At 35.9% G+C, this 71149-nt stretch overlaps 7 protein-coding genes across 7 annotated transcripts; 3 read left to right on the plus strand and 4 right to left on the minus strand.

Annotated features, from left to right (window-relative positions):
* The first annotated feature begins 3507 nt into the window (after positions 1–3507).
* On the plus strand, positions 3508–4923 carry LOC141602329 (uncharacterized). The gene is made up of 3 exons (XM_074422629.1): positions 3508–3809; positions 4276–4409; positions 4591–4923. Exons 1-3 carry the CDS (start codon positions 3545–3547, stop codon positions 4687–4689), a joined length of 498 nt encoding a protein of 165 aa, XP_074278730.1. The 5' UTR covers positions 3508–3544; the 3' UTR covers positions 4690–4923.
* A 5052-nt stretch (positions 4924–9975) lies between these two features.
* LOC141599938 (uncharacterized) lies at positions 9976–11776 on the minus strand. The gene is made up of 4 exons (XM_074420077.1): positions 11487–11776; positions 11271–11389; positions 10529–10816; positions 9976–10391 (listed from the first exon to the last, which is right to left on the minus strand). Exons 1-4 carry the CDS (start codon positions 11774–11776, stop codon positions 10153–10155), a joined length of 936 nt encoding a protein of 311 aa, XP_074276178.1. The 3' UTR covers positions 9976–10152.
* Positions 11777–23582: 11806 nt separating this feature from the next.
* Positions 23583–29604, minus strand: LOC141598647 (cyclin-D1-1-like). Its single transcript, XM_074418356.1, has 6 exons — positions 29255–29604; positions 28384–28470; positions 24888–24986; positions 24244–24445; positions 24006–24136; positions 23583–23909 (listed from the first exon to the last, which is right to left on the minus strand). The coding sequence occupies exons 1-6, from the start codon at positions 29507–29509 to the stop codon at positions 23688–23690; spliced, it is 996 nt and encodes a 331-aa protein (XP_074274457.1). The 5' UTR covers positions 29510–29604; the 3' UTR covers positions 23583–23687.
* A 3054-nt stretch (positions 29605–32658) lies between these two features.
* On the plus strand, positions 32659–39580 carry LOC141598648 (uncharacterized). The gene is made up of 9 exons (XM_074418357.1): positions 32659–33269; positions 36187–36345; positions 36859–36942; positions 37318–37377; positions 37503–37595; positions 37689–37832; positions 38345–38452; positions 39078–39129; positions 39204–39580. The coding sequence occupies exons 1-9, from the start codon at positions 32910–32912 to the stop codon at positions 39230–39232; spliced, it is 1089 nt and encodes a 362-aa protein (XP_074274458.1). The 5' UTR covers positions 32659–32909; the 3' UTR covers positions 39233–39580.
* Positions 39581–39606: 26 nt separating this feature from the next.
* Positions 39607–40866, minus strand: LOC141598649 (protein PLASTID REDOX INSENSITIVE 2, chloroplastic-like). The gene is made up of 3 exons (XM_074418358.1): positions 40570–40866; positions 40391–40486; positions 39607–40019 (listed from the first exon to the last, which is right to left on the minus strand). Exons 1-3 carry the CDS (start codon positions 40798–40800, stop codon positions 39831–39833), a joined length of 516 nt encoding a protein of 171 aa, XP_074274459.1. The 5' UTR covers positions 40801–40866; the 3' UTR covers positions 39607–39830.
* A 497-nt stretch (positions 40867–41363) lies between these two features.
* Positions 41364–47771, plus strand: LOC141598650 (DEAD-box ATP-dependent RNA helicase 22). The gene is made up of 8 exons (XM_074418359.1): positions 41364–41824; positions 43503–43790; positions 43930–44052; positions 44153–44604; positions 44895–45222; positions 45939–46091; positions 47011–47062; positions 47336–47771. Exons 1-8 carry the CDS (start codon positions 41498–41500, stop codon positions 47377–47379), a joined length of 1767 nt encoding a protein of 588 aa, XP_074274460.1. The 5' UTR covers positions 41364–41497; the 3' UTR covers positions 47380–47771.
* Positions 47772–47887: 116 nt separating this feature from the next.
* On the minus strand, positions 47888–51920 carry LOC141598651 (UDP-glycosyltransferase 74B1). Its single transcript, XM_074418361.1, has 2 exons — positions 51009–51920; positions 47888–48844 (listed from the first exon to the last, which is right to left on the minus strand). Exons 1-2 carry the CDS (start codon positions 51663–51665, stop codon positions 48074–48076), a joined length of 1428 nt encoding a protein of 475 aa, XP_074274462.1. The 5' UTR covers positions 51666–51920; the 3' UTR covers positions 47888–48073.
* Positions 51921–71149: the final 19229 nt, after the last annotated feature.

Consider the following 71149-nt stretch of genomic DNA (forward strand, 5'->3'; position numbering starts at 1 on the left):
ATTAATTACTAAATTAAATAAATAATATAATTATTCTTAATTAGTTGAATGCATGTATATTTGTGTGGTCCGCTTTTGGATTATAGACACGAATTCTTACCTAATTGACGGTCCATAAATATACCCATTTATTTATGTAGATGTGTTGACTTGTCTTTGAGTAAATTTGGTCCTATACACCTTATATGATTTGTTGAACATAAAAGATTTTTTTTTTTTTTTTTTTTTAACTCCACTATTTTTTTTAATTACAATATTCCATTTTCTTGTGACTAAAATCTGATAAAATTGTAACGACACACGAGCATATTAACATGACCAGCACATGAGAATGGTAAATATATACTATGTATAAATGAAGAAATGGAAAAAAAATGCGAGATTGACATAATTTTACTAATAAAATATACTTAGATGCAGTCGTGCAGATGCCAGCTAGTTTAAATGGTGAAATCCAGAGAACTTTTAGTCATAACTTAGGTTCAAACTCCGTCAACAATATATTTAGCCTTGTGGTTCTTTTGTCATAAAAGTTCACAAATAACGGTATTGCATATTTTATTTATTGTCTATAGCATAATTTTATGATGATGACGAATTCTTTAAATAAACAAATGATTGAAATGGAAAAAATAAGTACTTGTTTATGACTAGGGTTGTGCATCGGTCCAAAATCGAACCGGAACCGGAATCGACAAAAATCCCGGATCAGAAAATTTTTGGTCCAAAAATCTGGATCGAACTCGTTTGCCCGAATTAAGTAGGTCTACAATATTTGTTTAGATAATATTATTAGAAAAAAAAAATCATATAATAATAATTTCGGTCCCGGTCCGGTCCACTCCATTTTTCCGGTTTGGACCGAATCTTGCTCACCCCTATTTGTGACTGCAAAATAAAGTATGGATCTAACTATCAGCCCAAACACTGTTTGAAACAAATGGTCCTTGAAAACCTTTTTTTCTAGCCCATATTTATGTGGGCCGTATAACTCTTTAATGTCATACTTGTAAGTTGTAATGACATAGGGGCGATAGGGCTATAAGGGTGAAGTATCAACCATTAATGAATCTCAAAATCTATGTCGATTCGAGATTTCGAGATCACTCGTCAATATTATACTCCGTACAACGGTTTTTTTTACAAGTACTTTTACTTTAATCTGAGTTTATACAGAGTAGTTTTTTTCGGATACGGTTCTATTTTATACTCCCTCTTATATACAAAAAATGTATATAAGGTGACCTAACACACTACTAATAATAATTTACGTGCACAAACTTGTGCCTAATCAATTAATTTTGGCATGCGTCCAATTACTAATTGATTTTATGCAAATTATGTGGTACAACAGTTGTACGTGCAACAGGATAAATATGGTCACTATTTATTATTAAATGGTTATATTAACTGGGTTTTTCTAAAATGTGTCCTAAGGGCACATGTTAATAACCTTAAAATAGTAAGATTAACAATATATTCTCACTAATTATGGTAACAATGAGTTAATACTTGAATATCTCATGAGAATATGTAGTTAATCTTACCATATTAAGGCTATTAACATGTGTCCTTAGGGCACATTTTAGAAAAACTCATATTAACTAAAAAATGGTCACTTTTTAATCAAAAAACACGGACTAAGACTGTCGTACAGTAAAATTGCCGTCAATTTTATAACGTAACATTCGCAGACTTGTAAACACGGATAATCTTTTCACACATTTGTTCCTTTTGGTACAGACCATAAAACACATACTTCCTCCATTCAACTCCACTTTACCTATTTCATTTTTGTACACTATTCACAATTGTGTATTCAATTTCGATTTTCTCTCAATACGTAAGTGGAAATATATTTATGTGGGATCTTATTTTATTCGTCTTTACGAATACATTAAAAATATCTAACTTTTATAATTTTTGAAAATACGTAGCTAACGATATTTAGCGCGTAAAACACGCTTTGGCAAACGTGAAAAAGGAAAGTGGTAGAGTGGAGTTGAATGGAGGAAGTACATTAGTTGAGCACAAATTCTCATTGAAGACATGACATATTCGTCACAAGCTGAAGACGGATACCATTTTACCTCACAATGTACCCACTTTTTCTCGCTCTGCAACACTATTCATGTGGTCTCCTTTCTCCACTAACTCATTTTGTTACCATTTTATCTCACAAAATATCCGTCACAAATGGTAACCCGTCAAAAGGGAGACCAATTGTTAGTTGAGTATGAAACTAGGAATAGTCATAATTTTAGTACAAGTGTATAACTACAAACCAAAATTGTCAAGCTTGTAAGACAAAGACTACTCCATATATCACACCCTTCAATTCCCTCTTATCATTATTCTCTCTTTATTTACTTTCCAATTATTTTCATGGCTTTATTTTTTTGTTTTTAGTAATTAGTAAACTTAGATATAAGGGGGCGGAAATTTCCAGCAGAAAGCAAATTACTAATGTGATAAGAGTAAATTAGAAAAAATTCGAAAATTTGAAGTAAAACCTTTAATTGTTTTATTATTCAGTATGTTATAACAGATGCGAGAAAGATAGATAAAAACGTAAAAGAACAAACAAGTAAAACAGACAAAATGATTTACGTGGTTCACTATTGATGTGATAGCTACGTCCACTAACAGAAGGGAGAGATATTTTATTGATACTGAGGAATTACAGATTTCGGTTTCAGAATACATAAATTATGACATGCATGAGTGCTAGGGTGAGATAAAAAGAGTGACCCTCGTGATTAGGGCAGAGTACGGATCGGGTATTTGATCCAAAGTGCTAGTTCGGATCAGATATCCGTATTAAAAATCCTGAAGTTAGATATCCAATATCCAAACCAAATGTTTCGGATATCCAATGTTCGGGTATCCAAAATAATCGGATCGGATGCGGATATCCATACTTTAGAATTTACTTTAAAATTAAGTTTGAAACACGATTATATTCATAGTCTTACATGATGATTTTTTTTAGTATTCTTATTCCAATATTCTCGACATAAAATTTAAGTACCACCTAGATATTTCTCTAATATTTTAAACATTAATTAAGTTGTTGTATCAAATAAAATTTTATTTTTCTCGAAATTATACTAGAAAACTATAGTTTCGGATCGGATTGGATATCCAAATGTTTTAATTCTAATATCCATATCCAAACCAAAACCAAAACCAAAACCAAAGATTTCGGATGAGATATCCAAACCAAACTTAACTTTCGGATCAGATATCCAAACATTCGGATTAGATTCGGATCGGATATCGGATCAGTTTGGATAATCGGATTTTTTGCTCTGCCCTACTCGTGATAGTCATTTGAAGTGACAAATTTGCAATTCTTAAATTCAAGGCATTATTATTTAACTTAGCATGGGACGACCGTCCGTACTAGCCTCCACCCGGCTCCACCACTAATACTCTATATATGATATATCACACCCTACCTTTAATTCCCTCCTTTCTTAAAACACATTATTTCGTATAATTTTTCTTGCTTTTTATTTCTCCATACAAAAAAAAACAATAAATGGGGAATTGTCAAGCAGTAGATGCAGCAGCATTAGTAGTACAACACCCAAATGGTAAAATTGAGAGGATGTATTGGCCTGTCAAAGCCCATGAGGTTATGAAGTTGAATCCTGGTCATTATGTTGCTCTCATCATCCCTTTACCGGGATACGAGTCGGGTCTTACCGGTGATCAGAAGACGGGCCGGTATACCCGAATTAAGCTGCTTCGGTCTACTGATACGCTTGTTCTTGGACACGCTTATCGCTTGCTTACTTCTCAAGGTTAGTTGGTTCAAATAACTTGATCAAACAGGGAACTTCATGATTAGTGGCGGAGTCAGGATTTGAAGTTAACGGGACGAAAAAATTTAGTGGGGGCGAAAGGTTAATTTTATAAGGGGACCTCAATGTTTTTTGAAAATTTTAAAAAATTTCGAAAATTTCAAACGCTAGCTGATTAGCTTATTTGGTAGGTACGTGTATCGGTTTTCCTAACGTGTGATTTCATACTATCGTGTGTCCTAAGGTAACGCATTAGAAAAGATGTCTAATTCACCTTTTAAGAAAAATCGTATTTTCTCTTCAGTTACGACTTCGTGTACCTTTTCTTCGGTTATATTAGGTGGTTTGTATTAGTTTATTTTATTTATAAAAGTTTATTGTCGTAAAAAAATAAAAAGATGGTCTTAGTTTATTTAATGTTCGTATTTAAGATATTGAACTTATGAGGTTTTGTTTGTTGTGGCAGAGGTTAAGAAGATATTAAGAGCCAAAAAGTTGGCTAAGGCAAAGATGAATGAGATGGGTTCAGACGATAAACTTAAAACGAGTCAAGAAGTAGAAATCAATCGAGAAAATGTGAAATTAGAGAAAAATGATGAGGTAAATAAGTCTCAAAATTAGAACTACTAGTGAAAAAAATGAAGCGGTCTCAAAGAAATAAAATATCGTATTAGACTGTCTTACTTGAGAATTTGTGATTATTAGAATACTTTTTTACCATTGAAATTTATTAACCATTTTGTTAGCACAACTAATAAGAGAATTGATTTTGTTTAAGCAGAGTTGGAAGCTGGAAAGACGACTAAATTCAGGATCCACAAACTCGAGATCAAAGACATGGCGACCGTCCCTGAAGAGTATCTCCGAAGCTGTGAACTAATTTTCAGAAGATAAGGGAGAATTAATATGGCTTAATCTTAATTAGAAGGCAGTAAATGGAAAATTAGTTTCTAATTTTTGATCTTCTTGTCAATTAAGATAGAGTAATAATATTTTTGTATAGTTAATAATCAAAAAAATTCAGGAATAATTCTGTACTAGTGTTATACAAGAATACAAGTGTAATTTGAAAGACGTAAAAGATCGGAAACATGATCGGTTTGAAATTGTATTATCGACTGTCCATGAAATTTTTAACTAGTATTGTACGAATAATAAAAAACTTCACTGAAAATACGTATAAATTGGTTTCACGTATAAAACCGTCTTAAATCACGCACTTGGTTCAAAAATAAATTAAAGAGTACACACGAGAAATTAAAATGTTGTAACATAAAGAAATCGGCCAAATGACCGCATTATTTAGTGGCAGAGATTCGAACCTCAATTACATGATTGGAGTAAGAGAACTCTTACCAATTAAGTTACTCTTATCGTACATTTTTGAACGGACACTGCACATAAATTAAATTAAGTTTCTAAATTTTAATAGAAATAAGTCCTTGACATTTAATTTAGTAAAGATCTTAGACAATGAAATATTGATGTGTCCCATGTATAAGTCAATTTTTAACAAGAAACAATATTCTTGCATTAATTATGTGAGCCCAAAGTTATGGAGCACCTCACACATGTAAATCACATAAAATTTAAAGTCTTAAAGATGTTCAATTGTCAAGAGCTTAAGGTTGACTTTATTTACTCTCGAGATTGGACTTCGAATTGTATTTTCTGAATTAAACTGAATTAAAGTGAAATAAAAATACAAAAGAAACTCAAATTCTAAGAGTGACTTTAAAGTCTCTCGAGGTAAACAATACCTAAATATGACTATGGCGGATTAGAATTCGAAATGAATGACCCGTTTGTCGCACCGTCTTTACATTGTTTCCTGGAAACAATTACAGCTAATTCATGAGAACGGAAGGCCAGAAAATAAATTGGTGGGACATTTAGTAATCATCAATCAAAGTGTATGGCCACAAGGCCGGTGTGCCAGTGTGTCACGGTCCGGTACTTTAGCCGAACCGTGGCGCGCACCCTTGCCCGAGTCAAGGCAAGATGCAAGCGACAAGGCTCTTCGTACTAGTGAAGGATCGCTCACTAGCACGATACTCGGGTCTCGGCAACACTCGACAATATTGCAACGAGAGCGTCAAGCACTAGTGTTTGTCAAGCACTAGGCGTTCGTAATCGGTCTCGGGTGTGTGAGTCGGGATCCTAGTGTCGATCCCACAAACACGGCTTGTTAGAAAAGTGAAGGCTAAAAGTCGTTCACAACAAAGCAACTGTTCCGGGTGTGATTACGGAGCAGTGTTGTTACCACGTGAGCTAATTGAATGATGACTTTGCTTGACTCTTCCTTTCGGCCTCTCCTGCAACAATGAACAAACTGAGGGCTCGGCTTGGCACCGAGCGTACTTACTCCGACGCTCAAGTCAGTAAACTTAAAGGGATTAAGTTGTGTGATACTTGGCAAAGTATATTGTAGAGAAATAAGGGAGTTTATACCAGATTATGAGTGGTTTAGGTTATATTTCTTGGATCCTTTCCTCAATGAGGGTTGAGGAGTATTTATAGACTTTCACCTTTTGTCACGTAGTGGCCAAGTGGCCAAGTGGCTAGCAGGTGGAAAGACCGTTCTACCCTCGGCCGATGGACCCATGTGCGGGGCCGAGGGTCTTGGATATGAGTACGGATATGTATCCCGGTGGCTAGTTGTCTAGCGGGACCCAAGTGACAGCCGATAGGTCGCATCGACTAAATTTGTCGATACGTTGACTTGCTGTCTTTTGTCTTTGACCTTGGTCAATATGTTGACTCAGTCAACGGGTGCAGAATATGCCCCATCAGCAACAACAAGCAATACGAAGGCACAAGGTAGGAAGCAGATTTTCATTCACTAGTACTCCCTAAAGAGGGAAATTTGATTATTACATCCTGGTAGCAGGAGACATTGAATTTACAAGTTTAGTGTAGAATAGCGATATACCTATTTATGGAAACCTATTCTAAAACTACTAAGAAAATACTTACTACAAATGTACAAGGGAAATGAAATTACATAAGCATAAATAAATCTAAGGGTTCGAAGTGTGCGGATCGTCACACTCTCCCCCACCTAATCTGTTGCCGCCCTCGGCAACACAAAAATCTCGAACGGCGCTTCAGTGAGACATCCTCGGTGAGCTGTGGCCGTCCATGCTGCATTGAGATCTGGCTTTCTCTTGAGTCCGGCTTGTAGATACTTCTCGGTCCACACCATGATCGGATTCATCGTCCCTTCAAGAATAGTGTGCATTTCCTTGACGGCGAGACTCCCGAACATCATGTCCTCCAAGTTTATCACTCGCCTCTGATCATTCTGGAAAGTCCAAGTCCTTGTTGCTCGAGCGGAAATTTTACGAGATCGTTCAAGGTGCTCACTCCATCGCACCTTCACCTTGTCCATCACCACTTCAGTACCTGCATTCAAGGGTAAGTGAGTTCTCCAGGACGCCGAATCAGCATCTCGGCGCGGCCCCCTGATAGTACGAGGCCTTCTCTCTTGGGTCGACTGACCCGCAAACCAGGACGTCGATTCAGCATATCGACGCGGCCCCCTGATGGTACGAGGCCTAAATCTTTGGGCATCTCGGCCCTCATTGTCTACTCCTCGGTGAGGAGGTAGACTCTTCTTTCGTCCCCCAGGCCACTTAGCAGCGTAGTTAGCCTGGGTCTTGTTCGCCCTCGGCTCCCCCGAATCTTTAGGCATTCTCCAAGGTCACATCCTTTGTTTCGGCGTCGGTATCACCCTCATAGCCGAAATTCGATGCTGCCCCTTGTCTTCATCCCCGTCTACCGTCTCCACTACGATAGACCCCATTAGTAGCATCGATCCGTCACTCGGTTTCAATACTACCAATGCTTTCTGAAAGAACTGCATCCCGAGTACTAACTTGAAGTCGTCCAGCGGAACGGTGGTGAAGTCGAGCTCCCCTGCCCACTCACACACTTGGACCGCGACCTTCTTAGCCACTCCTTGGACGCGTCTCATTTTCCCATTGACCAGCTTCAGGCAGCTGTTAGCATCCCGCAGAACTAGCCCCAACCGATCAGCTTCCTCTTTCGTAACAAAGTTGTGGGAGGCGCCCGAGTCGATCAAGGCTCGTGCTTGCTTCCCATTCACCATCAAGTCCACGTACATGAGCCCGTTGTATTTCTTGGCGGAGGAATCTTCGTACTTCCCCATCGCGCTGATCCTTTGAAGTGAGCCCATCCGTGGTTGGTCTTCACCATCACTCGAGTCTTCGTTACACTCTTGGTGATAGTCGGCCAACGCCCCATCAAGACGTTCTTGAGCCCCTTTCGGCATCTTCTTGAACATGGCATTGAACTCCGCTTTGTTCGGACAATCGGCCATCTTGTGAGGACCCTTGCACACAAAACACGCGAACAGTCTCTTCGTTGTGGAAGCAGTAGAGTTTCCCGCCTTCGAAGACGAGCTTGAGGGCGAGTTAGTAGTGCTCGCCGATTGGGCTTGACTTCCTTGCGAGCGGAACCGACTGTTCCCAACTGAAATGGCGCTATTTTGTGGCCTTTGTCCATTGTACCCACTCGTGGCCTTTTGCACCGCATTCCCGTTGGCGCCACAACTCTTGGTGCCTCTCACTCCCCGTGAAAGTCGAGCAGGCGCTCCGCGGCCGATATGGCCGAAGACAGAGTTTTGGGATTCTGCCTCATGACCTCCTGTTGTGCCCACCTCTTCAACCCATCAATGAATTCGAATGTCCTATCTGTCCCGGATATTTCGGTAATCTCGAGCATGCACGCTGAGAATTCCCTCACATATTCCCGGATTGATTTGGTGTGCTTGATTTCCTTCAACTTCTTCCGAGCAACAAACTCCGTGTTCTCGGGGTAGAAGTGATCCTTCAAGATCCTCTTGAAGTCGGTCCACGATGTCACCGTAATCGTGCCCGCATCGATTTCCTTGTACCTAGCCCTCCACCACATCTTGGCATCGTCGACTAGATACATGCTTGCCGTGACAACTTCCGCGTCTTCGTCAAGCCCACTTACTCGGAAGTATTGCTCCATATCGAAGATAAAGTTATCGACCGCTTTCGAATCCCTCGCCCCATCGTAGGGACGAGGTGGAGGTGCCTTCACCTTATGGCTCCCCACAGATTTCCCGTCATTGGCCACCGCTTTCACGAGCGTGGCGCAAGTGTTCTCTAACATCTCGACCTTTCGATGCAGATGATAGATCTCTTCTTCCCGATCATCGGGGATCGCACCACTGATCGCTTGGATGCGGGTGTTCAACCCGTCCACCTTCGTCTCGAGTTCGCAAACCGTCTTTTGCAACTCCTCGAGGCTCGCAGCCATCCGCATAACGATGCCCTCGAGTTTGGGAATAAGCTTGACGTCGATTGCGTCCTCTAAGGCATCCACTCGGTCCTCGATTGTTTCGCCCATTTTCTCGATCTCGATGAACAAATGCGGCTTGCAGACGCCCGTCCGAAGACCGGGCTCTGATACCAAATGTCACGGTCCGGTACTTTAGCCGAACCGTGGCGCGCACCCTTGCCCGAGTCAAGGCAAGATGCAAGCGACAAGGCTCTTCGTACTAGTGAAGGATCGCTCACTAGCACGATACTCGGGTCTCGGCAACACTCGACAATATTGCAACGAGAGCGTCAAGCACTAGTGTTTGTCAAGCACTAGGCGTTCGTAATCGGTCTCGGGTGTGTGAGTCGGGATCCTAGTGTCGATCCCACAAACACGGCTTGTTAGAAAAGTGAAGGCTAAAAGTCGTTCACAACAAAGCAACAACAAGCAATACGAAGGCACAAGGTAGAAAGCAGATTTTCATTCACTAGTACTCCCTAAAGAGGGAAATTTGATTATTACATCCTGGTAGCAGGAGACATTGAATTTACAAGTTTAGTGTAGAATAGCGATATACCTATTTATGGAAACCTATTCTAAAACTACTAAGAAAATACTTACTACAAATGTACAAGGGAAATGAAATTACATAAGCATAAATAAATCTAAGGGTTCGAAGTGTACGGATCGTCACACAGTGCCAGTGCCAGTTTTGTGTATTTCGTATATATTTTAAATATTAATCCGTAGTGATACTCGTATTTTAAGTATACGAGTATCACTTCTGAATTGGAACGTTTGAACTACTAGGACAAAATTGTTTTTATAGAACTTGTGTACAACCAGGTTGTAGAAAATGATCGGTTTCACCAACTATGTTACTCTAACACTTCATACAGGACTTGATTGACCTCATTTGACTATTTTCCATACAAAAAGTCACGTTTGACGCTTGAACATCCACCCATGTCGCATAAACGCATACTTCTAACTGGGTTTAAGTAGCGTACTACAATAAAACTCGAGAATATCACAATGGTGCGACTGATTTCTTCCAACGACTACTCTTACCAGTAAAAGTAACTTCAGAAAAAACCGGTGAGAAAGAAGAAGAAGAAGAAGAAGATGACGACGAGCTAATTGAACCCTTAAACTTCATTAAGCGACTCAAAACTTTCATGTTTTTATTTGATGCCGCGTCTTTGCCCTTGCAATTACCCGCGAGTATTTTATTTCGACACCAACTTCCTGATTTTACAAATAGAGACCCTGCATAAGAACATACACAATGTCACAAACTAGCAAATGTCTCATTTAACAAAAAAAAAAAAAAAAAAAACACTCTTTCTTTCCAGCTGTCAAAAAAAAAAAACAAATAAATGGGACAGAGGAACTTATTGTATTACCAATTCTCGCAAGACGATTGACCCAAGGAGGGATTGAATTGGCAGTAAGCTTAAGACAAGCTTGTGTGCTAAAGTGATTGCAATTGTTGGTAATTAAATGATAATTTTTACGTTGAAACTGCTCTGCTAAATCAATAATCATATTTTTGGCTTCCTTGGCTCGTAATCTCGAAAACCCGACAAGAATTCCTTTTCTGAACTTAAGTCCCTCGCAATTTTTAGGCTCCATCTTGAATACTTGGGGTGTTCCTTCCATGTCTGTGCCAAATGCGTACTCTACTCCATATACTGCATTGATTATTATAGCCGAAACCCGAAAGTACAATTAGACAAACAGATAATTCGGGTCATTTCAAGTTGGGTCGTCTGAATAAGCAATTTTTTTTGCATTAAAGACTTTAAAGTACTGTCTTTTCTTTAAAGTATATTTTTTTCATTAAATTCTAAATTATAATATTATAATCAAAATAAAATAAAAGTGGTATCATTAAAATATAGATTTTATGATATACTCATAAAAAATCATCAAATTACTAATCATTAAATTTATGATAAAAAATCATTAAAATACAGATTTTATGATATAATCAACTTTTTTTATTAGTTTTGCAGTTTAATTTTTTACTCATATCAAAATATAATGAGTTGAATTATGAAAAATTACGATATAATATAGAATGAAAAATAATACACACTAAAAAAAGTAAAAAATGCTATAAATACTGCGCATTTATTAAATTACCTTGAACACCAGAATGATGAACACCAAGTCCTAGCCAGTATAAGCAAGCATTGACGGGTGTTATATCGTAGACATTAAGGAAAACTGGGACCAGATCAGGATCTTCAGAACTCGATTCGCTATAAAAAAACAATATTTTACTCAGAATAATATCGTTTTGTCAGCATCAAAATTGCTCTTATGGCTTCATATACATCTAAACACGGAATTACATACCTTGACGTAAAATGAGGTGTTGAAGAGCATAGACCATAACAGTCTAAGATCGAAACATGTTGAAGACGCGATTGGAGAGTCCGATTTCTTGATTTAGGCTCCAAATGAAGCTTCCAATTGTCTACGGGTACTGTATTATTTGGCGGATTCAAATGCAGATCAAGATTTGCCTTCTGGGTCGGGTTTATTCGGATCATTGAACTCAAATACCGGAGTATAGTAGCTTGAACTCTAAGCAACCTCCTAAGGGTGAAATGCCGTAAAATTGGTGCATGGCGGCCTGGCTGCATTATATGAACGCGGGATTTAGACGGCCATTTTGGTAATTGGTCTGAAACAATAAGACGGGATTTTGTGACTATTTTATGGTTAAATGTAACCATAATGACCAGAAGTTGTCAAATTTGGCTGTCAAATGGTTACAAAATTCTGTCTTAATCTTTTAGACCAAAATTGTCTGTCTAAAGGAAATCGATTGAATAAATATATATAGATGTTTCATTGAAATTTATGAATGTCAATTACGGTCGTACCAATTATAAGGCGATTCCACATAAGTATTACTCTCTCCATTTTTCTATTTTCGCCCCATTTGCTTTATTGCAGTCTCCAAGTTATACCTTTGACCGTCTTTTTCGACATCTATATGTTACTTTTTTTTTCGATTTTTTTTTTCTTAAAAGATGTCTTGATATTAATCGTAAATGTTTTACTTTTATAAATAAATAGTTTTTATTCTCCAACTTATTTACGGTTAAAGTTCGGAAACTTTGATCTCCATAAAGCAAATGGGGTGAAAATAGGAAAATTTATGAATAATTACGCTCCTACCATAACCTCAAGAAAGCATTTTTAGTAGTCAATATCTTAAGTCAATCCCTTTAAATTCAGTTCAATATTTATAAGTTCAGTTCAGAAAAGTTTAAAATCCTGCAAGTTCGGTTTGGAAAAGTTCAAAAACGTTAAGTCCAAAAGAGTAGGGCCTTACTGACTTATTGTAAATCGTCTAGTCAAAACTTACCGAATGGCCTTGATGAGCAGAAGGAATATCGGACTTCAAATTGTTCGACGATGAAGTTGATGAAACAGAGATTGCCGGCGTAATACTAGCCGTCATACGTTCCACCGGCATGCTACCGGCATTAATCCCGCAAGAGTCTCTAATCTTTGTGCTATAACGTTTCTACAATAATATTAATCACTTAGTTTAATTAATTAGGATCAAATACCGTACCAATTCAATGAAAATATAACAATTACGTTTTGCGATTATTTTCTCATGCGTAAAACTGTCTTACTATAGACTCACGGAAAAAATACATCATTTCCACACGTACTTGGAATAAAGTAAAATCGTTCACTAAACTGACATGCACTTCTTATTTTACGAATTACCCGTTACTTAATTGATTAAATTTTTGACACAATAACAATCTTATCTTTATTAATCCAGAAGACAATGTTGAATGCATAATGCGCCACGTCATTTATGGTGGGACCCGTTAGTGTGCAAAGAATTAATTTCTTCAAATCGTCCGCCAATACAAACATGCGACAATTTCCGTCTTAGCAAAAATACTACTCCTATGAAATAATTTTACATTTGGAATAAACGAAATTAATTTAGACCAACTAGATAATTAAAATAGAAATGCAAAAAAAAAAAAAAAAAAAAATTAATACCGGCTCAAATACATACCCGTGCAATTTAATCGCTGATTTAGACCAATTAGATAATAATTACAATAAAATTGCAAAAAAAGAAAATTACATAAAAAAACATTAATACCGGCCCAAATACATACCCGTGCAATTTTGCACGTGTTTAAAACTAATTTCATATCTAAGACACCGAGATTTTAAGTAGTGAAGGAAAAAATGACGAAACTAACCTTATATCGTCGAAAAGCTAACTGAATTTTAGTAGCAGCCAAGTGATCCTTCAATGATGAACGCAAATGATAAACTTGTATGCTCGTCGACGAAGCTTTAGAAACCGTATCGTTTCTTCGAAAACGTTTAAAGAGTTTGCTAAACATTTTACGCATGTTGTTGTCGTTGTCGTCTTCGTCTTTGTTTAAGGTATGAATAAGATTTTAAGAAAAGGGGATTCGAGTATGTGACTTATTGTCTATAAAAATCCGATTTTGAAAGAAATGGTTGATGGTTGATGAAAAAGCGTGTTTATATATTGATTTAAAAATAAAAAAGGAAATTAATACGGTATTTTATTAAAATGGCAAGTACTAAATAAATGGTAACGTTGCTCTAATTATTCAAAGATATTTCAAATTTATGAATGTGAAATTGCATAAATTAAGTCAATCAAACAGCTAACTAGTTGCTGGATAATAGGGAACTTATCCTTATTATATGTTTCTAATTTAATTTTTAAATAATAATAATAAATTAAATAATTAGAACATAATTATGGTATTTTTTTGGGTACAAACTACTATTAGAAAATATTGTTATATTAGGATAAAAGAACCATATTGTATATTATGGGTATCATAATATACTCTTATCTAATATAATTATTCTCCTAATAATTAAAGTCATCCTTTCGCGGCCAAAGATTAAGGTGTAAACAGTTTTTATTTCTATAATGTAAAGGGGAGGTATAATGACGGTTTTGATATTGACGGGAATTGAACAAGGTCACGACTTATGAGCACTATCCTTCAGGACTTTACAACTAAACTAGCCGGCATCTACATAAACAAGTTAATCAATTTGATATTCATGAACATTTAGTTTAATTCTCGGTTGTTTGGTTGTATATAAGAAATTCTAATTGACGTTATGCTAGTAAATAAAATAATAAGCGATGCAAACAAATGCTTAAGATGGATAGAGTAATTTAATAGTTTTGCAAACAAATGATTAAAATGGATAGAGTAATTCAATAGTTTTGCAAACCAATCACAATTACCCGATTTGTCATTCTATTTGTGTTGTCTCGAACTAACCCGACTCGTACCATCATGAGTTCATAACTCATTTGGAAGGCATAGGCAAATACTCGGTGTACGTATCTTTAGTACATGGCATGGGTCATGCCTCATGGCCCTAGAGTTTTAACAAAAATATCATTCAAACTCTATATGTATCTTTAGGTCATGACATGGGACTAGGTTAGCGAAATTGACCTGGCCCGACAAAATAACCTGAAGTGAATACCTGAACTTGACCGGTATCTGAATTAACTCAAATCAATGACTCGACCCAAATATTTATTATTGCAATGTGACTATTATATATCTAAAAAACTTGATAAAAATTGACCAGGAAATAACCTAATCTGACCAGAGTTCTTGCAAAAGCGAAAATAACTCGATTCAAACCCGGTCTGGTTGACCCATTTACCGGATCTACTTTATGAACTTGTGGACTTGTTTTGGATCAAAAATCATTCAAAGTTATAAACTCTTTAGTGACCTGGGCCTGGGCCCTAGAGTTAATCAGCTTTAAGTTCAACAAAAATCCCATGTTCAAATGAATTGTAACAATCATAAATTCAGCTTTAAAATTTGTATCTTTAAGCTTTAGCCTTTAGCATTGCACAAATTCTCAAGACGGACACTCGTTTTAAGTTTAAAACGAGTCAAATACATACCAAAATCACATAGCAAGTTGCATAAAAAATGCCAAAAATCTTATCTTTATTACCACTATGTGGTAGTATTTAACCCGTCTTAAGTTTAAGACGAAAGTGGCCGTCTTAAACAAGACTTACTCTTAGCATTGTGAATTGCGATCACCTAGCTAATTACTAATTCCCATCCTTTTATAAACTGTGATGCATTAACCGTTGTCAAAGAACGCAACAAAAAACTCTCGTCCTCCCGTGAGCTGCTTTCCCCCAAAAATTAACAAAAGCAAACCCTAACTTTGTCTCACTGCTCCGCCGTCTCCACCACCCAAGCCGGCCGCCCTCCGTCTTCCCCTACCCAATCGCCGGGGATGGGTCCGTCCCTTTGCCTATCCCCGGCGATTCGAAACATCTCATACCCTTTAAACCTTTTCTACCCTTTCTCCTTCGCTTTCGATGTCTTTGCTAAATGCCGCCACTCTCGCCGTGCTCCGTCGCCTGAGATGTGCCTGTTCTGTCCCATCTCCGGTGTTCGGTGGTTCCCTTTTATTTCCGGTACCCCTGAATCTCTCCTCCTCTGATTTGATTTGTGACCCGCCTGCTTGGTCCTTCGGTCCGGCCTGCTGCTGCCTCTCTTGGTGCCGGGTTCTTGTCCCGTTGTCCGCTTCATGGTTGAAGCTGTCTTTTAGTCTCGGTTTTGGTTTTGTGTGCTCTATTGTTTCGACTGTCTGGGTGTTGTTCCCTTCTAGTCGTTCCAGTCCCGTCGGTACCTTGTCCTGTCACCGCCGTTGTCGCTTTCAATCGAGGGTGATCCCCCATTCCCCCACCCTGGGTTGTTTGCCTTGCCTTAAGTTTCTGGTTTTTGTCGATGAGTTATCTCATCCGTCTGCGTCTTTGTCCTTAGTGGCGGCCTTTTGGGTCCGACACGGTGATCCCCCATTTCCCCACTGTTGTGCTCATCCGTCAAATAGTCGCTTTGTCCTTAGTGGTTTTTTGGGTCCGACACGGTGATCCCCCCATTTCCCCCACCTGTTGTGCCCTCTGGTTTGTTTTAATTTGGTTTCAACCTGGTTTGTTACCGTTAAGTCTGTTTGTTTGTTAGTTTGGCGGTGGTCCTGGGAGGTGTCCCTTGGTGATTTGGGTTGTTTTGTAGTGGTTTGATCCATCTTGGTGTCTTTTGGTGGGTCTTTGATGGTTTTGTGCCATTTGTGTTGTCGAGTTGTCTGAGGTAGTTTTGTGTAGCAGGTTTGGTGTAAATGGCTCCTGCCGTTTACTGGGATCGTCTGGTGTTTGTTGGGTCTTTGTTTGTCTTTTCGGATTGAGGAGTCTGGATGATGGGGTTTTTCTTGCGTTGTGTGCGGCTAGTCTTGGGTGATGCGGTTGGTTTTTTTGACCCGGAGGTGGTGGTCTTGCTTTGGTGTCATTTTATGGTTGAAGGGTTTCCGTATGAGATGTGCTTGGTAGGGTGAAGTCGAGGTTGGGCTCTGCTGTTGCTGTTGGGTGGCCTGGATGCGGTGGTCTCAACTCTACTTGTCTTCATGAAAGGGTTGGCCTGGAATTGTAGGGGTCTTAATGATCCACTTGCCCCTTCAATCCCTAAAATTAGAGCAATTTGTAGGTCGTTGCATAATAATTTAGACTTTGTCTTCCTTTCTGAAACTAAGTGTGATGTACGATCAGTTGATGTTCTTTTGCGCCCTATGGGTTTTCTCGAGTCTGCCGGGTATGATGCTGATGGTCTAAAGGGGGGTTGTGGGTTGGATGGAAAAGTAGTTGTAAAATAGAATGTGTCTTTTCCAGCCGCAATCTTATTATCCTCTTGGTTAATCAATGTAAAGGTAGTTTGTGGTATCTGTGTTGCGTTTACGGTGAACCTGATCATTCAAAGCGGGGCGCTGTATGGGAATCTTTCACTTGTCATCTTAACTCCTTCGACAAACCTTTCTTGTTGTTTGGTGACTTCAACCAAGTTGAATTCTCGTCTGATAAGTTAGGTGGTAGTGATAAATTAATTAGAGGGGCAAACTTATTTTCCTACTGGAAGAATTTACATTGTCTGATGGATATTCCCTTCAAGGGACCTAGATTCACTTGGTGTAATAATAGGGATAATCCTTATCGAATTTATGAAAGACTTGATAAGGGTTTTGCTTCTAATGATTGGCTCTCTCTTTTCCCTAATACTTTTATTAAACACCTGCCTATTCAAATTTCGGATCATGCACCCATTATCCTTGATACAAATATGATTCTCCATACCAAGAAGAAAAGTTACAGACTTGAGACTTGGTGTTTTGACCATGCTGAATGTAGTGGCCTGGTTAAAGATTACTGGGGAAGGACAGATAATGGTGATGCTTCTCATGTTCTTTTATCAAAATTACGTCGCATTAACAATGCTTTCAGAGTCTGGGCTTGTAACAAAAAAGATGAATGGGGTCTTAAGTGGAGTGCATTTGATCAAGACTTGGAGTCCTATCTTCTGGATATTGAGAATGGTGGTGACACTATTAACTATGAGTCATGTCATAAAAAGCTTATGGAATTCTCTATTGCCGCGGGCACTTATTGGCGTCAACGTGCAAAATTGAAATGGAATTGTGAGGGTGACACGTGCACCAAATATTTTTTCAATTGGGTTAAAGGACGATCTGGTGCTAACCTTATTTTGGGTATTAAGAAGGAGACTAATGAATGGACTTTTGATATGAAGGAGATTGGTGGCTTGTTCAATACCTACTTCTCTAATATCTTTAAGTCTGATGCTGAGCCTGAGTGTTTTGAAGATTACATAAATAATTACGGTTATTTATTTGATAATCTTAAGCGTAAAGTGGGTATGGAGGAGAGAGCCAAGTTGGGCCGTTTATACTCGAAAAATGAAGTTCGTCAAGCTGCTTTTCAATTGGGACCCCTAAAATCTCCGGGTCCTGATGGGATTCCTGCGGCCTTTTACCAGAAGTATTGGGCTATTGTTAAGGATGATGTTATTCGTGGAGCTCTCAATATTCTCAATTCGGGTACTGTCCTTAAGGACTTTAATAAAACCTTTATTGTCCTTATTCCAAAAAATGATTGTCCTGAGAGAGTTGGGGATTTTCGGCCGATTAGCCTCTGCAATGTTATTATGAAAATTGTCACAAAGTGTATTGCTAACAGGTTAAAAGGGGTTATGGATGAACTGGTTAGTCCATTTCAAAGTGCCTTTGTTCCAAATAGAAGTATTGCGGATAATATTGTTGTTGCCCAAGAAATTCTTCACGTCATCAACCATAGGAGCTATGGTAAGAAGAGTATGATGGCTTTAAAGGCTGATATGAGTAAAGCTTATGATAGACTGAACTGGAATTTCATAAGAGGGGTGCTTTCTTACTTGAATTTGCCAGACTCTATGATTCATCTCATTATGAGTACTATTGAAACTGTTTCCTATGATATCCTTATTAATGGTGCTCCTATGGAAAATGTTGAACCTTGCTGTGGGATTAGGCAAGGGGACCCTTTATCCCCTTATATTTTCGCGCTGTGTACGGAAGTACTATCCCAAATGATTCTCTATGCCCAGGATTCTAATCTCATTAAGGGTATTAAGATATGTAAGAATGGTCCGGAAATCTCCCACTTACTGTTTGCTGATGATTCACTCTTCTTCTTACGTGGTGACTATGGAGATATGGACTTTCTTATGAACCTTATCGATGAATATTGTGCTGCGTCTGGTCAATGCCTTAACAAAGATAAGTCCTCTATTCTTTTCAGTCCAAATTGCTCACTCATGATGGTCAAAAAATGCTTGACTGACTTTCAATTTACTCCTAAGCATGATCTTGGTAACTATCTTGGCTTACCAACGAGTTTTGGGTCTTCTAAGAGGGAGCTTTTTAAATTTCTTGTCGAAAAAACTAAACGAAGGCTATCCTCCTGGAATAATATTCTCCTTTCTTCGGCCGGTAAACTGACTCTTATTCGTTCTGTTCTCTCTTCACTATCCCTTTTCTCTCTATCGGTATTTCGCATACCGGTAAGTGTAACATCAAAGCTTCAGTCTTTGATGGTGCATTTTTGGTGGAGTGGAACTAGAACTAATAAGTCTATACATTGGTGTAGTAAAGACTTTCTTAGTAGGCCTGTGGGAGAAGGGGGCCTTGGTCTTCGCAATATTGGTTGCTTTAATCAAGCCCTCCTTGCAAAATCTGCTTGGAGAATCTTATGTGATCCGGGAAGTCTTATTAGTATGGTGATTGGTCCCAAGCTTGGTATCCAAGATGATATCTTTTTCCAGAATCGCTGGAAGGCTCCCCATGCGTCGTCATGGGCTCTCAAAAGCCTTGTCAGGGTTCCGATCTTATCTACAACAATATTGCACGGTCAATTGGATCTTCATCTCGTCTTAATGCTTGGAAGAGTAAATGGATAGAGGGTTATAGTCTTCATGATATTTGTGGGGATTCTCTGGATGTTCCTACTGACTCCACGCTCTTGGTAGGTGACCTTTACGATAATCACAGAAAATGGGATCTTTCCTCTCTTGGTTTCGATCCGGGTGAGGAAGTTACAAGGAAAATCCTCGCAACTTATATTCCGTGTCAACCTTCGCATGACTCCTTCTATTGGAAATTTTCTAAACATGGCGTCTATACTGTCAAGTCGGGTTACTATGCTGCTAAGGCCTTATCTGATGGACCTGCCACGAGTGCTGATCGCTCTAGAATGTCTCCAACCATTGTGGCTTTCTGCAAATTAAAGCTTTGGAAGTTGCCTATTTCTAACAAACTAAGGGTGTTCTTATGGAAATTTATGGCTAATGCCCTTCCCGTGGGTTCTGAATTTCTCAAACGCAAGATGAGTTCGCGCTCCTCTTGTACTCTCTGCGATGGCTTACCTTCTTGTGTGGAATCTATTTCTCACCTCTTCAGAGATTGTTGCTTTGCAAAAGCTCTTTGGTTTGGCTGCCCTTTAGGAATTAGAATCACTGGGGGGGTGGATATTGATGTTAGGATTTGGGTCATAAACTGGGTCAAGTATTTCTTAAGTGGCCCAGATCCTACTTCCCTCCTTTTTCCCCTTATCGCTACCCTTTGGAGAATTTGGTGTTGTAGGAATGATATGGTCTTCAGGAGTCGTCGCCCTTGGCCGATGGGTGCCCTCAGTTCTATTCTTGGAGACATTCAGTGTATGAATGAGGTTGTGTGCAATAAGGATGCTTGTCTCCTTCAAGCGCCATTGTTGGACTTCTCTTCTGATTTTGAACTAGCAAAGAGAATTAGAAACTCTTTTCCCTATTGGATTATTGGTGGACCTGTGTGCGAAAATGTTTGCACTGTTAAGTGTGATGCTGCTTGGAGGGATGATAGAAGTTCTGGCATGGGGTGGTGCTTGTTGGATGGTGATGGGACCTTAAGGAATACTGCGCATGCTCGCTCGTTTGCCTCTTCTGCCCTACAAGCTGAAGGTCGGGCTGCTATCAAGGCGCTAAAATGGGCGTTGGATGAAGGGTATCTTCATGTTAGATTGGTTACGGACTGCCTTGTTTTGGTTTTGCAGGTGGCCGGAGCGGAAAAGCCTATTGCGTCTATTACTTGCATTATCCAGGATTTTAAGTCTATTGCGTCTCATTTTCACTGTTGCTCTCTTAGCTATTGTCCTAGGGGAGTGAATAGGATAGCTCATAATCTTGCTCAAGAAGCTCTGTTGTAAGCTATACTATTTGTTGCTGTCAAAAAAAAAATTCCCATCCTTTTCCCATGGTCTACATTTTGTTTCGGCAACAATGCCATGGCAATATGGCATACTTATAAAGCCGGAAAGATGAGAAACGACCGGTTCAAGTTCGTATAATGACCGATCCTCCGGTCTTAAATCTTTGGCCTTGAATTTATGTGTGCATCGCCAAGAGAATCATTAAGAGTCGACGACATTTAACTATATCTTCATAAACTTCAAATAGAATTTTTTTGAGATTCAAGAGGAAAAGGAGATTAAACATTAATTAACTAATACAAAATACAAACATGAAGAATTACATTAATAGGCTTACTAACCAGGAATCGAAACAAGACTCCCGGTCAAAAAACACGCTTGAACGTAATCAGGAATCCCACTTATTTCTTCAATTCTACCATCTGCTTCAGATCCAATACGGTACCAAAATAGTACACCGGTCAAGCGACTCCGAAGTGTTCTTTTAACCAAAACCTCTGCTTTTGAGCCTTGGCGAAAACCATAAGGGCCAACGAACCAGTAATCACGAGAACGAGAAATTTCAAACAATTTAACCCACGACTCCTTCACTCCATAGTCTTTCATCATCCATACAGCAACAGACATGTTATAAGCCGCGGTCAAACACAAACACCCATCAAGAACACCAAGGATTCTCACTTCTAACTCCAGCATCAGACATGTTATAAATCTCATAATTTATGATATGAGTAGGGATGGAAACCGTCATCGAACAGGGTAAAGAAAAAAAATCCCCAAATATTACAAATTACAAACCCTAATCTACTTAATCAAAATAACCGGAACAGGGAAAGTACATATTTCGAGCCAAGTTGCGCACTGGATAAATCCTCTCCTAGCGGGTTTAATGAGAGCTAAAGACCTCAATATACCAAAGCTCATTATCCACATGGATAATTCTCCTTGCGTCAACCTCATAAATGAAGATCAACTGGTAAGCAATAATTTGAAATTTCTTGTTAAGCAGTGCAAGAAGTTGATTCGAGACACTCAATGGAGAGTCAAGGTAGTAGAGCACACGTACCGAGAAGCCAACAAAGCAGCTGATTTCATGGCTAATAAGGGCATCGCATCAAGTACTTTAGTTACGCATTTAGATCTTCCTTTTAATGAGCTTCGTCCTATCCTTAGGGAGGACATTTTTGGGGTTACTACCCCTCGTGTAATAGCTACTAATTAATTTCGGGGCTTTCGCTCCTCTCTCGCACCAAAAAAAAAAAAATCCTCGGGTATACGTAATAGCCTGTAAACTATGCATACCATGTAAGGTACCTGAGGGCGAGAGTAGTAGACTCGAAATCTATTAGGTATGAATTCAGGCCATAAATCTCCACAAAATCGCTCTTGATGAGGTTTTTGGTGACCATCATGTTTTTTATTTTTTCTGGGCAACAATCCCCTATATACTAAATGAATAGGAAAAACTCAATGTTTTCCCGCCTAAAATATTTTTCCTATTTTGATATAATCTCTTATTTTCTTTCCTATTTCAATATAGTTCCCTATTTAAGATTTGCTTTTAGGTTTTTTGATAATAAAAATTTCGTTCTCGGTAAGATAATTTGTAGCTAAAAGATATGCTATTAAAAAAGTTATAAAACAATAACATTAAATCTGCGTAAAAACTTTTTTTCACTAATTTTTTCCCCTAAAATACACATTTCATGTTATGAGTATTAATTAAATTATTTTTTTTCTCTCAAATCAAAATAACAATGATGAAAAAGGTTAGAAAGTAATGAATTGTCAATTTACACTCTATAAATATAGTAGCAATATAGTATATACTAAAAGGTAAAATTGCACGGGGCCTATACTAGTACCCTTATAAAGTCGAAAAGGTAGCTATGAACACTTAGTTTAACCATATCTTCAAGAAATTAAATAGAAAATTATTAAGATGTAACACAATTAGGAGATTAAACATTATTTTTTTGGACAACAATGATTAAACATTATTTGATGATATGATTAATCAGAAATACAAACATGATGGATTACATTAAAGGTCACCCACATAGGAGTATAGGACCATATACACTACTACTGTTGGCCATAGTTCTTGGCCGGTGGCATCTATAACAAAATCAAGGGCCTAAGCCAGTACGGACATTTCCGAAATTAAAAGAATTACATGTGCGACCGTCACACATTTGTACCAAACACAGTCTAAAAACGAATTTTTAAAAAAACTTTTGGACATTTTTTTTTCCGCCGAAAAAAAAAAAACATATACACACACAAAACGTAACCTCGATGGCACGTTCGATGCACACACACTTGATTTTTCCTCACCTATACACAAACCTAAAATTGGACCCCCTTCACCAAAGTTTTCCCTATATTTCACCAATCCAATCAATGCAACCTTTGAATATAACAAGACCCACATATATCACCACCCCACTTCATGTCCTCCCTTATATCATAAGCACAAAAACTTATTTGTGACGGTCGTATCCATACAACATAGTTGTTTATACGATAGACACCTTAATTCATCGTACGAACACAACTGTCGCATACAACTCTTATTGCACTATAAGTATTTGCACGTCACACCAGTGACGAAATCAGGATTTGAACTTACCGAGCAAAAATTTTAACTTAAAATTCAAAAATCTCATCCGCCAGGAGGGCGAGCGCCCCTGCTGACCTCCCTAGCTTCACCACTATGTCACACCAAATCAAAGTATACATAGTACTATGCACCAACTCCCAAAGCCCTTTGGGAATCTACAATTGCCATTTTCCTTTGATGAATGACAATAATGCAGAGGTAATAAGGAAAATGAAATATAAACATCCTTCTATATGTACCTGTCATTATTTCAACCACAACTCCCATGATTGAAAGTCATCAATTACGGAGAATCGTCGTTATCTAGTTTTCTCCTCTTGTTATTGTGAAAGGATGGTGAGGGTGTAGAGGAAGACGAGGATGAGGATGATGGTGAGTCGATATTTGACCTGACTCTGTTGATTTGTGCAGTAACTCTGAATCGCGGTATAACTTTGACCGACTTCCTTCTGTTATGATCCTCTATGGATTGTTGCATTAATTGGTAGCAATCCTTGATCATGTCCTATACAATCCACATTTCCAGAGTATTAAAAATATGCATGACTTAGTGGCTGAGCCAGGATTTGAACTCAACAGGAGCGAAAAAATATGTGCTTACTTTCGACAGCCCATCACACCATGACTCTGCATGCTCAGGAGTGGCAAAGGACAAATTAGACAATTCACTTGCTGCACAAAGAATAGCAGCTGCAGCAATGTTTGATGCCCTATACTCGAGTAAGCTGGCCTCTGTAACATACATAAGCCGAAATGATATTTTGAACGATTCTGTCTTGTTTAAAACCGTCTTAAGTTTTAAGACGATCTGAAATGAGAATTTGTGTAGGCTAGTTTACCTTGGATATTAGTGAGAATAATATCGGTCGACCGTGTCAGAAGAAGTCCTGCATGAGTTCCTGATGGATCAAGTTTGTATGAGAAGAAACTAATGAAGGTGAAGGGTGTAACTATTCTTAATCTCCAATCAAGAACATCAAGCACTAGAAGTTCCATTCTTTGGATTGTCTTTGGTTCAAATATAAATTTAGCACCTTCCACCTGATAATTACCATTAAATAAACAAAATTAGTAAAAATGATCGTAATTTGAAGGAATACGAGATAGCGTCACTCAAAAATTACCCCCTTTACGTTTATTTAGAATAATCCCACAATTATTGTTGTTGAAGACCAACTAAGCTAAGCTGGTATCGAGATTTAGTACCATCAGTTGGCATCGGACCATCATACTGTCACTCATAAGGCACCCCTTTAAGTCTATTTAGAATCCCCCGATTAGTCGGTTAAAGAACAACTAAGCTAATTAAGCTGGTATCGAGATTTAGTATCACCAGGTTGGCATCCTACCATCTAACTGTAACGAAGTATTAAGTCCGACCTATGTAACATAAATTACATAGTGACACATTTTTATTTTTGTATAAGACTGTTTTACGATAATATAATAAGCGAGAAAAGTAGAGATATAATGTGATGTAGACCTGAAGATCCACTAGGGAAGGAACAAGACGTTCCTCCATCTTGGCAGCTAGTGACAAACAGGCTACTGATAACAATTGTAATGGCCATCCACCTGTTTGCTATAAGATCAAACAAAACAAAAATTAAATAGTCCCTCGATTCCAATCATTTGTTTATGAAAAGAGTATAAATTTCTCATTCAAGTGGTTAATCAACTACCAAATTCTTTAAGAGAGATTATATTCTTCCTAACACTAATAATCTCTATATGCACACAACAAATTATTGTGCATAGATGTACCTTATTGGCACTTGTATTCGCACATATTACATATTCGTATTACAACGTATTATGATATTTGGTTGATTCAATCATATTCAAGCATAATAAGTGCATATTGTAATATGATATTTGGTTGATTCAATCTTATTGGCACTTGCATTCGCACTATTACATATTCGTATTAGGGCATCCCAGCAGATGTCAATTAACTTAGTTGGTGAAGTCATAACAGCTGATACTTATGACCTGGGATTCAAACCCGTCAGCATCAAAATCGCCCTTATGACTCCCTTTACACCAAAGAAAAAACCGACTTAGGCAACACTTCCACACCAATCCACTATTAATTAACATCAATAATTGTATGACTAGTCATAGGGGGTACTTTTTAGGCATAGTTCATCTAGAAAAGATATTACAACTTTTGGGAAGTCATTTATAAAAATTAAGAAAATTGACAAATTTACAATTTAATTGGGTATTAGAAGAGTAAATCTACTTTTTAATCAATCCCTTAAGTCAAAAGTGTATAGTTTTTGGCTACATAGGTAGGGAATATACACATACATTACACACACATGTAAGTAGTAGTAATAAATTGGTCCATGGTCTACCAAAAGCATTAAGTAGAAAAATCATTAGATGATGCAAAGTGAAAGGAAATGGAGCGTATAAACATATACATCAAGAGAGCCATGTTTTTCTACTGAAAGTCTGAAACAGTGACCCCATATTGGCACTGTTAGATTAGGTAAGAATATAACTTCTATTTTTCAAACAATGAATATTCGGACTACGAAGTAGTTGGTCTCGTGTAAAACGGTTTACTTCAAATCATAATGACACTCACGATATATGTTATATTCACGCTTTTGTTTTGGTGTAAAGGGATCCATAAGCTCATAAGGGCGAATTTGTTGCTGACGGAATTGAACCCAGTCACTAAGGTTATAAGTATCAGCTTTCATGACTTTATCAGCTAAACTAGCTGACATCTGCTCTATCGCTCCTTAAACTCAATGGACATTCACAGGATTGGGTAACTTCTCAACCATAAATCATTCAAGTGCCTAGTGGTTGGTTATTAGTTAAGAGTTAAGTGTTCAATACAGTTTTAATAGGTCTTAGGTTCAAATCTACTTCCTTAGGTTTAAATCGACTGATATTCCCCAATTTGCAAAACGGGTAATTTATGCATTTGATTAGGATGGTTCTTTTACATATTTACACTTAATGAAGCTTCTACAATCAACAAATGATGATCATATAGTAGAATGACAATAAAGTATAGAGTGTGATTGATTTGAATTCCAACAACATAGTCCATAATGTCATTATTGAGATGACAATGTAGGCCAAAAAACCTAAAATATTATTACAAAGGGTCGACACTTCATTCCGATCCCTATAATTCTAAGTTACTCCAACACTTCACTTTATTTGCGTGTTTCAGTATCCAACACTAGAAGTCTCCAACAAAACAATACACTTCGACACTTCATTTTAAACTATACCAAAAAATTTAGGGATATTTCATGGGAATAATCTATCATATGCCCCATCTTCTCAGATTAATCTATCCTCGTGTTTAACTGAGAATAATATCATCTTTGACATCATTTAACTTATACTGATCTCTTGGAAGGGATACCTGTAAAACCGGTTACCTTTCCTAAATTATTTTCCATCTTCTTCCTTGGCACTTCTTCATACTTCATCCTCCATTAACACCAACATTTCCTCACCACTTCTTCATCCTCCATTAACACCGACATGGCGACATTCCAAGGTGTTATTATACACTACCAATCACTACACATCAATACCAACATCAATATATCACCAAACAACACCCAATAAAAGTCGCCAAAAACAAACACCAATATTTTACCAATTACCACTTCTTCATTCTACAATTTCACCCACCCAATTTCACTCTATCACCCACCACAATCTGGGTTCACCAAACCCCAAAAAAATCTGGATTCACTCACATTGATTTGGGTTTGTTAATAATTAAACCCCCAAAAAATCTGGATTTCTGGGTTTAAAATTAGGTTTTCAATCGACGAAAGATATGTCCTGCTTGCTAAAGATTTTTCCAGAAATGCCAAGCTAAAAAAAACCCCAAAAAAATCTGGGTTCGCTCAACGATTTCTGGGTTCGCCCCTCTAAAAAATTGATTGAGTTTGTTGAAATTAAAATCGATTGAAATCGGTTGGAGACGGTGGGTGATTATTTGAGGTTGTTGATGATTAAATCAAATTTGTTTTGTCTGCTACCTTTTAGTTTGTATTTCTTTTGGGGGATTATTTGGGTTAGTTGAAATTAATCGATTTGGGTTTCTTAATCGTTTTGTTTGCTACCTTTGGGTTTCTTAATCGATTTGGGTTTCTTTTGGGAGGATTATTTGAGTTTGTTGATGATTAAAGTAGTAGGATGATTATTCTAAAGATTGATAGCAATGAAGATGATGGTTATTATGAAGGTCTACAAGATTGATTATGGAGGCAATAAGATTGGTTATGGAGGTATAAGTTTGGTTATTTCACGAGAAAGGAGATGAAGAAAGTATAAAGAAGGAATCGGAAAAAAAGAAAAAAGAAAAAAGAAAAAAAAAAGCAATGACCTGTTGAGAAACCGGTATTAACAGGTCAATTATGAGCTCAGTTCACGACAAGTTAAATGACGTCAAAGATGAGATTATTCTCAGTTAAACACGAGGATAGATTAATCTGAGAAGAGGGGGTATAGGATGGATTATTCCCATAAAATAACCCAAAAATTTAAACTTCCATGAAATATACCGTGACATTTTAATTACTTTACTTATGTGTCTCATTATCCAACACTTCCACATTTCATTTTAGACTCATAGACTGTATCTAAAGATTTAAAACTTAGTCACGGAATAAACTGTGTCCGACATTCTGACACATGCGCTTTCGAGTCAAAGTAACATAACTACTACTATAATTCATTGACAGATAATGGAGGAGCGTAAAATTCAGGAAGAGAAGACTAGTCAGTTGAATGAATTGTGTTCAATTATGAACTAGGTCCCCTTTTCAGAGACAGCTACCATTTTTTTCCATAAACAACCAAAAAAATGTTTATTCATCAGTCACTCATATACTCGAATTATTTGCGATACATATAACATACTCCCTCCGATTCAAAAATACATTTCGTATATGAATGCACGTATAGGAATAGTAGTGAATTTAACTCACTGGCAGAATGTGGGAACTTAGAAATCGATCCAAATAGTTAACAGCGAGGTATGCTGTCAATGCCTGAAATCCAAAGAATGATCGCACCTGCGTATTTTTTTCCGAGTAAAAGATCAATTTCATTAATTATAATAAGTCATACAACAATTGCAAAAGGTTCAAATCTTAATTAAACTTCAATACATCGAACATATTAAAGGAAACACGGCATTATTATTGCCGATCTATACTTAAATATCTTAATGTCGTATTATGACAACATTGATACTCGTATCTGACAACTGACACGTCGTGTTAAATTCGATTTTAGAGCTCCATTTTACCTAGTGGAGTAAAATTCTTGTTTATTTGAAATCAAATTAGTACATCTTTTTCCGTAGGTGAAGACAGCCGAAAAAGGTAGATTTGATGTTGACGGGTTTTTAACTAGGACATATGTATACTACCACTAGTATCTACGTACTAATTTTACCGTTTAATCTAGCTCGCAATGTGCCCAAATAAATATTTGATTTCAATTAACAGTAAAAAATACTCAACTCTTAACTTCTATAATCAAGATCATTAAACTAAAAACTGAGTAACAGTAAAAAAAATCGTGATTTAACTGATTTACTCTGTAAATTTAATTCGTTTCATATAAACTTACGTAATTATTTTTTCATATTCATATTTTACTCAATCATGCAATAATTATGACTGTTAATTTCATTCATGATCAATTAAAAATGCACCTCCTAACAAGTCGATATCAAGATACGCATTACAACCATATTTAAAATCGATAATATTATAATAAACGATTTTTCTAACGTCTGTCCTAAGGGCACCACATTAATAAGCCTTAAAAATCGATTTAATTCGATTATACCTTGAGAATCCACGTAACGGACTGAGAACGAGAACAAGAGTCGTAAACAACGGTCGTAAGTGACGCTGAAGCGGAATCGGAACCCCGCTCTTGTTCGATGAATCCGGCAATAGATATCTCATCATCGTCGACGAAGTTCGCCGCGTTTTCGAAATACGTTGAGGAGGTGTCCGGCGAATCTGTTATGACTTCGCCGGCTTTATCGGAACAACGGAGCTTCGGAAATGAGTACGAGTATAATAAAGACGTGTTCATTGTCGTTGTTATTGTCGTCGATTTTTCTTTTTTTTTTTTATAACGAGTTATAGTAGTATAACTAGTATTCCATGATAAACAGGGGTGAAAACTGAAAACTGAGAGATGAAGGGGATGTGTGAATAACTGAATATATACGTAAGAGACTAAGAGGGGCAGAGGGCACATGGATGACACGATTTATTACTGTACGGTGTATAACGGTCTTATAATATACGGTCATACAAAATATCCAATTATAAATAGTACGTGATAAAGTCGAGTTATGTGATTGTGAAGAGTAGTCATAACTTATGTGAATCTTATATTTATTTCACGTAGTAATTATTTTTCGACACTTAAATAATTAGCTATTCGAACTACAAGCTTATTATTCCAAAAGTCACCATCCCATAACTAGATTAGGATCTTTTCGGTTGTCATATTTAAGATCGTTGAATGAATTTTTTTGGTCTAAACCATCCGGTAATCCGAACCACATTGGGCCGACTAATCCGGATTTCGGGGCGTGTCCAAGGATTACGGTATTTAAACCCCTTCCAATCGCAGTTGTGGGGGATCGATCCGCAGATCGTTGAATGAATTTGATAAGCCCGGTTCTCAAAACCAGATTTAAAGTCCAAATATTAGAAAACTAAATTTCTATAACAAATGGTAATCGAACCCATTCATTTAGCAAGCAAATGATTTTGAGAAATCCCAATTCTAAGAAACTTTTTATTTTGTAAAGAGCTATAACAGCAAATTTGATGACGAGATTGAAACCATGATCATGAGTACCATTTTTTATGACTATCAGTTAATTTAACTCACATTCATATTATAACCTTTTGAACATATTATTAGAGGGTTTTGATTATACTACTCCGTATTTGGTAAGACACAAAAGTACAAAGAATAAGGAAGATGGGGGATTGGGTCCTTTAGATTTCCGCTAAAATAGGGGTTGGCGGAATTCAGGAAGCCAGCTTTTAAGACACTAGAGCCAAACGCAGGACGCTCCTCTTACCCCTTTTCAGTGTTCACTAGTGTGTAACTGTATAAATTAAAAATAAAAAAGTTGTGTTGGTTCAATAGTCTCACCATTTCATGCATGTATAAATCCAACTACAATGGTCCCTCCCTACTATTTATTATCACAAATTCTTATTTGTGATGAGCATATCGTTGTAAGCTTGCGATGTGTCAAGTATTATTCATGTATGTTAATTAAATATAAGTAGATTGTTTAGAGAGTAGCGATCTGTTTTGTCTTATCTACCCACATGAATAATACTTCACCCGTCGCAAGCTTATGACGGTTACAAGGGAGACTTGTTGTTTATTGATACTGTTGTATTGCACTATTATCATTATCTTTTTATCACATATATTAGTGGCGTAACCAAAGTTGGCTGATGTGAGTGGTAAGGTCTCTCATCTCTTAAACAAGTGATCAGGGGTTCGATTCCTAACTCTTGTGAATGAAAAAAGCCAAACTTGGGAGGAGTCAATCCATTAAATTGTCTTCCGTACCCCGGAGGAGATTGCCTTAGCTATCGATAGGGGATACTCCTGGTCAACAAAAAAAATTTATATATTAGTGGCGTAATAGCACATTAGTGTTGTTATTAAACTCTAATAATGGACTAATGGTCATTGTATTTAATATCTAGACTAGATTAGGTTAGCGTTATCCGGTCATAGACTTTTGACTATGTACGGACTACAGAGTATATATTATATAATCACAAATTCTCATTATAGACGGACATTATCCGTCTATACGTATAGACGGATACCATTTTACTTCACAAAATACTCATTTGCCATAAAGTGAGAAGCATATGGGGAGTGCCCCACCTTGTCCCCCCTACCCATTTTATTAGAGGTCTTTACCCGTCTGTTCGCCTTACCCGTCTATACCAAGACCTATTGTTGTATAGTAAGAGTTTTGAGATTTTTTTTTTTTTTTTTTTGATAAAAAGACCCGAAGGGCTTACTATAATAACGATAAATCAAATAATACAGCCGCGTTTACAGACAATGGTAATGAGCCCGACCAGCTCGATTTACCAACAGTCCTAGGAACTAAACGAGCCATAACATGGGCCATACAATTATTCTCCCTACAAGAGTTTTGAGATTATTGATTAGTCTAATATGAATTTTGTAATCGAAATGATCATTTCACCCAAATAACCAATGTCACGAAAAAGAAGAGACCAAATAATCATTCCAACTATTGTTGTTAATTTTATAGGTGAACCCTTTTTAGTACATTGTTATGGTTTTCAGTGCATCTATTTGATTGTAATATTATCCACCTATTGTAGATGGGTTAGTACATTATTGCACATGGACAAATTTACGCGGCTTGACTCAACCCTTAAAGTTACCTAAAGCATGGCCTAAGAGTCCTGCTCCCTCCCCCAGCCTAGACCGGTTTGATCTCACACTTGGGCTGGATTAGGGCCCAAGATTTCTAAACTAGCCTATCAAACCAGCCCCACTAGCCACTTCGATTAGGGTTGAGAGCATGAGCTAGACTAGCTATACCCGCCTTCTCTACGAGTGAGTTCAAGGCCAAGGGAGTAAGACCCCACCCTACTAGCCTGAATTCGGCTCACCAGCCATATGAACAGATTTGTCCGACTCCACCTATTGCTTGAGTCACCTAAAACAAGGTATTAAGTATTAACTATTAGTGCCCCACTCAACACCCCCATCCCATCCGCTCGGACCAACTCAACCTCAAACTTCGGCCGAGTTTGGGCCCAGGATTCCTAATTTAACCTGTCAAAGCCCGTTAAAAAACGAAAAAAAATGTAACTCAGTAGCCCAACATACCACTTAAGGGTTAAGCCTAAGCCAAACCAATCAAACTTGTCCTCTTTACGGGTCGAGTTAAGGCCATGTGACTATGTAAGTAAGACCCGACGTTACTTGCCCGAATTCCACCCATACCCCTACTTTAAAAACTCCATCTCTCACCGTCTCTCTCATTTGAATGGAGAAGTTGTGTAATTTTTTTTTTTTGTTAATGCTTAATAGTTCTCGAATAATTTATCCCGACCCAGACCAAAAATCCTTGGCCGAACCGCCGGAGTCTAATGGGTCATGGGTGCACCATGCCACTTCTTAAACCTCAAACGTATAGTGTCTCCCTTGTCCCCCTAATCTAAAACCCCAAACTGGCCTCTTTCTGATGTCCACAAAACCCTAACCCAAAAATCCGAAACCCATTTCAATTTCCCTAATTAAATTCAAATAAAACTTCATTATTTTCACCAATCCATCAAAAATAATGCAAAACCCTTCTCTAATTTCATCTTCCAATCACATTCCTCCACCCAAGTTGAATGAATAGTACACATTTTAGGGTTTATTATCTAATTTTCCCCAATTTGTTGATGAACTAATGAACTCATTGTTTTCCCAAATATCCCTATTCTCATCTTCAATTCTACTAAAATCAGCTCGCTCTATAGTGGGTAGTTCTTCAATTTATGGTATTTGCTCAAATTTATCATCTAAAAGTAGTTTAATTAAATACCCAGTTAGTATTAAGTCCAGTAGTTTGCGATCATCTGCATTGTCAAGGTTTGGGGTAACCCAGTGTTGTTATTATTCTACTAAAAAGGTTTCGACTCGTAAGCGAAAATCGACAGCGAAAACGGTAATGGAGGATGAAAAGGATGCTTTTTTTGTTGTGAGAAAGGGGGATATTGTTGGAGTTTATAAAAGTTTGAGTGATTGTCAAGCTCAAGTTGGCTCCTCGGTGATTTTTCTTCTTTACTCCAATCTTTTTAGTGTTAATTTAATGCGCATACATGATCAATGTGTAAAATGTATAATGAAATGTCTTTGACGGTTTCAAAGGATGATTCATGTCGGTCACCCCAAATCATTTTGGGATTAATGCTTTGTGGTTGTTGTTTGATGCAATCGATACTAGGCTAGTTGATTGAAGGTGTTAAAATAGAAAAGATGATAGCTTTAATAGTGGCTTGGTCATTGGTGAAGTGAAATTTGAACAGTAATGGTTGCAATGTATTTAGTACTCCCTCAGTCGGTCCTGGTCATTTGTTGTCCTATTCCATTTTGGGTTGTTTGAGTTAATTGTTGTCCTTTCTGTTTTAGTAATGTATTTAATGAGCAATGTGATCATTCACACTCAATTTGCTTCACTTGTCATCTAACAATTGGCTCCCTCCTCTTTCCTGGTCTTTGTGCCAAAACCAAAGGACAACAATTGACCGACGGAGGGAGTATGTTGTTTGTTAATTTAATGAGAGCATACATTTGTTTAGTTTTGAAGTTTGTTTATATGATCAATGTAGGAAAAAGTACAATGAAATGTTATTGACGGTTTCAAAGGATGATTCATGATAGCTGACCCTAAACCATTTTGGGATTAAGGCTTTATTGTTGTTGTTGTTGTGGTTGGAACTGTCACCTTTGATGCCAATCAACCCTAGGCTAGGAGATTGAGGTATCAGAATATAGAAGATGAAAGCTTTGATTGTGGCTTGATCATTGATGGAGTGAAACTTTGAACCTTAATGGCTAGACAATGTATTTCATACATGACAATTTAAATTAGTGCAGTGGGATTGCTTTTATATCGATATTTTTGAAGGAATGGGGAATCCTGATTAAAGGAAATCTCGTTATTATTGGAGGGTTATGGCTTTTAGACAAACATATTTTTGGTTGTTTTCTTGTTCTCAAGCTTGTCATACATTCCATATTCCCATTTGGCAGTTAAGCTTCGAGTTGAGTATGGTTTCGTGAGTAGCAGTTAGTTGTTAGATAATCTCGTCCTTCAGTGTAGTTGGCTTGGCTGTTATTCTGTTAAAGCTTTTGCTTTTATAAAATTTGATTTAAGAGTCCCATAAAATACCACTTGCATGAAGGAGTAACAAATCGGTGGGCAAATTAATTATCAGAAATTTCAAGTGGTATTGAAAGATGTTACTTCGTATTATATGTACCACAAGTGTTTGTAGTTTAGTTTATCGTTTTTCGTGGGTTATTTTACAATTGGAACTGATGATCTCTGTAGTTTGTTGGTTTATAACAGAGATTTTGATGCCATGTTAATACACCAACCCAAACATATAGAGGACCTCCGTATAATGCAATAGAGGATAAATCTAACAAAAGCAGCCCTTTCTTACTTGAAACATAATAAGATGTGTTCAGTGTTGCGTCGACACTTCTGTTAGGTGCAGTGTCGGGTGTCGACACGACACTTCGCCGGATACGACACTTAGGACGCCTGGGATACTGCACTATGCGACACGACTCTTGAAACGGCACAGTGAAGCCGACAACGATGGAGAAGAAAGGAGTTTCACGGAAGATAGAATTAATTAGAGTATTTTTTTAAAATTTTGTAATGAAGATGATGGAAGATGAAGAGGCAATTTTAGGTTGAGTGTTAAATAATTAAAGAACAGTAAAAGAAGAGAGAGAACTATGGGAAAAAGGTGAAATGAATACTTATAGCTGGCGGAGTAGGTAGTTTTTAGTGATTTACTTCCTCCATTCAACTCCACTCTACCACTTTGCTTTTTCACGTTTGCCAACGCGTATTTTGCGCGGTAAATATCGTTAGCTACGTATTTGCAAAAATTATAAAAATTATATATTTTTAATATACTCGTAAAGACGAATCAAACAAGATCCCACATGAATGTATTTTCACTTATGTATTGAGAGAAAATCGAAATTGAATATGCATTTGTGAATAGTGTAGAAAATAGAAATAGGTAGAGTGGAGTTGAATGGAGGAAGTATTTAATATTTTATCACATATCCCCATAGTGGACAGCACATGCAACTAGGAAACTTCAACTTTTTAACATATTTATCCTTTTCAATGTTAAAAAAACGCTATTTGTAAATTGCATTGGCCAATATTTTTATAAGATATTAAACACTTAAGATAATAGCAGTGTCGTGTCAGTGTCTATTATACTGGTCAAGACACTTGTTTGACCGTATCTAAGTGGCTTTTAAATATTAAAATAAAGTGTCCGACACCCGGATACGCGTCGGATACGACACTTTGTCAAGGAGTCTGAGTAACACAGGATGTGTTAGGTATTGTCATCAATGGTCTTTATTTGGGTCATACATATAGGGATCTTATGATGGTATTGTACTTTGTAGGTCAATATGCATTGTCTGGTTTGCGTATATGCCTTCTATTTGAAATAGTTGTCACTTTCTCATATAACTTTGCATAACATCCTTGTTCAAAGCTGCTTTAATCATAATCTCCTCATTTGTTTTAAGTTGTAAAAATTATGTTAACTCATTTGACTGTCTTTTAGTTTTATTTCTTTTCCATATTTCCAATGGAGCCAAAGACTCATTACTCTTTGGTTATGGATTATAATGCAATAAATCAAAATAGCTCATCAAAGTGGTTGCACTTCTGTCTTTTGTGAAGTAGCGGTCCTTCGATGCAGTTCTCGATGCAATTTCCATTTTGGGTCATTCGGAAACAACCTCTTTGTGTTGCTAACACAAGGGTAAGGCTGCGTATATCCGATCCCCCCTTACCCTGCAATTTGCGGGAGCCATTGAGGCACTGGGGTAATGTTGTTGTTGTCTTTTAGTTTTATTTCATTTTGTTCGTTCCAAAACTTAGTTTATTGTCCATTCTTAATTTTTAAATTGTGCAGATATGTGACCCTCCTGTCAGTGTATACAAAGGATATTCTTTACCTGGTGAGGCTGAGGAACATCTTATCTCACGTGGGCTTCAGAATGCTCTCTATACCATCAAAGCTTCTGATTTTAACGATGAACTTTTTGGCTCGCTTGTCCCCTGCCCTTTCCAGGTAAATGTAGTTTGTTGTCTACTATCTTTTCTTTGTAGGCTCTTGTTACTATGGGACCCTACAAGGGGGTGCCAAATTAGGATGCGTGTAGTACTGTAGATCAATTGAATGCTTTAGTTCGCTGGTACTCCCTATCGCATTATATTGTCTCCATTTAACTTTGATGGTTTGTAAACAATATTTTGTCACAATATACAATATCTAAAACCTTTGAAAATGGTGATCTGAAAATAGTTCTTTCTATAAATAAAAAATAGCAAATTTTACATTCTATTTTTACATACATTTGGATATATATTATTGGTCAACGCAAAATCTCAAATAAGATGTCGTACGGTGTAATGTCGGTCTTACACAGATCAAGTGATTGGCAAAATTGATGTCTGTTGAACAACAAAGTCAAATAGGGACAATATGGACGAGTTGAAAGTAGTATTTTAATATTCGTATGTGTGCGCCTGGCAGATACCTTCCTCGTATTGTAAATTAAAGTTCTTTTATCTGTCGTCTCAGGAGCCAGCAGTTTCCACTGGTGAAACGTCCAGCATGGATATTCCAGAAAAGAGGCCTCTTAATGCGATTGGTTCAGGAAACTTGGTTAGTTTACTATAGCCGAACAGTTATGAACTTATGATCAAGAAAGTCCCTAGAGCCTACAAGACTGTCCTATAGCATAGGTGATCAGAGACTAGGACAGGCCCAAAAGAAGAAAGGTCCAAACATAAATATTTATACGGAGTATTTATTAACCTTTTATTTTACTCCGACAACCTGAAATTTTATCATGATGACTAAAATTGACCTACCCCTCCTCGTAACAATTGCTTACCAACATGCTCTCCTTAATTTCCTTGCCAAGAAGTAAATAGAATAATTCCAGAGAAATGGGGTTGGTATTCATTTTGGTCTTTCAGGAATATTGGCCATTGTAGTGCCCTTTCTTTTCTCATCTTTGTCTTGGCTACTGTGCAGGATATTGATTGTGTTCCATCAAACAAGCTCCCAAAGCTAGATTATGTATCCTGCGATAGTGTAAGTTGTTATCATTTATCAGTCAATAAGTTATAGGAACTTTTTGTTAGCAATCATTCAATATGAATACTTGATTAAAAACTTCGCTTTGAGATCTTGATCCTTTAACCTCTTGTGATGTGCAGCAAACATGTGTTCTTGAGTTTGATGGTGCTTCAAAAGGAAATCCCGGACCAGCTGGTGCTGGAGCTGTGCTTCGAACTCTCAATGGAAGTGTGGTATGGAGTTACTTCCTATAATTTACTACTTTAGCTCTCTTATGCACCATATTTCTTAGTTTCTTTAATTTCTCACGAAAGATACTTGTGTAGATTTGTAAAATACGTCAAGGCTTAGGAACAGCTACCAACAATGTTGCTGAATATCAAGCTGTCATTTTGGGTTTAAAGAGAGCTCTTGAGATGGGTTATACAAGTATTCAAGCAAAGGGTGATAGCAAACTTGTCTGCATGCAGGTTCACTCTTCCGTCTTTTTCAATTGCAGCGCTCATTGATCAGTGTTTTCCTTCTTTCTAATTTTTCAAGTGAAGTTGCATTTTGTGATTCTTGAAAGGACTCAAAACTGCATAAATGTCTTGAAGGCATATAAGTTCTTTTCGTGATTTGTCCAGATCAATGAAATAAGGATTGCTATCTCGAAAAGAACCCATTCTGTTTTCCAACTATAATAAAATTCGTATATGGCCATTATTAAACCCCGTGAGGGTGAGCTGTGGAACAAATGGCTGTTGCTTGTTGTGAGCGTATATGAGCTTTTTATGGTCATCAGTCCATACATACTTGTCATGCTAAACTATAAGTACTTCTATGGCTCCTTGGAAACAAGCAAGTCTACTTAGAACAAGCTTGGCTCCTCCAGTGGCTAAGAACCGTAAATTGTTCATGCAAATTCCATGTTTCTGTGTATTTGCAAGTCACTTTTAGTTGAACCTTTCTCTCAGCTTGACTTTTTATCTTTGTAAAACAGCTTCAGGGTTTATGGAAAGTCAAGAATCAGAACATGGCCGACTTGCATGCAGAAGCAACAAAACTGAAGAAGAAATTCACTTCTTTTAAGATCAGTCATGTTTTAAGGGTGTGTATGCTACTATGATCTATTTTAACAGCTGTAGTAATGCTCTGTCTTATAAAATATGCATTGGTTTGTCTTCTTGTCTGGAATTGAAAGTTGTGAAATACTCTTTTAGAGGTCCTTTTTTAGGGTTCGGGTCAGGTGCTCAGGTCAATTTGGCTATGTGCTATGTGCTATGTGGAAGACTACTGTTTCAGAGTTTGAACTAACTGTCTTCTATCTACAACATAGTCCAAGTGTCCGAGAAGCGAGAAGTAGGCCTGGCAAACACTCATAAAATGTTGGTGGTCATGTTGGCATTATTCGTCAATGGTTAAATGTCAGGTTCACCTGCTCATTTTTCGGCTGTTGGCTTTTAAGATTCTCATTTTGTTAGTCATTTATGATCAGGTCTGTTCAGGCTTGGGTCTTTTAGGGTTCCTGTTGGTTAGTTTGACGCGTCTAACGAGAGGACTGATTGGCATTGTGGTATGCAAAAGCTCGTCAGTTGTAAAATGCAGAATTCCTTGCATGGAGTCTTATTTAATTGTTAGTAACTGGTTACTTGTCGGTGTTAAGCCATTAACCTGCAAAATTTCTGACATTTAAGAAGCGCGAATTCATTTGCTTGCTGTCTGGAATCATGCAGGGACTTAACTCAGATGCTGATGCACAGGCAAACTTGGGAGTCACCCTAGCTAGTGAGCATCTTTCCCTTCTATGATGCTTGAAATCGTTACTTGCACAATTTTCATCATTTTCGCTTTTTTTACAGATGGGCAGATACAGGAGAGTGTGGATTAGCTTAGCTCCTTTCACCAAGATTTCTGGAAAATACAATACCAAAATCATTTTGTGCTTCCTAATCGGCTTTCTGTCATACTAGTCAGAAAATGGTACATATTCGCTCTCAGAGCTGAAATTGGCCGAAGATTCCCTGCCTTCGATGCTCTAAGCTTCTCGCAAGGAGGTGTTTTTCTTAAGAAGATAGGAGGGTTGACTTCTTTTTGAGATCTTCGGTCTACTTTCGTTAATCTTTTGTACTTTTGACAAAACATCCTAGTTTTTCCGAGGATGAGTTTAATGTACTCATCTAAATGTTCACATTTGTTTTTCGTATGAAAATGTTGCCAAGTTTATAATTACTCGCTACAGATTTTGTTAAAGATATATCAATAGAGCAGAAAGATGAAGCCTGATCAGTTTTATGTCAAAACTAAGAACGGCATAATGTAGAAAGCGTAATTGTTCTGCTAATGCACCGAATTATACAGCAATAAACCTACATATGTTTTTATCAAAAACCTATTTCTAAATCTCTCCAACTGCAGCTAGCAGACCTAGCTAGTAGCTAATACACTTGAATGAAACACGAGATTTTCGGGAATTTCTTGAGTCGTTACTAGGTGCTATTCGTCCATTCCTTCCAATCCTTGTCGACATTAGCTTGAGCCCACTTGACTGCTGCTCGAGCAGCTTGAGGTCCTCCAGTCAATCCGCTTTCATTCACAGTATCCGCCATATCTATGAAAGGCAGTACCAGCAATGTCCCTGGTCCTCCGTATTCCTCGTGCAAAAACTTGCTGAAGATCTGTAACCAATTGCACAGCAGTGAATCAAAGAAGCATACTATGTGACACGATTTTATGATCCCAGAATAGATCGCGATTTATTTCTGTAAAAACTGTACTGGTCCAAACTCTAGTATTGGCCAACCTTGTTTCGGCTTATCAGTCATATATTATGCTCAGAAGCACGCGAACCAGAACAATATATCGTATTAGCTTAGTTGATGAAATCACGAGGGACAAATTCAATCAGTCATAATACTGCTCTTGTAACTTCTTTACACCAAAAGCCACAAACTTCGTCTGATTCATCTGATTCTTTACATTTGATGAAAATAATTCTCGCGAAAAAATACAAAAACAAAAAACCAATAGAATCAATCTAAATTATTACCTCAGTGCAGATGCCAACCACCTCATCCAACTCATCTCCATAAATATCTTTCTTTGTTAACTTCTTCACAAGATGAGCTTTAAACTTTTCTGTTTCCTGCATTCACACAGTTATCAGACCGCTTACAGTGTAAGACCGTCTTATTCTATATTTTGCGAAATCAAAATATAAACACTTACAGAATCAGCAAATTCAGGAATAGGGTCAGGAAATTGGTACTCAGCAGCCTTACAAATGGTATGATTTTTTGTAAAGGAGTAAAAAGTGTAATATTTAAGATTAATATTAGTATTTATGTGAGTATTTGTGAAAGAAAAAGATGGATTTTTTGGAGTAGAAGAAGTAGGGAAAAGTGAAGAAGAGGTGTTTAATGAAGTTGCAGGAGTTACTAAGCTCCATGAACATGCCATTTTCTACTCTTTTGTGCTCTCAAGTCTCACCTTATCTGGTTCTCCTTCTCTTGCAACACAAATTGGCAGATTTTAAATGAAATTGATTGATTAAAGGATTATTTGGGCTTGGCTTGTTTCGGATATGGGTCGGTTTGAGCCCGTTTCATTTTTAAAACGGGGATTTGAGTTTAAGTGATGTGTTTTTGAATTATTTCTCGATATTTGTTCAGGTTATTTACTTATTTCTGGTTGTTTGAGTAAAATTCAAGTTTTTTTCGATTTTAGACTTATTCATTGACCGTTCGTTGCAAAAGTGACCTGACCAAATTGAGTCGACCGAGACCCGATAATGACTCGAAAAGTGTGACCTGATTTACCCAAAGTGACCAGAGCCGAAAGTAACCCCATAGTCTCGAAATAACTTATTTAAGGCAAATTCTTGATTTCTGACCCAAAACAACCTAGAATTACCCAACATGATCGATTCAAAAATAAGCCGATAAATGATTCGAAAATCAACTAACCCGAACCCAATCCCGACACGAATGACCCATTTAGGAGGTCTATTCCTTCCCCCATGTACCTCCTCATCTAGAGCATAGATAATTAGAACCTCTCTAAAACCCTTGTTCAACAGCATCCAACACCATAAAATCCCATGGAACTAATTTAAAACCTAAATTCCCTAAATTTCAATTTTCCCCAAATTGAAAACATGCAATATGTTTGCAAATTCTACAAACAACCCTATTTTATACCATCATTATTCCTCTCATCACCCTCTACAATCCCTTCCTTCACCTTAAAATCAACCATTTTTATCAATAAAACCCACAAAATCATTACTTTTAGACCCACAAAAGCTTATTCAACTTCAACCGCTGAGCTTGTTAATGATGGTAATAATTACAAAAATGGTAGAAATAATGATAAAGATACTTTCTTTGCAAACGACACCGTTTCATGGTCTTCTCTTGGTGTTTCTGATCAACTTTCTCAGTCTCTTTCTAATGCTGGATTTGTTAAACCCTCTTTAGTTCAGGTTAATTTAGTTCTAATTCAATTTATAATTTAATTTTTGCTGAATTTTAGGTTTTTGGATGGATTTTTATTTATTTTGCAGTATAATATTGTTACCCAGATGAAAAAATTGAATGATTTTAATGTTGGATGCATAAATTATGGATCTTTGTTGTGGAATATGCTCAATATTTGATGTCATACACTCCCTCCGTCCCCAATCATTTGTTTACGTTTGATAAATACCCGTCACAATGAATATAAAAGTTAAACAAATGAATTTTAGGACGGAGGGAGTATATGGGTTTTGAATAGAGTTGGGGTTGATTGAAAAGTTTAGAACTGATGACCAAGTTCGCCGATTGAACCAAAAACTCGTTATTGTTTGGCATTGTAGTTTGTAATATGATGGTTGGAAAGCAAAATGGTTCAACATACTTTTCGCGCCTTCTTCTATTGTGAAGTAGCGGTTGTTCATCATAATTCTCGATGCAAGTTTCATTATGGGCATCCAAAAAGAACTTAGCATATGGGCGAGTATGCTTCCATTCGATCCTCCATACCCTTAGGCGAAAGTCCAAATCTACTAAGAATTGCAACTCCATTGTAGTCTACGAAACATGATTGCGATTGTAGTATAATGTGATTCAGTATGGAGTACTCGGGGAATAGATAATAAGGAGTTGAATCAAAATGAGAGTGATGCTTTACGTGGGATTCTGAATAGAGAGCCAAATGTCAGCATCTTAAGTTCGAAACTTTGGTACATGGTACGATTATTGTTGATAAAGTTGAAGTCTTTTGGGGTAGATGCTTATTATAGTTTTCTAGCTTCGCTAATTGGATTCTTAGCTGAGTTCGAGGAAAAACAGAACTCTTAATGAAATGAAAACTGATTGGTGATGACAATCAAGACTCCCTGCTTTTTGGCTGTTAACTGTGCTGCCAGTTAGCTTTGTTTCTGCATGGTTATTGATTTAACATATGGAGAATTTTTACATGGAAGGAAGTTGGTGAAAGAAACCGTAGTTCTATAATTGTATCACTTGTATGTGTATCCCAAATTTTCTTATTAGGCAATTTTTTTCAATCAGCTTACACATTTGATATCAAGTGACTTGAAGAAATATATTTATCGAAAAGGTCTTAGCCTAGTAGTAAGATGTAAGAATAGTGGACATCTGGATGATAGGTCCCCAGGTTCGAATCCCTCCAACCTTAATATTGTACTCCCATTGTGACTCATTTGACACACAAAAAAACGAATATATGTTTGAAATGTCACAAGCTTGGTAATTCAAGATAGCAACGTATTCGGGATTTTTTAATCTTCTTTCATACTTTTTTTTTTGAAGGCTTCTCTCGTACTTAATTGTTAGTGAAAATGCAGAACAAGGGATTATGGCTAATTCACCAAAGTTTTTGCTAGTTACCCGAGTAGTTTAGAAATTTTAGATTGTTATATGTATTTTTCTTCCGGAGAAAAAGTAAAAGAATTTTTCTATTATACTTAGTAGTATTATAATTTATGATGTGCTAATTGTTCTTTCTTAGAAAAAGTAAAACAATCTTACTCTATTTATTGTTTATCAAGTCTATCTACCTTGCCATGGATAAAGTGTCAGTTCCCATGAGATTGCTAAGTTACCTTGTTTATACGGAAATGTATTTGATGCCATAAATTTGGCCTTGTCATTCAGGCGGCTTGCATACCATCTATCCTTTCAGGAAAAGACACCATTGTAGCGGCAGAGACTGGCAGTGGAAAAACTCATGGCTATCTTATTCCGCTACTTGAGAAGCTTCTTTGTGCTGTTGATAACTCAGATAATGAAGCCCCTAAACGAGGGAGGAGCTATTCCTCTCATCTATCGCTTGTTCTATGCCCCAATGTCATGCTATGTGAGCAGGTGGTTCGAATGGCAAATTGTCTTCATGGCGACAATGGTGAACCTCTCTTTACAGCAGCTGCTCTATGTGGGAGACAAGTAATGTTCTAGTGACAGATCATTATTCCTTCATATTCTCTGTCAAGCATCGGTTATCGGGAAATTGTTTTCCCTTTTTTTGTGGGTGAATGTACTACTGCGTTCTTCTTGTTCTTACATGCAATGGTTTCTTTTGCAGGGATGGCCACATAAAAGACCAGATGTTATTGCCTCCACACCTGCTGCCCTCTTAAATTATCTTTATGCTGTAGATCGTGAAAAAAACCGTCAATTGAACTTTGTGCGCGGTGTTAAACATGTGGTAATTTAATTATTGCTAATTCATTATATTATCCATCTCTGCAAAATTCAAAAGACATCATATATGATCCGGCTTGTCTGCTTTGGTGCAATGATGGCAGGTATTTGATGAAGCGGACCTTTTACTTTGTGGAAGCTTCCAGAATCAAGTTATCCGCCTTATCAACATGTTTCGGTTTGACGAGAAACTATTGTCACGATCCAGTGCGGGTCCTTCTGAGGAAACGAACGAGCCCAACTCCCAATTGCCATATGATTGTGATGATGCGAATGACGAACTTAGTGAGATCACTGATATGTTAGCAGAAGAAGAAGATGGAGAAACTGATATTGATAACGCAACGCCTGAAGATCAGTCACAACAGGTTCCTGAGTCCGTGAAGAGAACGGGCTGGAGAAGGGTTCGAGAATATTACCAACGAAGTAAGCAGTATATTTTTGTAGCAGCGACTCTTCCTGAAAATGGAAAAAGGACAGCAGGTGGAGTCTTGCAAAGGATGTTTCCAGAGGCTAGTTGGGTTAGTGGACAGTATCTTCATCGTCACAACCCTAGGTACTCCTTCACTTTGTTATCTTTTTTGTATTACATTTTATTTCTTTGTTAGGATAGGGCATTCACTTTTTTTTCACACTAATTTTACCTAGTAAACTGTTATTTTGAGTGGTGTAAAGGGATCTACAAGGACAGTTTTGATGCCGACGTGTTTCAAAGTTAGGTCTTGAGTTCCACTACTTGATTACTGTACTAGCTGCTTGCTAACATCTGCAACAATCCGGTCTCCTCTAGGCTGTAGCCACCTAAAAATGGGTTGAAAGTTGATTATTGATTTATTGATGTTTTAGGTTGCAACAGAGATGGGTAGAGGTTTCAATAGAAACGCAGGTGGATGCTCTTATAGATGCAGTAAATCATGGTGTTAAGTTCATCTCAGATGTTTCCGGGGACACCATAACGAGAACAATGGTGTTTGCCAACACTGTTGAGGCAGTGGAATCAATAGCCACGATACTACAGACTGCTGGAATCCATTGTTTCTGCTATCATAGGAATACTACTTTGGAAGAGTCTGCCAAGAACTTAGTTGACTTCAGAGATAAAGGCGGTGTGCTAGTGTGCACTGATGCTGCTGCTCGTGGTCTCGATATTCCGATGGTATCACACGTTATTCAGGTACTTCACTATAGAATGTTAGTAATGATGACTGACATGAGATAACTGGAATTTTATTTTTCATTAATTTTTAAAGTTCCTAGAAAACACATAAAAAAATTGTTTTTTTGTTTCCCTTCAATTGTGAATTTCATTCACAAGTTGATATCTGTAACTCTGTAAGAGACGTATCTATCTACAGCTTTTTAATCATGTCACACACTTTCTATTTTTTGAGACAATATTAGATCATGTTATTTGATTAATTAAAAAATATACAAGATAATAAAATGGGGCTAAAGACTACTCACTATTACTTCGCTTTGTATTATTATAATGGAATATAGAAATGACTCGCTAAAAAATTGGCTTTTATTGTAAAGTAGGCGCATTTGATGCAATCTTGACACAATCTCTTATTTTTGTTTTATGAAGCAACCGTCAGTCAATATTATTCTCGACACAAACTGGCTTACTCTGCGTACATTTAACCCCTTTACCGCACCATTGGCGGGAGCCTTTGAGACATAGGGGTGATTCTGTTTTTTTCCCGCTTACTAGAAATCTGCTATGTTTGTGTGATCTGAAGAGCAATCTATTACGAGCCTACTTATAAGATTGCCCAGTGTTGTTTTTTTATAAGATTGAAGTTGGAAATGATACGAAATATTCTCATGTTTGGTTCCTCTCTCCCTCTGATTCTGAAACTGATCTCTTCGTAATCTCCTTGTTTTCAGGCAGAATTTTCTAAAAGTGCTGTAGATTTCTTGCATAGAGTTGGCCGTACAGCCCGAGCAGGTCAACCTGGTCTTGTCACAAGCTTATACTCGGAACAGAATCGTGACTTGGTCGCTGCAGTCCGTGACGCTGAAAAGGAGGGAAAGCGAGTGGTAAGTTTCACCCTTTATTACTGTCACCTCTGAAAAGAACGAGGAAAGATCAATAGACATAACTAATAGGAAAAAGGGTATATGTGTGGATTTAGGCACTGCAAGGCAACTTAGCTGTTCGGTTTGTGCCTTGATTCTGTTAGTTGCCGCTTCGAACGACTATGCGGGGGGTTCGGGGGCGTTTTAAATGGTATCTGTATTTGTTATTGGGCTAGGTCTGTTTTGGGCCTTATTAGATCATTTTGTATTAGGTCTTTGAGAGTATTATATAAACTCTCTAAGCCTCTACCTAGCAGTCATGCTTATCACACCGTCTGAATCTGTAATCTGAAAACTCTTCACATATCAATAAAACTCTCCCTTGTGCCCTGTGGACGTAGCTAACACACCGTTAGTGAACCACGTAAATCTGTGCGTTTTGTTTTTTATTGTTCTTTATTTATTCTTTCTTGCTTCTGTTATAACATTAGCTAATTGTGGATGGTAGATCAAGGTTCAAACATTGAAGGTCACGTATTGCCAGTTGCCACAACGTCTTTTATTCCCGAACTTGAGTTGGGTTTAGTTTCACTATCCCTTCTATTTTGGTCCTGATACTAGTTGAGTTGGGGTAATGGCGTAACGGGGCTTGTAAGACACATTTTTCACTAGATGAGGGAATTTAGGATGTTTTGGGATTCGGGTACTTGTTGATTGACGCAGTATATATTTCTCGTTTATCATTTTGCATACTTGTTCCTGGCTTTCTCTTATATACTGTAAAATAAGTATTTTCTTCATGCTTGCTGTCGTATAAGAGAAATTCTCCTCTTTTTTATACGATTCCCCGAGGCTAAATGGCTGCACCTGAGTAGAAATTGTCATTTTCCTAAATCACTCGTGTTTATTTATCGAATGAATTTCTTTGCATTTATTGCAGGAGACAGCATTTAGCAGGAAAAGGGGTTTCCGAAAAAAGATTAAGAAGAAGGGTAACTTTCTTACTCTTCAATAGACAGAAATGTCAGCCCTTTTCAAGTACTACCGTGAGAACTAAATTACTCTTGTGCACGAAACTGTGTGTTATTACCTTCTGGTGGCATCAAACATTGGTTGCGACACTACATCTTTGAGCTGCTGCTTCTTGCAGAAGCAAGCCGATGTTTGGCAGAGTTGTTTTGCTTATGACTCGTTTTACACCCCAAAAAAATAGCGGTATCCTTTACCATCTTTGAGCTTAAATTATGATTTTTTCTTTTTGTCAGGATTGGGAAAGGCGAAGGATGCAGTCCCCGTCTCTCGGAGGTAAACACGATTTTAGCTCTTAGGATATATCCACCCTTCGAGTAAAACTTCCGCTTTCAGGTAGTTTCCGGAAGTCGAAACTCAAACTTTGATTTGCCGAGTATGGAAGCATATTGATGTTCGGGAGCTGGATATGGGTTTAAAAAGACTGATGAACTTCGTGTTATTTGGAGATTAAAAAGACTCATTCTTTTTCGAGTGAGTTTAAGAAATCGCATCGTTTCATTCAAGTGAGTTTTAGTTTCGATTTCAGCTTGTATCATTTTGGATACTTTTCGGTCAATCATTGGTTTACGCTATGTCAGGTCGTTAAGACGGTTGACTCTGATAAAAGTCTAATCAGGTGACGTTACTGACTTAAAACTCGTATAAAATTATATTTACCATTTAGATAAATCTTGTATAGTTCATCGGATGGAATCACTTATTTCATTCTCTTAGATTAAAATTACACTAGGATTGACGAAAATAAAACCTATCGAAAAAAAAAAAAAAAAACTGAACAAACTAAATTGCAATAATTATAAATTTAATATAAAATAAGTTAAGTTTGTCAAAGGTAAAATCAAATAAATGAAAATTAATGAAAATTCAAACATCTAGTTTGTTAAACGGAAAGGGAAAAAATCTCGTCCATGTAGACGAAAAAAAATGTAAACTTTATTATGATTGTTCTAACTTCTAACATGTCAAAAATACTAATTAGTTTGCAATAAGCCTTGATTTTGATTAGCCTTTGCATTAATAGCATGTTCCAAATGCTCAACAAATCCTTGAATATGATTATCCGAGCTACCACCTTTACTAACAGCTTTCGTAGCCAACTCCCTCCATTTCACTGATTTCTCTCGAATCTCTGCACTTCTCTTCCCTTCCATAACCTCCTTCAAACAACATTTAAACTCCTCTCTTCGAACCACCCCCGTCTTATCCTCCTTGGCTCGAACCCCGACTTCCCAAACCTCCTCAATAAACTTCGCGTCAGGCAATTGGTCACTCCATTGGGGTACCCCCACCATCGGGACCCCTAGGCTGATCCCTTCTAAAGTCGAGTTCCATCCACAATGAGTCACAAAACACGCGATAGCCTCATGGGCTAATACCTCTAATTGATTGCACCATGTGACAATCATTCCCATTTTGCCCTTGGCAATTTCTTCTTGGAATTCTTTAGGCAATTTATTATGTTGGGATTCCCTAATTACCCATAGAAAATTGTAATTACTTTCTTTTAATCCCCATGCTAGTTCTTCCATTTGTTCTTGTGTTAATGACACCATGCTACCAAATGAAATGTAAACTATTGATTTTTTTGGCTTTGTTTGTAGCCATTCTTTGCATTGCTCACTAAGTGGTTTCCATAGGCTTGCTCCATAGCCTATGTCTCCTTCTATACCACCATCTAAGTAGCTTGATGGCACCATTGGCCCTATTAGCTTTGCTGGCCATCCTGGCACGCCCTGTATCACCTAAAATAACAAAAAGACATATTTAGCATTGGTTAAGTAAAATAAAAATGTCTTCTGTTAATATAAAATACGGAGTAACATGTTTTTATCAAATAATACAGCGATTTAAGTTTTGAATATATGTTGATAGTTCGTTTGTTACGTGTAATTGTGAACATAATCAAGTTTAGCATCACTTTTTCGAATTTTAACACGATTGTATTATAAGGTCTCAAATCCAAAACATCTAGTTAAACTATACTAATATCAACCAATTGTTCTAAGTGGATGGTAGTAATGTTACTAATATTCTACCTAGTGGAGGATCTTAATTAGTCATGTTAGGGAAACCGACTTTCACTGATTTCAAATTTTAGTGTAAAATAATCATCCGGTCCCCCCTTCTAAATGATTAAATATTAAATATTCTCAAACAAAGTTAATAATTTAAACATCGGCCCCCTTTATTATTTGCTCCAAAATCCATTGCACAAAATTTTTGACATTCTTTGCAAAAGTATGATTCTTCACCTATATGGCTATATACACAAAAAAAAAAGTCAACTATGCTGACAAGAATAACGGTATTTTAGAGACAAAAAGTTTGTAACCTCTTACTACATTTGTCCGACTTTTTGTATTACGAATATGAAGCACTCCAAAAAGATTTAAAAAACTTTTTATAAAGTACAAGTACATCATTTTCATTATTTTCCATGTTTTATATTCAGTAATCAGTATATTCCCCTAGTTCTGACGCGATTCGAAACTCAGGAGTCTTTTTTTTTTGGTTCAAATGAGCGTAATATGTCGCGGGTGAGAATTAAACCCCCTACTTCATGGTTGTGATAAGATAACTCTTATCACTTGAGCTAACTCTTGTTCTCTTGAAACCTAGGAGTTAAAATGTACGTAAAAATTTCCGGGGGCATTTAGAAAGTAATTAAAGAATAAATTTCAAAAAAAAAAAAAACACTCATACTTGTTACTGTATTATTTTAAGGGGTAACCGTCCCTGTTAACCCTTCCTTCCCCCTCAGCCATTGCTTTTAAGACAAATTTATTGTTTATTTAAGAAAAAAATGTTATTTTTAGTTATAATAATAGCATTTGATACTTTCTTTGGCAAACAACACTTGCTAATTTTCAAAGATTAATAAGCTTTTTAGGTCTTATTAAGTGCATGTTTGTAGACTAGAGTCTAAGCTAAAGTTAGCAAGTGGCTTTAAACTACGTAAATCTTAATCTGACCATTTCTTCCTACAATTTTAATTAACAACATTTTTTATTTTATTCCATTGATCTTATTTAAGACCGTCTTCTGAGAGAAAAGAGAAATAATTTATACAGAGGATAAATTACTCTATGTTACGGAGTATAATATACTCATAGTTGGTAACTTACATGAGGAGTACAAACTTAACGTAAAATTTATACTCCGTATAAATTATTTGCTTTCAAATTCATTAATAATATTTGATTTGATCAGTTTTTTGAAAATTGCACTACCTTAAAGACCCACCAATGTTCAATCAAATACGGAGTATGTTTTCTAACGTAAGAATGCATCACTATAGACCCATGCGACCATATGATATGCTTACCGACTCCTCAATTGTGTTTGGTATTGAAGAGATCATTCTCGATCAGTCGATCGTTTGTTTACTTATTTTACTTTAGAGTGGCTCAGTTAATTATTTAATTTTTTATTTTGAGAATATTTTTAGTGAACAATTATGAAAATTACTTAAATGTATTTTAGGTGTATTATCATTTTATACAATTTAACTAGCGAGAATATGTTTTTTTAGCCTGGTTCGATTGTATGATGATGTGGTACACCGAATATTTTTTTCTTTTACCTTTATGTTGTTTTTATATACCTCTCGATATTTATAAAATAAGAAAGTCAAACCAACATCTCAACACCAAAACCAAAACCGATATTTATAATACTCGTAATAAAAATAGGAAAATGATACATGCAGCCCTAAGGGCTGCATTTAAGGTAACTAAAAAGGAAAGAAAAACTTAAATTAAGCATTAAATTTACGCGTAATTGTGTCATAAATTCCTAATTTAATTCCATTTTGGAAAGTAATTTAGTTCTTAAATACAGCTAGGGCTGTATTTATCATTACCGATAAAAATAATTAACGATAAAAAAAGTAAAAATAAAGTTTACCTCCAACTCCAAGTCCTCAAAGGAATTACAAAAAGCCCAATCAGCCAAACCCAAATTAGAAAATTGACTTAATTTCATAGCCAAATAAGCAGGATAACTTTCAGGCTTCTTAAGAAAACTTGGTAAATCATTAGCCTTAAACTTTGGCATCTTAGTCAACGCGTTGACCACTTCATCCGGTTCAACCATTGGTAAACTGATTAAACCACGGTCCACACACGCAAAAATAGAACAAACCGTAGCCGAGTTAGTAAAAAAAGCCGCCCCATATAAACCATACTCTTTAGCCACGTCTAAAGCCCACGGTAAAAACGCATCGTATATAACACATGTAACGGGAAACGATGCGTTTTTGTGGTTTTCTATGATTTGAGCTAGGGACTTTGACCCATTTAGTTTAAATGAGTTAAGGAAGATTTCTTCTGACCCGGCCTGACTAAACCCGAATTCATCAAACCCGTCTGAGATAGGCTCGACCGACACGTTTTTAAGGGCGGAAATCGAGGAAAATGTGTATTTTGTTGTGGCTAATGTTGCTTTAATACCTTTAGATGCTAAACGTTTTGCAAATTGGAGAAGTGGGTTGATATGGCCTTGACTTGGGTATGGTACTACCACTACATGTGGCCGTCGTAAACTCGCATCATTAACATCCATAATATTATACTGAAGGGAAATTCTAAGTTATACCCCTGAGTTTTTATAAATTGAATTTGATATGGGTTATATGAATTTACTGGAAATTCTACGCTATACCCCTGAATTTTTTGCAGATTGAATATTGAGTATAATAATTTGGGATTTTTTTTTATGAATTTGTGATAGGTTATATGAATGTTATTTATAGAGAGGAAAGGAGTAGAGAAATTGGAATTGGATTATATTGCAATCAAGAATTGATGAACAAGATTGTAGCGTGATTATGATGCAAGAATAAGATAATAATAATAATGATTATAACATCAAATCTTGTTTAATTATGTTGTTGTATGATTGTGGAATTGTGTCCTCAAATATCATTCTATATTTGTCAATTTGAGTGTACATTTTGCTTTCCTTTAATTGTTTTTCTATACACCTTTTTTTTTATATTATTATTTTTATTTTAGGGTAGATTGTGTTTGTAATTGATTCTTTTTGTCAACATTTTTTCTTTCCTCTTCAATGATTTGAAGACTTATTGATTTTGTAATTAAATGGTAGATATTGACACAATATTATTGCAGAATAATCTGGAATTTTTTCTGTTTTTTTTTTTTTGCTAAGCAATTAAGAGAAGAAGATATCAAGCATTAATTGTTTTACGACAAAAACTTGAGAGAACGGTTTGTCATTAAGTTATTGATTGAGAGAACCTCTTTCGTACCCATTTGGGTGTGTTTTGTAGTTGTTATTATTACTCGAGGCTTAGAATGACTATTTCATTTTGTACAATTTTTTTCGTGATGAGCGTACCCTTTTATTACGAAATATTATATTTGGTATCATTTTTTCTTCAAATTGTAAATTGTAATTTGTAAATGGTTTCCAAATAATCACAAAAACTTTAGAGAGACGGTCTCTCAATAGCGTTATTGAGATACCTCTTCCATAATAGGGTGAGAAAGTTACTGAATTTCTTTTTTCCCTGTTATGTCTCCCACTAATTTAGTGGGAGACGGTCTCTCATGAGACCTACTGCCAAATAATTTAACGAGAGACCGTCACTTAAAAATTTACTATTCCTTATATATCACGTGGAAGATATGAATCTCATGGGAAGTCAAACTTCTATTTGAGTAGTAATCTTCAAGCAATGTACCAAGTGATCAAACTTAAGATCCAATTAAGTTGTGGCTTTCCACATGGTGGTTAACTGGTTATATATATAGAAAAATTATAAGATAAATCAATATACCATAACATTACATATTCTTATTATTGATAACAGTGACGAATCTCGGAACAAATGATAAACGAAGTTGAGATTTAAACTATTGACTTTGTGTGTAAATTTTTAATATCTGATCATTGAGTCAAGGAAGATTTGATGGTAATTTTACGCAGAAATATGAAAAACTAGCATGGGCGGCCTGTTGAGCCGGATTTTCATCTCGCATAGCTAAAATCCTCCACTAAATTATTGATTTAAGCTCCCTTTTTTAAGCTCGATCTATTCACAACCAAAAAAGATAACTTTAAGATTTAGGAAGTGATTACTTAGGAATTAGGATGTTCTCCCGTACATCCGAAGGGACAAATTTGAGAAAACTTTTTGCACCAATGATATCTTTTACCTAGACCGATCAATCGATCATTACCAAAAATTAAAAATAAAAAATAAAAAAATCCAAGCTGATATGAAAATGTATTTAATATTAATCATGATCTTAGCACTTACTCCATTTTATTAATCACAATTTTTTATTTAAGACGATATTGCCAGTATTAAGCTTAAAACGGATTAAATATATCCATCTGTAAGAAATAAGACAAAAGCAGAATATATGGTAAAAAGCAAAAAATTGTCTTATGTGTACAGTGCAGTAGTACACATATGAGATGATATTTAATCCGTTTTAGTCTTAAGACAGATACCTTGGTCTCGAATAGGACTTTCTATTTACTTCGCCGTATTAGGAAGGGGGCTGATTTATATCGACGACGTTTTAGTAAATATCGACAACGTTTTTCATAAAAAAGACGATGACTGCCCTTTTGACTTTCTCTCTCTAAAAAAAATTCTCTCAAACTCAACTAAATTAAAAACAAAAAACAACAACAACAATTAACAATATGTCAGCCTAATTAGTTCATGACATTAATTTTGTAAATAACATATTGTTAATTGTTTGCGTAAATCTGAAATTTGTACCCCCAAGGTTGAACCATGCACCAAACTTTGAGATCTAACATTCAGCCATGGACCAAACGTTGAAAACCAACGTTTGCCATGGTCCAAACGTGGGAAACCAACGTTGGCCGTGGTCCAAACGTTGGAATCCCACGTTTGGCCACGGATAATTTTTTTTTTTTTTTTTTTTTTTTATAATTTTTTTTTTTTTAAAAAAAAAAAAAAAAAAAAAGTTTTCTCCGTGGCCAAACGTGAGATTCAAACGTTTGGACCACGGCCAACGTTGGTTTCCCACGTTTGGACCACGACAAACGTTGGTTTCCAACGTTTGGTCCGTGGTCGATTGTTGAATCTCAACAATTAATCCATGAACTAGTTCATTTTTTAAAAAAAACCGTGTTTAATACGTTTATTTGCCAATTTTTTAAATCTATTTAAGTTTTCTAGTCGATGTGCGTTAATTTCTAACATCTTTTAATTGATTTAATGCAATGAGAGATCGAAATGTAGTTGGTTTTTAGTAGAATTTGAGAGAAAATTGTTTAGAGAGAGAAAATAGTGTAATTATGCAAAGGGTATTATCGTCTTTTGGAATGAAAACGTCGACGATATTTACTAAAACGTCGACGATATTTACAAATCCGGATTAGGAAGTGAGATTAGGACAAATGATGATAATGATACGTGTGTAATCTTTTTTTAGAAGTCAAACATGATGTTGGCCAAAAGCAAAAAGACCAATTATCTTGCTTGGTTGACGTCATGCCTATACAATTTAGCTTACGTAGACTTTCACTCGTCATACAGAAACACTCGTGTAATTGGAGTAATGGACCTTGCACCAAATTCAAAACGCAATCAAATACGTAGGATATCACTTCTAAGGACTTGTTTGGTGTAAGAGTAATTATTAAGGCGTTGATAGAGTTAAAATGAACTAAAAATGGAGGGAAGTGATATGGGTTGGAAATAGAAATTGAAATAAATGAGGAAATATAGTATAATAGTTTCTTCATTAAGGGAGTAATTGTTAGTTGTTAGTTGTTATCCACCTTCCTTTCAAGTAATAATTACCTCTATATAGAGGTAATATTTCCTCCCCAGCTCCTCTTTCCACCCTCTACAGCTACCACAAAGCAGTAATTCCCTCCCATTTCTTCTTATTTTAGCTCTAATTATTATTCCCTTAATAATTACTTTCATCTCAAACAAGCCCTAAAACAGAACTACTTGTTTGCTCGTGCTCGTGTCAGAAATTATGATATGGATATGTTTATGAGAATAATATGGTAATATTACGAGAATATAAATTCTCATTTGTGATGGCAATATCCGTCACAAGCTTGTGACGGGTTAAATATAACCCATTTGAGTAGATAAAGACAAACAATTTGAGATTCCCTAGACACTCTTACTTTTGTCTTATCTAACCATGTGGTGATACTTAAATCGTCACAAGCTTGTAACAGATATACCCGTCACAAGAGAGACTTACTGTCCTAATTTAGGTAGAGATAGACCTCTATATAAAGAGGGTTCATGACTCATGTAATCGATTGATAATCATATCATTAATAATACTGATCATTGATGCATTACTCTCTTCTTTTATACTCCCTTCTATCCACCATTTTCTTCTCCTTTTTTTTTTACACAAGAAACAACGAAATGAATTTAAACCTCACAAAATACACTATGGCACATACAAATGAATTTGAACCACACAAATCTTCCAGAAAAGGAAATAGGAAAGAAAACCTAAATAATCCGTTTTAGGAAATATGGTAGAAAATAAAGGATAGGAAGGAGTACTTCGTATCTTAATAGACCGTGACAAGCTTGTGACCTTTTATAGGCTATAACCTTCCTCTCGCTTGCTCTTTGTGAGAGGTTACAAGCTTGTGACGGAATATTGTCGTCACAAATGAGAATTTGTGCTCCTAAAATTATACTCTCTCCGATTCAAACAAATGATAACACTTATCTAAAACGGACGATCCACATCAATGGTAACATACCTTATTTGGCCTAAAAAATGAATAACTTAAACTTATACCGCACTACTATTTACATGTTTGACATCAAATGGCCCAATAACTCACTCACTCAATGTTTAGTTACACAATACTCCGTATAATATTTGTGACCCAATTCAAAACTTCCAACTTTACCTCTCACTTTTCTACCTTTTCTTAAATAACCCATTTTTTCTTATGTTACCATTTATCTGTATCGAAGGGGGTATACAAATTCTCGTTTAAGAGAGATATAAGGGGTAATATTTTGACTAGTTTATACTTAAAACGGATATGATCATTATTAGGAAAACCAATTAAAAGTGATATATCCATGTGAAATTTGAATTGAATTAATGATGGGATATCAATTATAGTATAAGTTACGGGTGTGTTTGGTTGGGGATTTAGGGTAATTAGGAAATGGAATGAAACTATTATTTCTCTCTTTTGGTGTTTGGTTGACCCTAATAGTATTACCTTCTTTGTCGTCGGTGACCTCTGCCGATGCCAGCTCACTTTTACCACCCCAATTTCGTCGAAATATTTCCTGCCTAAACACTAATCGCCACTCTCATCCAAGAAAATGTCTCCCCCCCCACCCCCACAAAAAAAAAATAGAGATACTCTCCAGGGGCGTCTTAAAACAAATGGAGATCCGGTGCACAAAAAAAAAATGAGGCCCCAAATATGAATGCATAAGGGTATTATACTTCGATTTTTGTACTGAATTTAATCAATATGGCTTATAAATTCGGTGTTCAAAACCGGAGGTTCGGTTCCTCCGCCCGTGGTTGCACAGGGTGTTAGACGCCCCTGGTACTCTCTCCTTAACACATGAGTCATGACACATAATAGTCCGACCCAAAAAAATATAAAAAAAACAAATAAAATGAATATAAAGTGCTCATTAGTGAGCAATATATTTTTTATTGATAAGCAAATTGTTAAACAAAATAAATAATATACAACAGATAGTCTCTCAAAAAACTAACTGTAATTATTATTTTCATGTTCGATAATTCAATGGTGATTACCACCAATGAACCTTCTCCGGTTGCGTCGGAGCCACCCAAGGACTTTTGTGACAACTTGGTCTAGCAATAAATATACAATGCTTATAAAATCCATCTTCTCTTATGAGCCACTCTATGTGAGAATTATAGCAATTATGTTCCGTAAAATGCATGTTACGGTAATGTAGGCGTATATCACAAAGATCGTTCATATCAGTTGTATATACGTCAAAAACTTTGTCCTTCCACTCGAAATAAAAATGACAAAAATATAATGTCTTTCCAAACCAGTCATTCCAGTCTTCGAAGTTGAAACTGATATCCTGACCCGGGTTTAATTGCAAAATTTTGCTATCATAATTCGCATCTTGGCATCGATATTGTAATGCCGGCCAACGTCCGATTTCGTTTTTTAGATGGAATTCTTGGTTTGCACTTTCTACTATAACAATAAAACTAGTGATTATCAATATTGTTTTGAAAATGTAAATGGGAGAAAATACATTAGAGTATCCCATGATTTAATTAATCTTTTAGTTCGAATAATTTAAGCTAAGAATATTGTCTTTATATATAGTATAAGAGATGCAATCTAGCATTAAATGAGTTAAATAAAAACTATTTAAAAAATTAAATTTGTTAACTGTTGTTTAATGCATGTAATGTAAATGATGCCACTGTTTATTTAAGTTTAATTAATTTTTCATTTATGTATATTAGGCTTTGAGAAATATAACAAAACAAACAAATAAATCGGTTTCTAATATATATCATACAATAAAAAATTATTGTTTACATAGTACTCAGTAGCAAAAAACTTTGTTTTATTAACATCAAATGGTAATATTCCGATCTGTTTTAATATTAGAATTGATATTCACATCTTAAGTAGGACTAGTTGAGAGAAGTTGTTATAATTTTTTAACTCATTATTTATATAAAAAATTTAGTTGAGTTTATATATTGTTTTTTTAGCTACATTTTAACTTTTGGAGTGCAACATCTATGTGATTATGTGAAGTACTAAATGAGATGGCAATATCAATTTTAATGGTAGAATCGTTTCAAATATATGTCATATGATGAAATTTGTTCCCTAGGTAATGCTCCGTTGCAAAGCATTTGCCTTATTAGTCCGTGGTAGTATTTGGATCAATTTTAACCGACATTAAAACGGATATTGACATCTTAACTCTTAAGTAAGACTAGCTGAGAGAGTTTACATAACAGACTCAAATCTAATTACAATATAAATTTTTTGTGGCCGTTATTATTTATATATAAAAAAAAAAACTAATTGAGCTTATATACGGAGTATTGTTTTTTAGCTACAGTGCAACACTTACGAATAAAGTACTTATAAGGATATTAAGTACTAATTGAGCCTCGACCAGATTCTTAAACTTTTGGTTGAAATTGTCTTCTAACATGGTATTAAATTCATGATCAAGAGATCACATGTTCAAATTTCACCACAGGTATGAGGATTGGGGAGGCTACAGTGCATCCGCATTTCAAGCCAAAATAGCATTCATGTATGTGAGGGGACTTGTCAAGATACAATACCATTGATTGGCCTTAACCATCGTCCTAAGAATTTGGTTAAAATGGTCTTCCGGGAAACCCTGATATCTCACAAGTGAGTCTCGGCAAATGGTGTGAATTTTGAAGGCGCATGCATGTCCACTAACCATTCTTCAAACCCAAAGGATAATGTTCAAGTGAAAGGGTGTATTAGAATAGTAAATGTTGATTAGATCTCAACCATCACTTTAAGGTTTTCTGTAGACGTTCTTCTTAGCAGGACTAACAGAGTTTTAAAACTTTACGTCAAATTAAAGTTTATAAATCTCATAACCAAGTTCAAAAACATTAATAAAAAGTTGAGATATATAAAATCAATTGTACGTATAATTGGTGGTATAATTCATTTACAGTTTATTTTATAAGATACATAATATTAATTTTTTTCCTTCTAAAAATTTAAGGAAGTTGAATTACAAAATGAGTAATTATACCATGTTTTTTTTATGCTAAAGTAGCTGAATTTGATTGAAGTGAGTTTGAGCACAATTGAAATGGAGTGAGATAAAATAAATTGAATGTAATTGAAATGAAAAAAAGTGAACGGAATTTAACTTATTAGGGTTAAGCTTAGAGGTGGCAATTATTGACACGACCCGAAAACACGACACGAACCCGACACGAAGTTAACGGGTTAGGGTTAAGACGTTGTGACCCATTTAAGTAATTGGGTTGACACGGACACGACACGAAACTTAAATGGGTCGGGTTAGGGTTGAGCACTTTTGACACGAACCCGACACGAATAACCCATTTACTTAAAAGTGTCAAAATATATTTGGGTTGAATCAAAAACCCAATCAAACAACTTAAAAATAAGCATTTTCATTTGTTATTTTTAGGATAATAGGGCTATGAAGCTTAGTATATGTTATTAGTTTATTGGGTTAAACAGGTTAAGTGGGTTAAAAATGACCTGCTAAAAGATAAATGGGTTAAATAAGTCGGGTTGGGTTATAGAAAAATTAAATGGGTTGGGTTAGGGTTGAGACAAATGACCCGTTTATGTAATTGGGTCGGGTTAGGGTTGGGGTAGTTGTGACCCGTTTAAAGTTGACACGGACACGAACACGACACGACCCGATCTGTTTGCCATGTCTAGTTAAGCTAAATCACAGTGAGTTGAAGTGAACTTAATTACTAAGTTAGAAAATCTTAATTACAATAATAGTAACATAATAATAACACTAATTAACTATAGTAATAAGGATAACAGCAAGAATTTACAAGTTACAACAACACTAACAATAAAAATGAGGCTGAGCAGAGTGATCTTAATTGTTGAGCTAAATTTAAGAGTTAAAGTGAGTGAGCGGAATTGTACTAGATGTAGCTAAAGTAAGTTGAATGAAGCTTAAGTGAGTTAAACTGAAAATGTAAGATGTAATTAATTAGTCGAAAAGAGCATGACCTTATCATGCCAATAACCCCTACGAGATGCACATCCACATGTGTTTCATAAAAATTCCTACAATCATTCATTATAATGTTTCACATTGCTTTTTGAGTAGTTTTTAAGAGGAATGAAATTTGTGGTGGAAAATGGAGGAAATGGAAAGTAAGAGAGAAAATGTGGGATTACAAGTCCTAAGAATCACAAATTATTGACTAATAAAGAAAGTAAAAGATTTTAGTGAATTTATCATTTTAGGAAATGCGATAAATGTTAGACAAGTTTAAATTGTAGGTCTAACCAACAATGACACACAATAACTCTAAAAAAATGAATATAAAACGATCAATGTTTATTTTATTATTAAGAAATTTCTTAAACAATGAACCACATAACATTCAACAGATAACAAAATAGTCTCTCAAAAAACTAATTATGCGAGTTATTAATATTTTTTATGTTCGATAATTTTTTGCTGATCACCAATTCACCATCCACCAGTTCACCACGAATGAGCCTTCTCCGCATGGGTTGGAGGCGGCACATACGGAATAGGAAAACCCGGTCGAGCATAAAATACACAACGTTTATAAAATCCGTCTTCTCTAATGAGCCACTCTATATGAGACTTCATGCCATTAATCTCATACCAAGGCAATTCAGGGTGTTGTACTCGTATATCACAGTGACCATTCATATTACCTGTATATACGTCAAAAGCTTTATCCTTACGCTCGAAGTAAAAATGACAAAACCATAATATTTTTCCGTACCAACCATTTCCGTCACCGAACTTCTTATCAAAAGTTTGACCCGGATGCAACTCTTGATGACCCGTATCTTCATTCGCATCTTGGCATCGAAATATTACCGCCGGCCAACGTCCGATTTCATTTTTTAGATAGAAATGTCGGTCTTCACTTTTTACCATAACAATAAAAGTAGCGATTATTACCATAACCATAACATTAGAGTAGCCCATGATTTTTTTTTTATTTTTTTTTAGTTTGAATAATTTAAGCTAAGAATATTGTCTTTATATATACGAGTATATAGTATAAGACATGCAATGTAGCATTAAATGAGTTAATAAAAAACTATTTAAAAAATTTAATTTGTTAACTGTTGTTTAATGCACGTAATTTAAATGAAGTCACAGTTTACTTAAGATTAATTAATTCTTAATTAATGTAGATTAGGTTTTGAGTAATGTAATAAAAGCTAACAAATAAAACAATGTAATATTACTTTTGTTGTTGTTGTGGTTCTTGAGTGTTCATTATTTGGAGTTTATGTGTTAACAAATTTTCGAAGATCCTGATATTATTCTGACCTTAAAAATTTAGCGCGTTTAAAACGACAATATTTGTTTTAATAGTAAAACGGTTTCTAATATATATCATACGATATAAGTTGTTTACATAGTACTCTGTAGCAAAAAAAGTTTGTCTTATTAACATCAAATGGTAGTATTCTGATCGGTTTTAACACTAGAACTGATATTCACATCTTAAGTAGGATTAGCTGAGAGAGGTTATTATATAACTGACTCAAATCTAATTACATTATAATTTTTTGAGCTAATTGAGCTTATATGTTATTTTTGAGCTACATTTTAACTTTTGGAGTGCAACATCTATGCATGTGATTATGTAAAGTACTAAATGGGATCTGAAACTTTATATTGAAGTTCCTAGACTTCACAACAAAGCTTAAAAACATTATTATAAAACAAAGAAACATAAAATCAGTATCAGTTATACGTACAACTGATGGTATAATTTATAATTTATTAAGTGGTTTTACTAGATAAGATATGCAATACTAATTTTCTCCTCCTAAATAAATATCCAAATATTTAGAAAATCTCACCATTTAATCATTTTCTTCTTCTTGCAAGTTTCAAGGGAGGTCAGGATATATAACTAATGTCTAGTTTCATAAAAGGACGATGACAACAAACCATTATAATAAAATAATCATAATATGCGTGATTGTCTGGTATAATTTTTAGTTTGAAAGTGGATGAGCTGAATTGAAGTGAACTCATTGTAGTTAAACTGAAATAGTAAAATAAGTTAAAATAAACTTAATTAAATTGAATGTTAAATGAATTAAAATAAGCTGAATTGAACTGAATAAGAATAAACTGAGTTGAAGTGGGATGAAGTAAACTCACTTATTAAAAACTTCTTCATAAAAAAAACAGTAATACTAACACTAACAATTACAATAAGGACAACATACAATAACAATTTGACAATTAACAATTAAAAGCAACAACAATATCAACAACAACAACAACAACAACAACAACAACAACAACAACAACAACAACAACAACAAAAATAATAATTTAGGTTGAGCCGAGTGATCTTAATAGAGCTTAAATTAACAAAGTTGAAGTAAGTTGAGCTGAGTTGAATTGAATTGGATGTATGTAATTAAAGTGAGCTGAACTAAATTTATGTAAATTAAATTAAGTCGAATGTGAGCTAAAATTGATTCGAAAAGAGTAGAACTTTATTATGCCAATAAACCCTACCAAATGCACATTCACATGTGTTTCTTAAAATCCTCCCTACTACTAAGAGAATAAAAATTTTCTTAGTTTTCCCGCCTAGAGTGACTTTTTCTTAATTGGGTCTATTTTTCTGGATACTACTAACACAACAAGATTTGATGGATTGTAAATTGTGGACCATATACGTAGCCCACTTTTTCTATCTCATCTATCAAAGTAAAAATTATTAATAGCCCATAATTTTGGACTCTACATGTCATATTATAAGCTAGATGAGTGAACTTGATTTCGTATAAATTTAAATTTATATTATATTTATATATTGCCTCTTTTGTAAGACACAAATTCTTGTTTGTGACGGCACATATCCGTCACTCTTGAGTGACGGATACCATTTTACCTCACAAAGTACCCACTTTTTCTCTCTCTGCAACACTATTCATGTGGTCCTCTTTCTCCACTAACCCATTTTGTTACCATTTTAACTCACAAAATATCCGCCACAAATGGTAACCCGTCACAAGGGAGACCAATTGTTTGTAAGAAGTCATCAGTTATTTATTATGTAAATTTTTGTCTTAGTAATTTGGACTATTTTTTGAAGGATGTAAAAACACTTATGTATTTTCTATTAGAAATAAAAAAGTGAAAACATTATTTTAATATTTCGTAAATCGTTTTTTTCGGCGCGAGGAATAGTTTTTACTGCTTTTCGTTTTAAGGTCAATATGCGTTTTAATAAAATTATACAACTAACTTAATAATTGTACTATTAATGTCATAAATTAGTTGCATGTAATGGTATAAAATTATTGTATTATTTTTAATAGTAAAAAAATAACTTAACTTAAAATGTCTTCTTATGGTAGTAGACTTTTTTTTCAACCTCTTATTAATATTATATTTAGTAGATTTATAACATTAAATTAAAAGTATACTTCATTTATGTAAATAATTTAATTGATAATATCTCTTTATAAAATGAATCTAAAAAGTACCGTGCTATAGCACGGGAACTACACTAGTTCCTATTTAAAAATTAAAATCATTAAAGTTGGCTTACATTTTAAAATGTCTATACATATACTATCTTGGTCTGATCTCATTCATAGTTTATTTTTATTTTTATTTTGTGTGAGAGATAATTTAATTAAAGATAAATAAATAATTTCACAGTGAGAGTCTATTTTTAAAAGACAAGTCAAATTAACCAATGACACATAACAATTCTAAAGAAAATGAATATATATAAAATTATCATTGTTTATTTTATTATCAACCAAATATTTAAACAATGAACAATAAATCATAACATTTTATATAGTCTCTCAAAATCTAACTGTAATTATTATTTTTATGTTCGATAATTCTTCGATAATGACCAACCGTGAAGCCACTCGAAGGGAGACGGTTTCAACCGGGGCTCAGTTGATGCACAAGCCGGTTTAGCACGAAATACACAACGTCTATAAAATCCATCTTCTCTTATGTGCCACTCTATGTAAGAATTATAGCAGAGATGGCTCGACCAATGCAAGCCACGGTACCATTGACTTACATCACAATAATAGTTCATATTATATGTATATACGTCAAAAACTTTCTCCTTGTTCTCGAAATAAAAATGACAAAAATACAATGTACTTCCGAAGTAATCAACAAGTCCGTCATCAAACTTGTAATCCAAAATTCCACCCGGGTTCAACTGCTGAAGACCGGTATCGTGACTCGCATCTTGGCATCGATATTGTACTGCCGGCCAACGTCCGATTTCGTTTATTAGATAGAAATGCTGGTCACTTTTTACCATACAAATAAAACTAGCGATTATTATCAATATTGTTTTGAAGATGTAGATGGAAGAAGATACTGTGGAGTCTATTGATCGAATACGAAAGAGGGGGGGGGGTGAATTGAGTATTAAAAACGATGACCGCTTTTTCGAAATATATGATATAAATTAATTACTTGATTTTATTGATTAAAATCAACTAATTAAATTATTAACAATAAATGCAAAATCGAAATAACAATAATAAAGAGAGAGAGAAAGAGAGACACACGGGATTTTGAAGTGGTTCAGTTTCACAAGTCGAAACCTACGTCCACTATTCTCGATTAATAATTTTTAGTACCTTTCTCCGGATTACAAAAATTACCAATCCACTCGTATAATCAACTATATGATTATAACTCAGATTGAGTATCGCTAAATACTCTAGGTTGCTCTTACGTTAATAAGAAAAATACAACGATAAATACTAATCTCACGTTATGCGAGTGAGTATACTATCCTTGTGTATTTAATATCCAATAACGATTTTTCTTCGAGTGATTGACAAATTTGATGCGTGATTTTTGTATAAGCAAATATGAAAATAAGAATTAAAGCTCAAATGAATTTGCTTAAAATATTTTTCTCTCTTTGAAATTTGTAGATGTGTGTGTCAACAATTAATGTTGAATGAATGAGAGTATTTATAGTAGAGAGGATTAGGGTTTGGAATGTTCTGGAATTAGGGCATAGGAATGTTCTGGAAACAAATGACTTGAAGAACAAGAAAGAAACAAGAGGAAGGAGTTTGGCCTCCCTAGGGATTCGGCCACCCTAGGGTTTCGGCCTCCTAGGGGTTCGGCCCACCTAGGGTTTCGGCCTCTAGGGTTTGGCCGGCCTCTAGGCCTCCATCGGTCCAATACTTGCTTCTTTAGCCCGCAACAAATCGAGATAGAATTTAGTTAAAGCCCTAGGTTGCATGACGATATAAATATCGTATTACAAACCAATAGTTTATTTAACTTAAATTCTAATTAATTAATTCCAACCAAATAAATACTCTCTTATTTTTAAAAACCATTAAAAATATATTTTCCAAAAATTAACGCATCATTTTTGTCTAGTAATGAAGTTATGTCTATTAGGTCATAACTTCACTAACCTTTAAATCAAACAAAGTAAAACCATTACCGAATGACGAACTATACTAGCTAATCTTCAGTAGATCTTCAGTACACGAATCGTCTCTTCACAAGTCTCTCATCTTGAGTCTCGTGGTTGTTGTTTGGTCTTGATCTTGCTTGAATACATCGATCAAGTGTATTTGAAGTTGTACCTCCTTGGTCCAAACTTCAAGCTTGCGTCTTGTAATTGTTCCTTTCTAAATTAAAACTTAAGCACACAATTACACGCATATGTTTATATATTAAGTTCACATACAAATCATACTGTCATTATCAAAACAATTAATTAGGACTAGAGGTCCAACAAATTCCCCCTTTTTGATGATGACAAGTCTTCTATGATTTGTGTCTAAGTCTAGTTCCCCCTCAACATAATACTTCCCAAATTATAGAACAGTTGAGCGCAGAAACTAAAGATCTCTTCAAAGTAATAACTATAGAACGCCATGAGAGAATTAACTTTGAGACGGTCGCAAATCATAAAAACAATTCCCCCTCTTGGCATCATTGAAAAGATAAGAACAAACATAAAACGACCAGAATAATATATTATGAAACAAGAAATAATCATGAAAATCATATTATATTAAACGCAATCTAGTTCTTAATTAGCATAATAATATTATAAACTGAAATCACACAAGGAATAATGCGGAATTGAAAAAGCTAATATCCATAAGAATGGATTTTTATTGTGAGCAAAGATGTAAAAGAGAAGGCTAAGGTGAATGGATTAGGGCAATTCGGTCAAGGGTAGCGAGGGCTCGGTGGGTTCGACCTAGGACGGGTACGGTACTCCAAGTCCTCGAGTCGCGCATGACAATGGTCTAGAAGTGCAGCTTGAGCAGTTAATCGAGTATCAAAGTTACCAATCCTCAAAGTCATTGCTTTAACTGCTTCATATATTGTTTGCATTTCAGACCTCATCTCCTTCCCAGATTGCAAAAGATCATCACCAAATTTAACCAAACTAGCCATACCTTCCTTTATTTGAACAGACTCAGAGTGAGTTCGCACGGCGGCCTTCGAAACACCTTCGAGCCGAGTATCAAACCGTGACAACACGGTTTTGATGTGAGCATTGCTAACTTCACTTGGTCCACTAGTATCAATTCTCCTTTGCTTTGTAATTAGGTCAAACAATTCTTCCAATTTCTTGTCTTGTTCATTAATTCGTCCAAGAATAGAAGTAAAGTTTGAATCCATCTTTGAATTCAACATATCAAAATTCACATTGCTTTTTCCTTCTTTTTCTCCTTTTATCTCAAAACCTAATTCATTGCCATTAATAACGAGCTTCATATAAGATAAATAAAGATCGCTCATCTCGTCATTAGTGATAACTCCATAACTCTGCTTCCCAATTACTCCTTTCTTCTCTAAAATTCGTGAGATCCAATTCCCATAAGGCAAACTTAAAGTAGAAGCAAAATCTTCCATCTTAGCCGTCACACTAGCTTGTATAATTTTATGAAACACAAGCAAGGGTAGACTAACCTTTTCTCCTTCAAGCCAAGCCTTCATTATAATCATCTCATGTGCCCCAAATTTATCTCTACCTTCTTTTCTAGGGACAATAGTACTCCAAAGAAAGTTCAAAAAGAACCTCAATTTAGGTGACAACTTCGCAGCTAGGATAGTCTCAGACGAAGTAGCATCTTGTTTGAAATACCGTTTCACTATCAACCTTTTTTCAGGTAACAAACCTCCCCATTCTACGCTTGGATTGATCTCGGTTCCTCCTTCAGAACTCGAGCCAAGTCGCAGAATCACCAGTGAGACTTTTATGGAAGTCTCATTGACCACAACAAATAAATTTCCTTCCTTAAGATGAACAGAAGCATAAAATTGATATACCTCAATAGGAAAGACAGACCACTTACAAGAACAATATTTTCCCATCCTTGATCCTTGAGAAAATTTCTGAAAAACCCAAGTGCTTTGTATTTCTTTAACCAATCAATCGAATATACTCGTCCTGCGTGAATGCGATATTGAGCAACTTGATTGACATCTCTTCTTTCACCTTGAGTTAGTCTAAGATTATTAAGTCCATTGTTGGTGTAATCATCCATATGCTGTGCGTAAAGAATACGTGAAGAACCATCTTGAAGTTTATAGTTCTCAGTCTTTGAACTTACCTCAATTTCCGAAACCATCTTCCCCTTACCCTTAAACAATTTCCGACGCTTGGTGAGGTTGGCCGGTTGGTCGACGGCAGTCCGTGGGGAACGAGGGCGGTCGGCCGGTGAGGTGGAGCGGGTGCGAGGTGGTGATTGGCTTACCTTCTTTCTAATAACAACATGTTTCTTTGATTGAAAACGGGTTGTAGGTTGATTAGTCATTGTGAGAATTATAGAAGGTAGTAAAAGGTAATTAGGGTTTAGAGAATTATGATTGATGAGAATTAAGGTGAGATTAAAGGGGTATATATAACATAAGGAATTTGAGTTAAGGTAAGAATAGGTTTCCTTAAAGGATAGAGAATAATACCAATTTCCTTATTTCTTTAATGCCTCTTTCCTTTTTTTTTTCGGCATCTTCCTTTTTTTTTTTTGTTTCGTGCCCCTTTTTTTTCGGCACTTTTTTTTTTTTTCTTTTTTTTTTTTCTCGTGCGTTTTTTTTTTCGCACTTTCCTTTTTTTTTTTTTTTTTTTTTGTGTTTTTGGCATTATCTCCTATTTGATATAAGATTAGGAAGGAATCTTTTTATATTGGAGTTTAGGCAGGATTTGTGTAGGAATATAATAAGATAGAAATATCTTTATTATATTAGGCAATTTATTGTAGATTTTGTCGATTTTTGTAAGGAAATGTGATTATGCAGAATATAAAATATTACCATACACATAAGCAAGATATAACACGTAAAATAAATATTATTTAACATAATTAAACTTGCAACAAAAATATACGGACACAATCGTACAATCTTATCTTCCTAGCCAGTCATTCAGGTTCCCAGACATAATTATGACGGATTTAATTATCACTAATTAAACCAATCTCAAGTCTCAATAACTCAAAGCGTTTTCTAGCTAATGCCTTAGTCAAGATATCAGCCCATTGCCTTTCGGTACTACAAAATTCAAGTGAAATGTTGCCTTTCTCTACATGATCCCGTAGAAAATGGTGTCGAATATCTATATGTTTGGTCCTCGAGTCTTTGGGGGGTTCTTAGAAATTACTATAGCACTCGTATTGTCACACATAATAGGCATACGACCTACATTAATACCATAATCACATAGTTGTTGCTTTAACCAAAGTAATTGAGAACATACCAGTCCTGCAGATACATACTCGGCTTCAGATAGACATTGCAACCGAATTTTGCTTCTTTGATCCCCATGTGATAATACAAGGTCCAACAAACGTTGCATACCCGTAAGTGCTTTTCCTATCTAAAGAACATCCAAATAATCTGCATCCGAATATCCTACTAGATCGAAATTACACTCAAGTGGATACCATAAATATAAATTAGATGTACCAATTAAATATCTCAAGATACGTTTAACCGCAATCATATGTGATTCTTTAGGGCACGATTGAAATCGAGCACGGACACATACACTAAACATTATATCGGGACGACTTGCGCTTAAATATAAAAGTGAACCAATCATACCTCGATATGTAGTCTCATCGACACACTTACCATGTTCATCTATAGTCATCTTCTTTTCTGGTACCATAGGTGTATCGTATGATTTTGCATTTTCCATACCGAACTTTCGGATTAGTTCCTTGATATATTTCTGTTGGTGTATCTTTATACCATCCTTTGTTTGTTGAATTTGTAAGCCTAAAAAGTACTTCAGTTCTCCCATCATGCTCATTTCAAACTCAGAAGTCATTAGATCAGAAAAATACTTGCACAATTTTTCATTAGTAGAACCGAATATAATATCGTCTACATAAATTTGCACAACAAGTAAATTCGAACCCTCGGATTTTAGGAACAAGGTTTTATCGACAGATCCTCTTGTAAAATTATTTTGTAACAAAAACTTGGATAATCTGTCATACCATGCCCTTGGAGCTTGTTTCAAACCATATAGAGCTTTGTCTAATTTATAAACGTGGTTTTGAAACTTGCTATCCAAAAATCCGGGAGGTTGTTCTACATAGACTTCTTCCTCCAAATAACCATTAAGAAATGCTGTCTTAACGTCCATTTGGAATAGTTTCATTCCTTTATGAGCAGCAAAGGCAATAATGAGACGTATAGCCTCAAGTCTCGCTACAGGTGCAAAGGTCTCGTCATAATCGATCCCTTCCTGTTGATTGTAGCCTTGGACAACTAGTCGTGCCTTGTTTCTTGTAATAACTCCTGTATCGTCCAATTTGTTTCTAAACACCCATCTAGTACCAATAACAGTTCGATCACTAGGTCGTGGCACCAAGTGCCATACCTTATTGCGTTCGAATTGTTGAAGCTCTTCTTGCATAGCGGTTATCCAATCGGGTTCAAAGAAGAGCTTCTTTAATATTGGTAGGTTCAATGGTTGATAGAAACGAAAAGAACGAGCAGAAATTATTCAAGGACCTTCTAGTTTTAATGCCTTGCTCTAGATCCCCTAGGATTTTGTCCAAAGGGTGGGAGCTTTGATGTTTCCACTTTTTGAGAACTCTAGGCTCATTATCATTTGATGGACTAGCATCATCTGCAGACGAAGAATCATGATTTATTCCCCCTGAGTTGGACTCGGGATTTTCTTCAGAAGCATTATTAACTTCATTAGAAATATCATGATTTGGATCGGAAGTTACAGCATCATTAGGTATAACTTCAAGATCTCTTTCTTTATCCAAGGAAGGGTCGATAGTATCATTAACTATGGACTCATCACTTCTCTTAGGATTGTTTGCAGAATTTTCTAGTTCATCATTGATACCTTGAATATCTTCTTCTTCATTTAGAGGCTCATTTCTTGCTAGAAAGAAGTCGGGCTCATCTGGATCCTCTTCTTCCTGTTCAGCTTGAGTAATCATCGACTAGAACAAATACATACTTTGATCCACCACGGCTTCTAACTCTCATAGGTCCACATAAATCCATGTGTACCATCTCAAGTGGTCGTTTAGTGCTAACTATTCTCTTAGGTTTAAAAGAGGATCAGATATACTTTATCAATTGAATGAGAGGCTGAAATTCCGATTTTTCCTACTCCAATAATCGTACCCTTCTTGTTATCTCCAAAGGTAACCTTGCCACCAAAGAAGGGCTCTAGTGAAAGAAAAAGATTTCTGTCTCCTGTCATGTGTCTCGAGCATCCACTGTCGAGATACCATAGATTATTTTCTTTCACTTCTACCTGCAAATGAATCAAATACAACTTTTAGGTACCCAAGCTAAGTTGGGTCCTTTATGGTTAGTAATTCTATATATTTGATCCTTTCTAACCCATACTTGTCTTATTATTCTTTTGGCTTTGACATTGGGTTGTCTAACAATCGGAATATAAGGTACTTTAGGTTTTGCTCTAACAAAAGTAGCTCTAGGTCTAGTACCTTCATGAGACGCTCTAGGTTTGGGGTTTTGAACTTTGGGCTTGAATGTATGCTTTCGATTCTCATTCATTTTGGTTGATTTTGAAGGAATAGATGAGTAATCAAAAGCCATATCATAAGTCCACCTAAACTCATTATTGCGTTCTTCATTGTCGTTGGGTTCATCTATAGTAGAGACATCATCTTCTACTATGAAATCACAAGTCTTAGCAGTTTCGACATTCTTTTTCTTATCCCAAGCAAGTTTGACACAATTGACTTGTATATGTCCAGTAGAGCCACAGTAATTGCAAATCAAGTAT

The sequence above is a fragment of the Silene latifolia genome, chromosome 9 (assembly GCF_048544455.1).
Source record: "Silene latifolia isolate original U9 population chromosome 9, ASM4854445v1, whole genome shotgun sequence".
Classification (NCBI taxonomy): Eukaryota; Viridiplantae; Streptophyta; class Magnoliopsida; order Caryophyllales; family Caryophyllaceae; genus Silene; species Silene latifolia.

What these genes read in the sequence shown, in the direction of transcription:
- LOC141602329 (XM_074422629.1), top strand. Translation starts at nt 3,545, where the DNA reads ATGGGGAATTGTCAAGCAGTAGATGCAGCAGCATTAGTAGTACAACAC. An exon ending in TCGCTTGCTTACTTCTCAAG is followed by an intron (nt 3,810 to 4,275) that starts GTTAGTTGGTTC and finishes TTGTTGTGGCAG; the next exon opens with AGGTTAAGAAGATATTAAGA. An exon ending in AATTAGAGAAAAATGATGAG is followed by an intron (nt 4,410 to 4,590) that starts GTAAATAAGTCT and finishes TTGTTTAAGCAG; the next exon opens with AGTTGGAAGCTGGAAAGACG.
- LOC141599938 (XM_074420077.1), bottom strand. Translation starts at nt 11,776, where the DNA reads ATGCAGCCAGGCCGCCATGCACCAATTTTACGGCATTTCACCCTTAGG. An exon ending in ACACCTCATTTTACGTCAAG is followed by an intron (nt 11,390 to 11,486) that starts GTATGTAATTCC and finishes GTTTTTTTATAG; the next exon opens with CGAATCGAGTTCTGAAGATC. An exon ending in CAATCGTCTTGCGAGAATTG is followed by an intron (nt 10,392 to 10,528) that starts GTAATACAATAA and finishes GTTCTTATGCAG; the next exon opens with GGTCTCTATTTGTAAAATCA.
- LOC141598647 (XM_074418356.1), bottom strand. Translation starts at nt 29,509, where the DNA reads ATGAACACGTCTTTATTATACTCGTACTCATTTCCGAAGCTCCGTTGT. An exon ending in TAAGTTCCCACATTCTGCCA is followed by an intron (nt 24,987 to 28,383) that starts GTGAGTTAAATT and finishes TTGATCTTATAG; the next exon opens with CAAACAGGTGGATGGCCATT. An exon ending in GGTGTGATGGGCTGTCGAAA is followed by an intron (nt 23,910 to 24,005) that starts GTAAGCACATAT and finishes TGGATTGTATAG; the next exon opens with GACATGATCAAGGATTGCTA.
- LOC141598648 (XM_074418357.1), top strand. Translation starts at nt 32,910, where the DNA reads ATGAACTCATTGTTTTCCCAAATATCCCTATTCTCATCTTCAATTCTA. An exon ending in CGATTGGTTCAGGAAACTTG is followed by an intron (nt 36,943 to 37,317) that starts GTTAGTTTACTA and finishes GCTACTGTGCAG; the next exon opens with GATATTGATTGTGTTCCATC. An exon ending in CTTGGGAGTCACCCTAGCTA is followed by an intron (nt 39,130 to 39,203) that starts GTGAGCATCTTT and finishes CTTTTTTTACAG; the next exon opens with ATGGGCAGATACAGGAGAGT.
- LOC141598649 (XM_074418358.1), bottom strand. Translation starts at nt 40,800, where the DNA reads ATGGCATGTTCATGGAGCTTAGTAACTCCTGCAACTTCATTAAACACC. An exon ending in TTCCTGAATTTGCTGATTCT is followed by an intron (nt 40,487 to 40,569) that starts GTAAGTGTTTAT and finishes GTGTGAATGCAG; the next exon opens with GAAACAGAAAAGTTTAAAGC. An exon ending in TGGTTGGCATCTGCACTGAG is followed by an intron (nt 40,020 to 40,390) that starts GTAATAATTTAG and finishes AATTGGTTACAG; the next exon opens with ATCTTCAGCAAGTTTTTGCA.
- LOC141598650 (XM_074418359.1), top strand. Translation starts at nt 41,498, where the DNA reads ATGCAATATGTTTGCAAATTCTACAAACAACCCTATTTTATACCATCA. An exon ending in CTTCATCGTCACAACCCTAG is followed by an intron (nt 44,605 to 44,894) that starts GTACTCCTTCAC and finishes TTGATGTTTTAG; the next exon opens with GTTGCAACAGAGATGGGTAG. An exon ending in TGGTATCACACGTTATTCAG is followed by an intron (nt 45,223 to 45,938) that starts GTACTTCACTAT and finishes CCTTGTTTTCAG; the next exon opens with GCAGAATTTTCTAAAAGTGC.
- LOC141598651 (XM_074418361.1), bottom strand. Translation starts at nt 51,665, where the DNA reads ATGGATGTTAATGATGCGAGTTTACGACGGCCACATGTAGTGGTAGTA. An exon ending in TTGAGGACTTGGAGTTGGAG is followed by an intron (nt 48,845 to 51,008) that starts GTAAACTTTATT and finishes TTGTTATTTTAG; the next exon opens with GTGATACAGGGCGTGCCAGG.